General features: G+C 41.8%; 2 gene segments (V, D, J or C); both read left to right on the top strand.

Moving 5' to 3' along the window:
• The first annotated feature begins 18,338 nt into the window (after positions 1–18,338).
• On the top strand, positions 18,339–18,867 carry LOC112912485 (immunoglobulin heavy variable 3-74-like). The segment is given in 2 exon segments: positions 18,339–18,432; positions 18,536–18,867. Coding segments are annotated over 2 exon segments (378 nt in total).
• Positions 18,868–44,967: 26,100 nt separating this feature from the next.
• On the top strand, positions 44,968–45,649 carry LOC112912490 (immunoglobulin heavy variable 3-74-like). The segment is given in 2 exon segments: positions 44,968–45,013; positions 45,117–45,649. Coding segments are annotated over 2 exon segments (579 nt in total).
• The last annotated feature ends 26,440 nt before the right edge of the window (positions 45,650–72,089 follow it).

Below are 72,089 nucleotides of genomic sequence, written 5' to 3'. Positions count from 1 at the left end.
TCTGATGGCTGAGTAATACTCTTTTGTATACAAAAACCATATGATCTTTATCCATTCATCTGCCGAAGAACATTTTGGCTTCTCGCACAAATTGACTCTTGTTGGCATTACTGCTATAAACAATGGGTGGGGGGCAGGTGCCCCAGATTTACATTGCAACTGTACATTTGTGGTGGTAAATAACCCAACTGCAATTGCTGGGTCAGAGGTTAGCTCTACTTTTCTTTTGCAAAATTTCAGCTTATGTTCCTGATTAAAACTCTTCAAGTGGAGGATAGAGGGAACATTCTTCAATTTCGTAAAATCCATCTATGATTTTCACAGTGAATCTCATTCTCAGTGGGGAAAAACAGAGTTGTCCCTAAGTTCACAAAGACAGCAGAGATTCCCAATCTCAGCACTTGTGTCACTATAGGAGTTGAAATCTTACCATCAGCAATCAGACAACAAAATAAATAAAATCCATTCAAAATGGCAAAGAAGAAATCAAACTCTCCCTTTTTGCAGAGTACATGATATTTGTATCTAAACTCCAAGACACACCACTTAAATTTTCTAGAAATGACATAGCAATGTAGAGACATGGCAGGAGACAAAACCAAGGCATAGAGGGCATCTGCATTCCTATACACTAACAGTGAGACTGATAAGAGAAAAATTAGGGAATTGTACTCATTTACAATGGCACCAACCATAAGATACCTAGGAATAAACCTAATGAATGAGGTAAAGGATCTGTCCTTTAAATCTAGAGAACACTTATGAAAGAAATCAAAGAAGACACGAAGAGATGGAGAAGCATTCCTTGCTCATGGATCAGAAGAATAAACATTGTGAAAACTTCTATGCTACCCAGGCCAATGTAGACACGGAATGCAAGTCCTATAAGAATACCACAATCTTTCTTTCCAGTGATGAAACACATAATCTTCAGATTTATATAAAATCAGAAAAGAGCTCCAATAGCCAGAGTAAGGTTGAGAAAGAAAACCAAACCTGGGGCATCAGAATGCGTGACTTCAAGCTGCACTACAAAGCTATGATCATTAAGACAGTGCGGTCCTAGCACAAAAACAGACACATAGATCAATAGAACAGCATAGAGAACCAGGAAATGAACGCCAAATATATGGCCAAAATCTTCGACAAAATAGGAAAAATATCCCCTGGGAAAATAAAACAGTCTCAAAAATAATTGGCATAAAGAAAATTGAACAGCTCCTGCAGGAGAATTAAACTGGACCATTCTCTTATACCAAACAAAAATATAAAGTCAGCATGATTAAAATGTGAGCCTTCACTTTTCGCTTGCCTCTCACCCAACTTCTGTCATGCATAGAACATAAGCCTGTTTGAAGCTAAGCATACAGGCAATCAGGATGTGGGACACACAGGCCATAAGCTCAACTCTCAGAAATACGTATGCCTTGGAGGCAGATATCAGATAGCCACTCATTTATGGCAGTTAGAACCTACCTGCATTCTAATTGAAGATGTTACTTGGAAATTGGTGTATTAAAACTCACATACACGTGAAAAAAAAAAACCAACAGAATAAAATGTGAGAAAAAATCCATCTAAATCTCTTTCAGGAGAAGAGAGGGAACAGCTTTTTGGAACATAGCCACAGCAATTTCTTGCAAGGCATATCTATAATGGCAAGGCAAACAAAACCAAAAATGAGTTTTGGGAGCTCCATCAAGATAAGAATGTTCTGGAGGCCAAAGGAAACTGTCAACAAAACTAAAACACAACATACAGAAGGGAAGATGATACTAGCAGATGACATATCAGACAAAGGGCTTGTGTCCAACATCTATAAAGAATCTATCAAACTCAACACACAAGAACAGGGATTACAGGCAAGAAATGGCAATAAAACATGAACAGAAATTTTTCCAAATAAAACCTACATATGGCCAAGAAGTCCATAAAAAATTGCTCTAGATCACTTTTTATCAGGGAAAAGCACATACAAACCACCATCAGCTGCCGCTTTCCACCACAGAGAATAGCAAAAATTAATACAAAAGAAATCATCAAACATTAGAGAGAATGTGGAGAAAGGGGAACCTTCATGCACTGTTGGAGAGATTGTGAACTGGTGTAGCCACTCTGGAAAACTGGGTGGAGGATCCCGAAAGAGTTAAAAATAGAGCTACCCTCCGACCCTGAAATTATACTACTCAGGATTTATCCAAAAGATACAGATGTAGTGAAGCGGCAGGACACGTGCACCCCAAGGTTTACAGCAGCAATGGCCCCAAAGGCCCATAGGCAAACTATGGGAAAAGCCATGATGTCCTTTGACAGATGAATTGATAAACATGATATGGTTTATATATACAAAAAAATATTTCTTAGTCATCAGAAATGATCAATTGCTACCATTTCCATCAACGTGTATGGAACAACAGGGGAATTATGCCAATGAAATAAGTCAATTGAAGGACAGTCATCATAATTTTCCTCATACATGGAATATAATAAATAGTGAAAGGGATCATAAGTGAAGGAGGGTAACAGAGTGGGGATAAATTAGGGAGGAAGACAAACCATGGGAGACTTGTATTTCTGGGACTTATACAGAGGAATGCAGAAGGGGAGGTACCTGGGTGACAGGCACTAAGGAGGGCATGTGATCAGATGAGCACTTGGTGTTACTATATGTTGGCAAATTGAACTTAAATAAAATATTGAATAAATAAATGAAAAATAAATTATTGAAGAGAGATAATATTATGAGCAATAACATACCAACATATTCAGAAACCTGGAAGAAATGGATGCCTTCCTATAAATGTAGAAACAATGAAATCTAAAACATGAATGAATGAAAAAGCTGTACAGACCCAAAACCCAGAAATGAAAATCAGATATATTTAAAAGTCCTCTAACAATCAAAAGTTCAGGGACAGATGGCTGCTCATGGGAATACAACAAGCATTTAAAATAACTTGACGGGATGAGCACTGGGTGTTTTTCTGTATGTTGGTAAATTGAACACCAATAAAAGTTAATTAAAAAAAATAAAATAACTTAATACTTATTGAGAAAATGTTTCAAAGATAGAAATTAAAGGAATCTTCCAAACTCATTCTCCAATGGTAGCATTTCCTTGACCTCAAAAGCAGACAAAGATCCAAATGAAAAGGAGAATTACCGACTAATATCCTTGAGGGATATGGATGCAAAATTCTCACCAAGATCCTAACTAACAGGATCCAACAGTACATTAATAGGATAATTCATCATGACCAAATTCGCTTAAATTCTGGTCTGCAAGGGTGGTTCAGCATCTGAAATCAAACAATGGGATTTGACTCATTCATAAAAGAAAAGATAAGGACCATTTTGTCCTTTCATTTGAAGCCCAAAAATATTTGTCAAAAAATACTATACTTTCCTCTTAAAAAAATCATTTGTGGGGGATCCCTGGGTGGCACAGCGGTTTGGCACCTGCCTTTGGCCCAGGGCGCGATCCTGAAGACCCGGGATCGAGTCCCACGTTGGGCTCCTGGTGCATGGAGCCTGCTTCTCCCTCTGCCTGTGTCTCTGCCTCTCTCTCTCTCTCTGTGTGACTATCATAAATAAATTAAAAAAATTAAAAAAAACCATTTGTGGTGTAGACATATGGAGACATTCTCATCATAAAAGCTACCTACAGAAGACACATGGAGAATGTCATCCTCAACAGGAAAATTTGAGAGCTTTTCCCCCAAAATCAGGAACAGGACAGGAATTCCCACCATCACCACTGCTCTGCACCATAGTACTAGAAGTCCTAGCTTCAAAAATCAGACAACAAATAGATGTAAAATTCATCTAAATCATCAAAGAAAAAACTCAAACTTTCACTCTTCACACACGACACAATACTTTAAGTTCAAATCCCAAAGATTCCTTTGAAACAACAGCTAGAACTGATACCGGAATTCAGCAAAATCAGTGCATGGAAAGTCAATACAAGAAAGACAGTGGCTTTTCTATATAAGGCAAATGAAACAGAAAAAAAGAAAATAAAGGACTGGATGTAATTTATAATTGCACCATAAATAATTGGATAATGAGGAAAAATCCTAACCAAAGAGAGTTGGATGGATAGACTAAATATTCCAGAACACTTATGAAAGACAGTATGGAAGACACAAGAGCATAGAAAATATTATTTTCATATATTAGAAGAATGAATATTGATAAAATACTTATGCTTCCAGAGAAAGCTACACATTCAAAGCCATCCATATAAAAATATCACCAGCATTGTTTACAGATCTAGAGCAAAGCATCAGAAAATTTTAGGGAACGAAGAAGACCTCAAATATCGAAAGCAATCCTATTAAACTAAAGCAAACCTGGAAACATCTTGATTCTGGTTGTCAAGGTAAATTACAACGTTGTGATCATCAGGACATTATGGTACTGGCACAAATTCAGAAAAGTTTGAGAACCCAGAAATGGACCCTGAAATCTAAGGTCAAAAAATCTTGACAAAGCAGGGAAGAATATGCAATGGAAAATGAGTCTCTTCAACAAATTGCGTGGGGAATGTTGGGGAGACACATGCAGAAGAATAAAAGTGGACCCTTTTCTTACATCATTCACAACAATGGACTCAAAGTTAATGAAAGACCTAAAAGTGAGACAGGAAACTATCAGAATCCTCAGGAGAACACAAGCAGCACCTTTTCTACCTCGGCTGCAACCACTTCTAGACGTGTCTCCAGAGGCAAGAGAAAGAAAAGGGAAAAGAACCATGGCGATTTTATCAAGGAAAGAGCATTTTCACAGCAAAGGAATCATTCAGTGTAATTAAAAAGCAGCCTAGAGAATGGGAGAAGATATTTTGTAAAGTCTTATCAGATTAAAGGCTCAAATTCAAATCTAAAATGAACTTATTAAGCTCAACAGCCAATCAGAATTGGGCAGAAATTGTGAACAGACTTCCTGTCCTGTCTCCTGTCCTGAGATCCCGCATCACACCATATATTAGGAAGCTCATCCACATGCAAGAGGAAGTTATTTTGCTCTTCTAGATCTGCTATATATCAAATGAAATATTAGAACAAAGAATCTGACAAAAAGAGGGAAAGCTTTTATTCTCCTAAATCAAAGATTTCCATAGAAATGAGGCAATAATAAAATAAAAGATATTAATATCATTCAACAGAAAGAAAAATAATTTCCTTGTATATGACATTGTCGTATAAATGGTAAATGAGGACAAACCTTGCAAAAAAGTCTTGAGAGGAGGGGCAAGATGGCGGAAGAGTAGGGTCCCCAAATCACCTGTCCCCACCAAATTACCTAGATTACCTTCAAATCATCCTGAAAATCTATGAATTTGGCCTGAGATTTAAAGAGAGAACAGCTGAAATGCTACAGTAAGAAGAGTTCGCGCTTCTATCAAGGTAGGAAGATGGGGGTAAAAAAGAATTAAAGAAACAAAAGACATCCAAGGGGGAGGGGCCCCGTGAGGAGCCGGGGCTAAGGCCAGGGCTAGTGCCCCCAGGACAGGAAAGCTCCGTCCCAGACAAGCAGGAGCTGCACCAATCTCCCCGGGTGGAAAGGCACTCACAGGGAGTTAGAGCAGGACCCCAGGAAGGGCGGGGATGCCCTCAGGCACCCTGTGACACTAACAGACACCTGCGCCCCGGGGAGAGTGCCGGGAGCTCCCTAAAGGACTGCAGCACATGGCCAGCTGGACCCGGGAGCAGCTCGGAGGGTCTCGGGCGGCAGCTCCGCGGAGGGGGCTGCATGGCCAGGAGTGCGAATCCAACAGCGCAGGCCCCGGAGCACAGGGCGCCGGGACACAGCCCAGGATCCGGCCTCCCACTGAGACAGGCAGAGGCCAGGAGGGCTCAGGACAGCAAGACGCTCCTGCCCTGAGCTAAGCAGATCTGCGGCCCCGCCCCCGGAGCATCCAGGCCCCTGCAGACAGAGAGCTCCCTAGTTACTGCAGGAGCTGAATCCAGGGCTCCAGAGCTGGCCTGCCACTGAGGTTGGTCCTCCTGGGGCCTCACAGGGTAAACAACCCCGACTGAGCCCTGCACCGGGCAGGCAGCTGAGCAGCTCCCCCAAGTGCTAACACCTGAAAATCAGCACAGCAGGCCCCTCCCCCAGAAGACCAGCTAGAAGGACAAGTTCCAGGGGAAGTCAAGGGACTTAAAGTATACAGAATCAGAAGATACTCCCCCGTGTTTTTTTTTTTTTTGATTTTTATTTCTGTTTGCTTCCCCCACCCTTTTTTTCCTTTCTTTCTTTTTCTTTCTTTTTCTTCTTTTTTCTTTTTTCTTTTTCTCTTTTCTTTCCTTCTTCCTCTCCTCTCTTTTTCTTCTTTTCCCAATACAACTTGTTCTTGGCCACTCTTCACTGAGCAAAATGACTAGATGGAAAACCTCACCTCAAAAGAAAGTATCAGAAACAGTCCTCTCTCCCACAGAGTTACAAAACCTGGATTACAATTCAATGTCAGAAAGCCAATTCAGAAGCACTATTATAAAGCTACTGGTGGCTCTAGAAAAAAGCATAAAGGACTCAAGAGACTTCATGACTGCAGAATTTAGATCTAATCAGGCAGAAATTAAAAATCAATTGAATGAGATGCAATCCAAACTAGAAGTCCTAATGACGAGGGTTAACGAGGTGGAAGAACAAGTGAGTGACATAGAAGACAAGTTGATGACAAAGAGGGAAACTGAGGAAAAAAGAGATAGGCAATTAAAAGACCATGAGGATAGATTAAGGGAAATAAATGACAGCCTGAGGAAGAAAAACATACGTTAAATTGGGGTTCCTGAGGGCGCCGAAAGGGACAGAGGTCCAGAATATGTATTTGAACAAATCCTAGCTGAAAACTTTCTTAATCTGGGAAGGGAAATAGGCATTCAGATCCAGGAAATTGAGAGATCCCCCTAAAATCAAAAACCGCTCCACACCTCAACATTTAATAGTGTCTCTCAGGAATAAATAAATAAAACCTTTCAAAAAATATTCAGGCTGAATCTTGAGATCCTTTGTTTGCTACTTTCATGCCAGGGTCTGGCGCTTCCTCTCCATCAAATATTAAACCCATAGAGACTCTCTGTACACAGGATTCTATGTTGACCATTTCAGTGTTTTCCTACAAATGTATTTGTCATAGGAAGAGAAATACACTAAACTACACATATGAATCATTCACTTGCATTGCTTATTCCTGTCTCTAAATACAAATACATTCCCAATATCCTGATGCTCATCAACTTATGCTTTGCAGGAGACAAACTGCACTAAGTGTGCATCACAGGAGCACCCAGATCAACCAGCAAGCATGCTACAAGGAGCATAAGGTGCATGCTGGACACGAGACTACAGAGGCATTAACAATCTGAGCAACAGAGGAAAGGCCTCCGGTGTGGACACTATACTGGACCATGATCACAGCATCATTGTCAGTGATCTTCGTGTTCGATAGTCACTTTAATTAGGAAGTAGTGCTCTTCTTCATCTCTTATTTCAGTCTTTGGATTAAAACCAGTTCTGATATAAAAATTGATACTTCAGTTTTCTTGGATGTCACTTAGCAATAAAAAAGGCGATCCAGAAACTCAATTTCAATTTAGAGGTATCGGACTTAAAACGACCCTCTTAAATGAAGAGAAAGATGGATCTCATGCACTAAGGTCATGAACATGACGGGAATCTCAACTCTCAAAACAGTTCTTGAATAAAGCACTGGAAATCCTTGTCTCAGCAATCAGACAAAGAGAAGAGATACAAGTTCCCAAATAAATAAGGAATACGTCAAATGTTCACTCTCCACATATGTTATGCTACTCCACATGGAAACCTCAGAAGACTCTAGGAAAACACTTTATATCTGAATCAGAAATTTTGCAAAATAGCAAGATATGCATTCAATGCACCAAAGTCAGGCACATTTTACACTAACAATGATAGATTAGAAAGAGAAACCCAGGAGTCCATGGCATTTACAATTGCAACAGCACAACAAAAATAACTAACAGTGAATCAAATCAGATGTGTACACTGAGAACGCTACAATACTTAGGTTGCAAATTGAGGAAGACACAAAGAAATGAAAAACCTTCTGTGCTTAAGGATTAGAAAAAAATATATATTGCTTCAATCTCTACGCTACCCAAGAAAATCTACATAGTAATGCAATCTCTATCAAAATACCACCAACATTTTTCACTGATAGGAAAAACAATTGTTAACTTTGAATGGAACCATAAAAGACCCTAAAAACCAATGGGATGGTGAAAAAGGAAACCAAAGCTGGTGGCATCACAATGCCTGATATCAGGCTGTATTACAAAGCTGTGATCATTAAGACACTATAGTACTGGCACCAAAACAGACACACAGGTCAATGGAACAGAGTGGAGAACTCAGAAATGGATCCTGAACCCTACGGTTAACACATCTTTGACAAGCAGGCAAGAGTATCCAATGGAGAAAGGGAGTCTCTTCAACAAATGATGTTGGAAAATTTGGCCAGCCATATGCAGAAGAATGAGACTGGTCCAGGTTCTTACACCAGACACACGGATGAACTGAAAATGGATGAAAAACCTATATGTGAGAAAGGAATCCATCAGAACACAGGCAGTAATGTCCCTGATATTGTCCAGACCAAAGTCTTACAAGACATTTTTCCAAAAGCAAGTGAAACAATTGCAAATATGAATTATAAGGTGTTCATGAGGATAAACAGGTCTGTGAGGGGAAAGAAGTCAAGAAACATAAACATAACCAACATAATATGAGTAGCTATTGACAAATGAGGATTTATTTGAAAAATAGTAGCCAAAATCATTAAAGAACTTAGTAAATTCAACACTCAAAGAACAGAAAATCCAGGCAAGACATGAGCTGAAAACACGAATTGATATTTCCTTATAAAAGATATATAAATGTGCAAGCAACTTGAAAAATGCTAGGCCACTAATTGACTTATTTCAGGAATGAATAGAAAAGCAAGACAGATCCAAAACCAGTAGAGAAAAATCGAACATATTTAAAGGTCTTCTAACAATCAAAACTCCAGGGACAGATGGTTGCCCAAGGCAATGCAACAAATATTTAAAAAGAATTAATGCCTATCATGAAAAAATGCCTATCCAAAAAACAAAAATTAAAGGAAACCTCCAAACTCATTTTATGTACTGAAAAGCAGATGAAGATCCTACTTAAAAGGACAATTACAGACTAATATTCCTGATGGATATGGATGCAAAATTCTCACTAATATCCTAACCAACAGGATCCAACAGTACATTAAAAGGATAATTCTTCATGACAAAAATGGGTTTAATTTCTGGTCTGCAAGGGTGGTTCAGCATATGCAAAACAAACAGTGGGATTTGAGTCATTAATAAATGAAAGTATAAGGACCATTTTATCCTCTCACCTGATGCCTAAGAAGCCTGTGGCAAAAGAGATTATACCTTCTTGATAAAAATCCTCTTGCTCTGTAGAGATAGGGAGACATACTCAAAATCATAAAATCCATCTACAGAGACAGATGGAGAATGTTATCCTCAACAGGGAAAAGTTGAGAGCTTTTCCTGTAGATCAGGAACAGGACAGGGATGCCCACCATCACCACTGTTCTTCACTGTTCCTAATTGATTGATATATTTGGCAGCTCCCATACTCGGGAAATATATATATGATTGTTAAGTCCTCTTGTTGGATAGATCCTTTAAGTATGATATAGTGTCCCTCTTCATTTCTTACTACAGTCTTCAGGATAAATTTTAGTTTATCTGATATAAGGATGACTACCCATGCTTTCTTTTGAGGGCAATTTGAATGGTAAATGGTTCTCCAACCTTTAATTTTCAGGCTGTAGGTGTCCTTCTGTCTAAAAAGAGTCTCTTGTAGACAGCAAATGGATGGGTCCTGCTATTTTATCCAGTCTGAAACCCTGTTTCTTTTGATGGGGTCATTAAGCACATTCACGTTCAGAGTTACTATTAAAAGATTTGCGTTTAGTGTCATCATGATACCTATTGAGTCCCTGTTTTTGTGGATTGTTCCATTGGACTTCTTCTTAAAGAGGAATTTTAAGAGTCTCCCTTAAAATTTCTTGCAGAGCTGGTTTGGAGGTCACATATTCTTTCGGTTCCTGCCTATCTTGGAAGCTCTTTATCTCTCCTTCTATTCTGAATGAGAGCCTTCCTGGATAAAGTATTCTTGGCTTCATGTTCTTCTCATTTAGGACCCTGAATATATCCTTCCAGCTCTTTCTCGCCTGCCAGGTCTCTGTGGAGAGGTCTGCTGTTAATCTGATATTTCTCCCCATATGAGTTAGGGATCTCTTGCTTCTTCTCGCTTTAAGGATCTTCACATTATCTTTGGAATTTGCAAGCTTCACTATTAAATATCGAGGTGTTGAAATTTTTTTATCGATTTTAGGGGGGGATCTCTCTATTTCCTGGATCTGAATGCCTGTTTCCCTTCTCAGATTAGGAAAGTATTCAGCTATGATTTGTTCAAATTCATATTCTGGACCTCTGACTCTTTTCGGCGCCTTCGGGAAACCCAATTAAATATAGATTATTCTTTCTCAGGCTGTCACTTATTTCCCTTAATCTATCCTCATGGTCTTTTAACTGTCTCTTTTTTCCTCAGTTTCCCTCTTTGCCATTAACTTGTCTTCTATGTCACTCACTCGTTCTTCCACCTCATTAACCCTCGTCATTAGGACCTCTATTTTGGATTACATCTCATTTAATTGATTTTTAATTCTGCCTGATTAGATCTAAATTCTGCAGTCAAGAATGTGGAAAATTTGGGATCCCTGGGTGGTGCAGCAGTTTAGCGCCTGTCTTTGGCCCAGGGCGCAATCCTGGAGACCTGGGATCGAGTCCCATGTTGGGCTCCCGGTGCATGGAGCCTGCTTCTCCCTCTGCTTGTGTCTCTGCCTCTCTCACTCTCTCTCACTGTGTGCCTATCATAAAAAAAAGAAAAAAAAGAATGTGGAAAATTAACAAGGCAGGAAGCCACAAATGTTGCAGAGGATGTGGAGAAAGGGGAACCATCTTGCACTGTTGGTGAGAATGTGAACTGGTGCAGCCACTATGGAAAACTCTGTGGAGGTTCATCAAAGAGTTAAAAATAGATCTGCCATACAACCCAGCAATTGCACTGTTGGGGATTTACCCCAAAGATTCAGATGCAATGAAATGCGGGACACCTGCACCCCGATTTATAGCAGTAATGTCCACAATAGCCAAACTGTGGAAGTCACCTCGGTGTCCATCAAAAGATGAATGGATATAGAAGATGTGGTCTCTGTATACAATGGAATATTACTCAGCCATTAGAAATGACAAATACCCATCATTTGCTTCGACGTGGATGGAACTAGAGGGTATTATGCTGAGTGAAATAAGTCAATCAGAGAAGGACAAACATTATATGGTCTCATTCATTTGGGGAATATAAATAATAGTGAAAGGGAATAAAGGGGAAAGGAGAAAAAGTAAGTGGGAAATATCAGAAAGGGAGACAGAACATGAAAGACTCCTAACTCTGGGAAATGAACTAGGGGTGGTGGAAGGGGAGGAGGTGGGTGGGGGTGGGGTGACTGGGTGACAGGCCCTGAGGGGACACTTGATGATATGAGCACTGGATGTTATTCTATATGTTGAAAAATTGAACACCAATAAAAAATAAATTTATATAAAAAAGAAAACTTACACTATAAATCACAGAAATAAGTCTTTTTTAAAATGTTGCAAAACTTAAAAAAATAAAAATAAAAAATAAATTGTTGCAACACTTAAAAAAAAGAAAAAGAAAGAAAAGCGAAGCACTGTGTATGGGCAGTGAGTCTTGTGTCCCCGCCTGAGCTTCCTGTGCTCCTCACCCTTTCGGCTGACCATCGTTTTCCTCTGAGTGCTCATGTTCGAGGTTCCCTCAATTAAGGCAAGTCCTTTCCCCATTCTGTGCTGTCCTTCTCCACAGGAGATCTGTCACAAATCCCCCTAGAGGGGTCTTGTTCTGGACTGGGGACACCCAGGAAGACCCTTATGCTCACCAGCTCCTTTGGATTCTCAATGAGCATGTCAGTGTGGGTGTCACATGGGTCCATCAGCCTCCAGGGAAAGGCACTGGAGTCAATGCCATGTCTGGTGGCAGGATGCTAAGTACCACAACCTGCCTCTGAAGAGCAGCAAGATTTTTGAAATTTTAACACCTGGAAAGATAAATGATTATGTTTCACACCAGAAGCACATCTTTTCAATGTGACGAACAACCAGCCTGATGATTTACAGCAGAGCATCTACCATGAAATCACAATTTCACATTTGAGCATGAGAACAGAATTGCTATAGTTTATGAAAACAACACCATGAAAATCAATTGCCAGAATGTACATTCATATAACATATAAACACTACATTACTGGAGACCAATTAGGGAACAGGTCAACACTGAGGAGAGAAGGGGAAAAAAAGACTTTTAAATATATTGTCATTGGGGAAACTCTGAAGAAATCATTAATCATGAAATCAGAATGGTATGGATAAAATGTTAATATGCATAACACCAAATATTAAGAATACACTTTGTGAAAATAATCTATATTTTTACCCACATATTTATCAAAGTAATCCAGTACAAGATATGAGCCAAAGGGAAAATATGCACAAATTTCATAACCAACAAAGAACTTTCACCTGAATATCATAAGAACCCTCAAAAGTCAATAGAAAAGAAAACAACATTCATCTATAAAGCAGGCAGAGCCTTGTGTGGACATGTTACACAAGAGGGTACAGACACATGAAGTAAGCACAGGTGAGGACACTTCCCGCCAGGATCTCTCAGGGAAATTCACATCAACCACAATGAGATGCTCTATACACTCATCACAGGGGCTCAGGCATGAAAGAAGCTATTATGCTGAGTGAAGTCAGTCAGTCAGAGAAGGACAAACTTTATATGGTCTCATTCACTTGGGGAATATAAAAATAGTAAAATGGAATAATGGGGAAGGGAGAGAAAATGAGTGGGAAATATCAGTGAGAGAGACAGAACATGAGAGACACCTAACTCTGGGAAATGAACAAGGGATAGTGGAAATTGAGATGGGTAGGGGGACGGGGTGACTGGGTGACAGGCACTGAGGGGGGCACTTGACGAGATGAACACTGGGTGTTATGCTATATGTTGACATATCGAACTCCAATAAAAAAAAAAAAGCACTGACCAAACCATCCTGGGGAGCATGCAGGACCCCTGGGCCTCAACCCTGCAGGTTGCAATGAAAATGAAAGAGAGGCCTTGGAAAATCTTTTTTTTTTTTTTTGTTCCTCCTGTAATTAAAGATAGATAACCTACCAGGTGACCTAGAAATCCCACTCCTCAGTGGTTGCTCCAGAATAATGAAACCCCATGTTCATGCAAAAATGGCATGTGAGCGTTTATAGTGTCTTCATTTCTGTGAGAAGCTTTGAACACCCCCAAAAGCTTCTGTGATTTAAAGAATAATCCCAAGAAGAAAACATCCATCAGTGGGACAGGATTCTGCGGTAAGTAGTCACACTATTGATGCACCCACCATCCCAGCGGAACCTCAATACATGATGTTCCATGATGGTCAGCCGTCTCAGCCGACTGAGGCTGTGCAGCCTGGGGCATTCATACAGCCAGGCCAGGGTCACAGTGATATGGTTGGGCTTTCTTTCCTTCTATCTTCCCCAAACCCAGATGATGAGCTCCTCTGCATCAGGCTGCATGCTGCCCTTCTGTGCCCAATGTCCTCATGTATGAAGCCTCCACAGACTGACCCAAACCGCTGATGGTCCTCTGATGGGGAGTTCCTGAGACCAGAGTCTGATGTGTGTTCTGACAGCAGCTGTCCCCTCCAGCGTCTTAGTCTCAGGCTCTCTCATGTAGTTGAGCAGGACTAGGTTAAGACACCTCCACTGAATCCAATCATCTCCTGCTACTGCCTATCACCACAACCTGAGGTCTCAACCTTCCTCTCATTCAGCTGGAAATGAGGTCAGGTGTTCAGTAACAGACATGGAGCTCTGTGTAGTGGGTGGTGTGCACCGGGATGGTTGCCATAGTAGCTACACCATGTGGTCCTTCCACCCAGAGTTTACCATGGCCTGTTCTCCACATCCTCACCAGCACAGGGTCCTTCTCATTTAATTTGATGTGGATCATTCATAGCCAGGGAAACAGCTGCAAAGAGATACCTCAGTTATTTGCGGTTGGATTTCTAGGATGATTGGTGTTGTTGGACCTTGATGTATATATGTTTGTTTACTTGTATCTTTTTATTTATTGGAGAGAGAGGCAGTGATTGCACACATAGGGGTAGGAACATTGAGAGAGGCAGACTCTTCTCTCATCTTAGAGGTCACGGTTGGGCTGAATCCCAGGACCCTGGGATCATGACTAAAGCCAAGGTAAGATTCTTTTTTTTTTTTTCAAGGTAAGATTCTTAATCAACTATCTGCACAAAGACCCACTTTTGCTTGTTTTCTACAGAGAAATCAAAATAGAACTTGTCCCAATTTTGGAAAAAATGTATTTAACAGGGATGCCCGGGTAGCTTAGCAGTTTAGCACCAGCCTTCAGCTAATGGTGTGATCCTGTAATCTCAGGATTGAGTCCCACATCGAGCTCCTTCAATGGAGCCTGCTTCTCCCTCTGCCTATATCTCTGCTTTTCTTTGTTTCTGTGTCTCTAATGAATAAATAAATAAAATATTTTAAAAATATTTTATATTTTTATTTGGAGAGAAAGAGAGAGATGGGGAGGACCAGGAGAGAGAGAAAGTCTCAAGCAGATTCCCCATGACCACAGAGCCTGACTTGGGGCTCAAGTCCAGGATCCTGATATCAAGACGTGAGTCAAAACCAAGAGTTAGATGCTTAACCACCTGAATAGCCCAGACGCCCCATCCTTGAGCACCTATTTAATGGGGGATTTAGATATGTTATTATTGTGTTTTGTCAGATTTTCTATTGAGGTTGAGAGTCCCTTTTGTTTTTTGGATACTAAATCTGTCTCAGTATGTGATTTAACACACTGTCTCCCATTCCATAGGCTGCCTTCTTGCTCTGCTAATATTTGTTCTTCACACTTTGTGCATGATGTAGCCCCACTCATTGGCTTTTGCTTTTTTTTGAATGTGATTTTAATGTCATATCAAAAAAAATCACATCCAAGCAAATGTCATGATGTTTTCGGCTTAGTTTTCATGTATGAGTTCTAGAGTTGAGACTTCTGCTTAACTCTTTAATCCATTCTGAGATTTTCTGTATCCTTGTATCTGTGTGATGTATGGTAAGGACCAAGTGTCATTATTTGCATGAGGCTGTCCAACACCATTTGTTATAGAGATTATCCTTTCTCCATTGTGTATGCTTAGATATCCTGTGGAGGCTTTTTGACTGTATATGCACACATTTACTTCTGGGCTCTGTATTATGCTCTACTGTCTACATGTCTGACGTTATGGAGCCACACACTGATATGCTTAATGGGCGACTAAATTTCTGTAGAGGGATGTGTGATGTCTGGCTATTGTTCTTCCCTCTCATAATTTTATGGTCACTCTCTTGTGATTTCCTTTTCTGTATGAATATGGATTTTTTTATTATGTAAGAAAACAATTGGTATTTTGTTTATCAACATTGAAATTCTTAGAAGAAAAATAGAATCTATAGAAATAAAAATATTCCTGGAGATTTAAATAAGTATGACAAATAAAAATGAAATTTAAAAGTCATAGGCATTCTTGGAAAATAGATAGGCCTTAATAAATATAATCAGATTTCAAAGAGAAAAAATGACCAACACCAATGACTCTCGTTGCACATTGAAAGATGAATGGATAAAGAAGATGTGGTCTCTGTATACAAAGGAATATTACTCAGCCATTAGAAACGACAAATACCCACCATTTGCTTCAATGTGGAGGGACCTGGAGGGTATTATGCTGAGTGAAATAAGTCAATCAGAAAAGGACAAACATTATATGGTCTTATTCATTTGGGGAATACAAAAATTAGTGAAAGGGAACAAAGGGAAAGGAGAGAAAATGAGTGAAAATATCAGTGAGGGTGACAAAATATGAAAGACATCTAACTCTGGGAAATGAACAAGGGGTAGTGGAAGGGGAGGCAGGCAGGGTTGGGGTGACTGGGGGATGGGCACTGAGGAGGGCACTTGGTGGGATGGTCACTAGGTGCTATAGTATATGTTGGCAAATTGAACTTCAATAAAAAAATAAAAAAAAAATAAAAAAGACCATAAATAAAATTCAAATATTCTCATAGAGAAAGTATTGGAACATAAGAAATTACTTTACTAGTATTATGAATACTCTAAAATTGTTTCATGAAGAAGTAAAAAATGAACAATACAGATCAAATACAAAGACTAAAATCATTATCTAAAAGCTTCTGCCTACAAAAGGACAATGAAAGATTTAAGAAGAATAAATAAAAAAAAGTCCAAAATCAGATGGCTTTTTCTATGAATTTTACCAAGTACTTTAAGAATTAAGGTAAAACTTTTCAATCTCTTCCAAAACAATATGAGAATGGAAATTGCCCAAATTGATTTAAGGAGGGCAGAACGACTCTGACAGGAAACTCATGCAACAGAAACCACAAGAAGGGACACATGGACAATATCTCAGATGCGCATAAATGCAAAAATGCTGGCATCCTGAATCCAACAGCACATGGAAGGATCGCACAGGGCAACCTAGAGGAAATCATGCCTGGGGTGCAAGTATGCTTGAACATGCCCAGATAATAAATGGGGCCCCTGTATTAACAGAGTGAAGGATTGGATATACACGATTCTTTCCTATGATGCCTAAAACCGCTTGACAATATCTAACACACTTTATCTTCAAAACATCTTAACAGTCGAGGCACAAGAGTTTCCCTCCATGAATTAGTCACATTTTATGAAAAACCCACAACCAACACTGCATTCAAAAGTGAAAACCTGAAGCCTTTCTGTCAATTCAGGAACCACACAGGGGGCCATTCCCACCATGAGTATCAACATATTATTCTGAAGGAGAATAAACTGTGCCACCCCATATGTCAGCTGGTTCCCTGGATTATTGTGAATAAAATCACAGGAGAATCATCCAGTGGACAGAGATGATGAACCTCCTGTGTCACCCTGAGGGAAAGAAATAAATCTCCCGTGGGAAAATTAACTTCTCCCTACTGGGATGGGTGAACCATCCTCTTCACTAGAACCATCTGTGGGACCCAGAAGGCTGCAGAAACAACCCTTGTCAGTTCCTAATTCAATGACCCAAACCCCAAATCCTGGTCTTATATCTCTACAAACCCAACGTCCTGTTGTGTAAGAAGCACAAGGGCTGCCTACTTTGGTCATTGTCTGCGTTTTGTGTTCTCTCTCTCATGGGAGCTCATGAATATGCAACACGAAATACATCTCCAATTAGGTCTGTCATATATCTACACAGTAATTAGTCCAGACAAATAAACATATAGAAGAGAAGGAAACCCTTACTGGGGCAATGACTGGAATTCCAATCCAGGAAATGTAGGAAACAAAGAATAAACGATAATTAAATCAATAGAATCAGAAAAACAACTTTGTATCCATATGATATGATCTGTTGCAGGGTCAAACCAGACAAGCTACAAAATCAAATCCTTAAAGAACAATTTCAGGAAATCTATAGGATACAAAATAAACATAAAAAAATATATGTAGGTTTCCACACACTAACAAAAAATATTTATAGTTTAAAGGTTGTATTTAATTATTAATTAAAGACACATAGAGAGAGGGAGAGACACAGGCAGAGAGAGAAGCAGGCTCCATGCAGGGAGTCCAATGTGAGACTGGATCTCTGGACTCCAGGCTCACTCCCAGCGCAGAAGGCAGACCTCAACTGCTGAGCCACCCCAGCATCCCTAACAATAAAGTATTTAAAAGGTAATCAATAAACCTTATTACATTGACACCGGTGTTAAGAATATAATATGTAGGATTAAGTATTCTGAAAAAGGTAAAATACTGTACACTAAAAGAACCTACATTGATTAGAAACTTTTAAAAACTCAAAAAGAAATGCAAAGGTAATTTTTTCATAGATTTAACACTTCATAATGTCAGAAGACATTACACACAGTGGTCTAGAGATGCAAAGCAATCCTTGTTAATAGTTGTGAAGAGTCAAATCTAGGTCTGGTGCTGATTATATATTCAAAGGACATGCAAATAGGACCCTCCCCTCACTGATTAAACCAGCGCAACCCTGGCCCTGCAGCTGGGAGAGAAGCCCCAGGCCCAGGATTCCCAGGTGACCCCGTTCAGGGATAAGGACAGAACACAGAAGACTAAACATGGAATCTTTGCTCAGCTGGGTTTTCCTTGTGGCTATTTTAAAAGGTAATTCATGGAGAACAAGGGACGTTCAGTCTGTGAGTTGAGGTGAGTGAGAGAAACAAGGGATGTAGGACAATTTTCTGACCAGGATTTCTTGTGTCTGCAGGTGCCCAGGGTGAGGTGCAGCTGGTGGAGTCTGGGGGAGACCTGGTGAAGCCTGAGGGGTCCCTGAGACTCTCCTGTGTGGCCTCTGGTTTCACCATCAGTAGCAACTACATGAACTGGGTCCGCCAGGCTCCAGGGAAGGGGCTGCAGTGGGTCGGATACATTAGCAGTGATGGAAGTAGCACAAGCTACGCAGACGCTGTGAAGGGCCGATTCACCATTTCCAGAGACAACACCAAGAACACTCTGTATCTGCAGATGAACAGCCTGAGAGCCGAGGACACGGCCGTGTATTACTGTGTGAAGGGACACAATGAGGGGACCTCAGTGTGAGCCCAGACACAAACCTCCCTGTAGAAGGGGATGGGGACCACCAGGGGGTGCACACTCCTCACCACTTCTGTCTTGAAGGCCCAGGAGCAGGTGCAGAGGGAGGTTCAGAGAAGGTGCATGTTTCCTGTCAGTGTCTGGGCTTCCTCTCCAAGGAGCACTTTCCCCCAGGGATTCTCTCTGAACACTTGATTTTGTGTTTACCTCTTCAGTCTCTTTCTTAGAGACTTAGAAATTCAAGTATAGCACTTGCAGTTCCTTGTTCTTAACTTTTCCTGACCCGAAATATTAATCAATTACAAATAACTCAATTCACATCATCTGAACATATTCACAAGTCCTATTAGCACTCACTGTGGATCACAGGACCCCAAGCTAACATACTTCTTGCACATCACGGTATAGAGGAATCTCCGATCAGCACAACAATAAAGAGACGTTCTACAAAAATGTTAAAATGTATGGGGAGTGAGAGAGATTCCCAGCATGATATGGTAGGGATGTGGACTCAGAGGTCACTCACACTCACACACACACACACACAAACACACACACACACAGTCATAAAAGTATAAGCTTTTATACTTTCACCTTCATGTTTTTTGGGAGCCAGGCAAGTCTCTCATCACGTCATAAATTCCTGGATTGTGCCAGGGAAGGACACTGGCTCTGGGTGTATGTTGTGGGTCAGTGGTGGGGACGGGGTCCTGCTCCATGGTGGGCTTGTGTGGAGTCAGAGTCCCAACTGTATCAAAAGAGGTAACTCCTGGGTTATTGTTTCATTTCTTATCCTTTGGGTGGAGGAGATGAATGGGGATGGAATGTCAGGGAGCTATCAGGCAATAAAGAATGGACATGGTGTAAGGAATAATTTCACTAAACAAGCCTCAAACTGGGAAGACAAAAGAAAGACATGGTCATTCTAAGTAGAAAAATGCCTGAATCACAGGAAAACAAGATGTATCCATCTTGTATGTATGGAAGGAGCATGAAACATAAAATAATACAAATAGGCCAAGATCCTAAAGGTCTCATATGGAAGCTGTCCTCTCCCCAGGGTCACCAGTGGCCCTGAAGGTCATGTGTACACAATGTGATCAGAGACCAGAAGCTTCTACTGAATCCATGAGGATCCTCAGTGTGAGGAGCTGGATTGGAGGACCTTCGACCTACAGGGAATAACTCGTGAATCCTTTGGGTGCTGATGTCAGCTCACTGTGTGTGACCTCAACCATCCCCATGTTGGAACCTAATACTCATGGGATGCGGGGAGTAGGTGGGGCCTTAGGGCTGCAGTTACGTCAGGAGGTGCATCCTCATTGTCGGATAAGCCCTTATACTCCTGGACTGGGAAAGTTCCTGCACCCTGGCCCCATGTAAGGTGATGGGGAAAGGACGGGGTAGGATGTGGATGCTCTCCAGACACCACAGCTTCCTGCACCTGGACCTCAGATGACCCAGACTCCAGATCTGTGAGAATGAGTGTCTGTTGTTTGATTCACCCAGTCCATGTACAATGTTCCAGCACGGGCCTTGGGCTAAAGTCATTTTTTCTTTATTTAAATTGAATTTATCAATATTCACTATACCCTCAGTGTTCATCACATCATGTAAACTCCTTAACCCCCATCACCCAGTTACCCCATTCCCCACCTCTTCCCTTCCAGTGGCCCTCAGTTTTTTTCCGAGTTAAGTGTCTTTCATCATTTGTCTTCCTCTCTAGTCTTACCCCACTAAGTTTCACTCCTTCCTTTATAGTGTCTTTCAATATGAATGAGACCATATCATTACCTTTCTGTAATTGATTTATTTCTCTCAATATAATGCCTCCAGTTCCCTCCATGTTGAAGGAAACACTTTTTCTTATTATTCATTATGTCTGACAGCTATGTAATATCCCATTGTATATATAAAGCACATCTTTTTTTGTATATTGTTTATTGGAGTGCGATTTGCCAACATATACCATAACACCCAGTCTCATCTCGTCAAGGGCCCCCCTCAGTGCCCGTCACCCAGTCACCCCCACATCCCATCCACCTCCCCATCCACTACCTCTTGTTCATTTCCCAGAGTTGGGAGTATCTCAACTTCTGTCACCCTCTCTGATATTTTCCGCTCATTTTCTTTCCATTCCCCTATAATCCCTTTCACTATTTTTTTTATATTCCCCAAATGAATAAGACCATATAATGTTTGTCCTTCTCCGATTGACTAATTTCACTCAGCATAATACCCTCCAGGTCCATCCACGTAGAAACAATTGGTGGGTAATCTTTGTTTCTGATGACTGAGTAATATGCCATTGTATACATAGACTATAGCTTCTTTATCCATTCATCTTTCGATAGACACTGAGGCTCCTTCCACTGTTTGGCTGTTGTGGACTTTGCTGCTGTGAACATTGAGGTACAAGTGTCCCTTCATTTCAATAAATCTGTGTCTTTGGGGTAAATGCACTGTAGTGCAATGACTGGGTCCTATTATTTTTCAGGAAATTCCATTCTGTTTTCTGGAGTGGCTCAACAAGACTTAATTCCCACCAATAGTTGAAGAGGGTTCCACTTTATTGATATCCTCCCTTACATTTATTGTTTCTGACCTTGTTACTTTATCCATTCTGAGTTGTATAAGTGGGATCTTAGTGTGGTTTTCATTTGTATTTCCCTGATGACAAGTCATGTGGATCAGTTTTCTCATCTGCCTGTTGGCCATGTGTAGGACTTCTTTGGAGAAGTGGCTGTGCATTCTCTCCATTTCTTGACTGGATTGATTGTTTTGTTGGGTGCTGACTTTGTTAAGGAAATATCTCGTCCTATTCTGTGGGTTGCCTTTCATTTTGTCGCCTGTTGCATTGTTGTACAGATTCTATGTTGATGAAGTCCTAATAGTTTATTTTTCCCTTTGTTTCCTGTGCCTTTTGAGAGGTGCCTTGCTAGCAGTCACTGCAGCTGAGGAAAAAAGTTGCTTCCTGAATTTGCCACTAGGATTTGGATGAATAACTTTCTCAGATTTCAGTATTTCATCCATTTTGGCATGTTTGTGTTTGGGATACCCGAATGGTCCACTTTCATTCTTATGCAATGTTTTTCAGATCCATTTATTGATGAGACTTTCTTTCATTAGATATTTTTTTCTTGCTTCTTGAGGAGTAGTTGCCCATAGAGTTGAGAGTCCATTTCTGAGTTCTCTGCTCTGTTCCATTGATCTATGTGTTGTTTTTGGTCACTACGAGGCTATCTTGATGATAAAGACTTTATAATAGAGCTTGTCCACAAACATTGTGATGCCCTCCAGCTGTAGTTTTGTTTCTGTTTTTTTCCCCCAAATTATTTCTACCTGTTTGGCAACTTAGGAAAGAAATTGAAGAAGACACAAAGAGATGAAAAACATTCCATGCTTACAGATTAGAACTATGAATATTGTCAGGATAACTGTGTTGCTCAGAGTTTGAGTGTCTGCAATTGGCTCAGGTTGTGATCCTGGGGTCCTGGGATGGTGTCCTGTATGGAGCTTTTGGGAGGGTGCCTGCTTCTCCCTCTGCCTATGTCTTTGCCTCTGTCTCTGTGACTCTCCTGAATAAATAAATTAATCTTTAAAACAAAAACAAAAATAAATACTGTGAAAATCTCTATGCTGCCCAGAACCTTCTACATATTCAAAGCAATCCTTGTGAAAGCATCCTGGACATTTTTCACAGAGTATGAACATATAATCCTAAGATTTTTATGGCACACACAGAGATATTAGGGACACATTGATGCTCTGGCATGGCCCTGCTCTATTTGTTGTGAGAAGTATCAGGTAACCTCCCTCATCCAGTGAAGGTTGCATTTCTCACTGGAACTAGGACTAATCTGTTACAAACCATAGGTATCTGTCAAAAAGTCACAGTGGACACAGAGAAGGAGAACAATGATACAAGAGAGTCAGAGATACTCAGACGCTTTGGAACGTCAGGTTAAAGGATGTACTTTTATAATGTTTCCTGAAGATGAGGATGTGATGACTCAGAAAGTGTAAAGGATTTTCATAGTATTCCAGTGGGGTTTGTGTCTCACCATCATCTGACAGTGTTGTGTTGTACTGATGGCTGTTAGGTGTGTCCCTTGTCACTGGATGAACATTTGGTGCCCTGTGTCCTCATTTCAAACCCACCTGCATCTGTGAGTCTCCTTCTGGACATGACATCAGTTCCTTTTAAGATTTGCTCATAGAAACCCTCAAGGGACCTACATGACTTATTTAGCCTTTATTATTTTATTTAAATGCAATCATTTTTGTCATGGAATTTGGAACAACCAGGTAACATGACCTAGTTATGTCAATATCTAACAGCTCTACCATCTTATTCCATAGTCTACTTGTGAACTTACATGACAGTGAACTTATTTCAGGGAAGGTAAGTCCACTCAAGGTCAGCAAGCCTGGGGGAGAGCTCTGAATGCCCAGAAGCAGGGCGTTGGTTGGCTTTCAAGGTTTTCTTTTTCTTTTAAATTAATTTTTATTGGTGTTCAATTTACCAACACACAGAAAAACACCCAGTGCTCATCCCGTCAAGTGTCCGCCTCAGTGCCCGTCACCCATTCCCCTCCACCCCCAGCCCTCCTCCCCTTCCACCACCCCTAGTTCGTTTCCCAGAGTTAGGAGTCTTTATGTTCTGTCTCCCTTCCTGATATTTCCCAACATTTCTTTTCCCTTCCTTTATATTCCCTTTCACTATTATTTATATTCCCCAAATGAATGACAACATACACTGTTTGTCCTCCGATTGACTTATTTCACTGAGCATAATACCCTCCAGTTCCATTCACGTTGAAGCAAATAGTGGGTATTTGTCGTTTCTAATGGCTGAGTAATATTCCATTGTATACATAAACCACATCTTCTTTATCCATTCATCTTTTGATGGACACCGAGGCTCCTTCCACAGTTTGGCTATTGTGGCCATTGCTGCTAGAAACATCGGGGTGAGGGTGTCTCGGCGTTTCATTGCATCTGAATCTTTGGGGTAAATCCCCAGCAGTGAAATTGCTGGGTCATAGGGCAGGTCTATTTTTAACTCTTTGAGGAACCTCCACACACTTGTCCAGAGTGGCTGCACCAGTTCACATTCCCACCAACAGTGTAAGAGGGTTCCCTTTTCTCCGCATCCTCTCCAGAATTTGTCATTTCCTGCCTTGTTAATTTTCCCCATTCTCACTGGTGTGAGGTGGTATCTCATTGTGGTTTTGATTTGTATTTCCCTGATGGCAAGTGATGCAGAGCATTTTCTCATGTGCTTGTTGGCCATGTCCATGTCTTCCTCTGTGAGATTTCTCTTCATGTCTTTTGCCCATTTCATGATTGGATTGTTTGTTTCTTTGGTGTTGAGTTTAATAAGTTCTTTATAGATTTTGGAAACTAGCCCTTTATCTGATATGTCATTTGCAAATATCTTCTCCCATTCTGTAGGTTGTCTTTTAGTTTTGTTGACTGTATCCTTTGCTGTGCAAAAGCTTCTTATCTTGATGAAGTCCCAATAGTTCATTTTTGCTTTTGTTTCTTTTGCCTTTGTGGATGTATCTTGCAAGAAGTTACTGTGGCCGAGTTCAAAAAGGGTGTTGCCTGTGTTCTCTTCTAGGATTTTGATGGAATCTTGTCTCACATTTAGATCTCTCATCCATTTTGAGTTTATCTTTGTGGATGGTGAAAGAGAGTGGTCCAGTTTCATTCTTCTGCATGTGGATGTCCAATTTTCCCAACATCATTATTGAAGAGACTGTCTTTCTTCCAATGGATAGTCTTTCCTCATTTATCGAATATTAGTTGACCATAAAGTTCAAGGTCCACTTCTGGGTTCTCTATTCTGTTCCATTGATCTATGTGTCTGTTTTTGTGCCAGTACCACACTGTCTTGATGACCAAAGCTTTGTAGTACAACCTGAAATCTGGCATTGTGATGCCCCCAGCTATGGTTTTCTTTTTTAAAATTCCCCTGGCTATTCGGGGTCTTTTCTGATTCCACAGAAATCGTAAAATAATTTGTTCTAACTCTCTGAAGAAAGTCCATGGTATTTTGATAGGGATTGCATTAAACGTGTAAATTGCCCGGGGTAACATTGACATTTTCACAATATTAATTCTGCCAATCCATGAGCATGGAATATCTTTCCATCTCTTTGTGTCTTCCTCAATTTCTTTCAGAAGTGTTCTATAGTTTTTAGGGTATAGATCCTTTACCTCTTTGGTTAGGTTTATTCCTAGGTATCTTACGCTTTTGGGTGCAATTGTAAATGGGATTGACTCCTTAATTTCTCTTTCTTCAGTCTCATTGTTAGTGTATAGAAATGCCATTGATTTCTGGGCATTGATTTTGTATCCTGCCACGCTACCAAATTGCTGTATTAGTTCTAGCAATCTTGGGGTGGAGGCTTTTGGGTTTTCTATGTAGAGTATCATGTCATCGGTGAAGAGGGAGAGTTTGACTTCTTCTTTGCCAATTTGGATGCCTTTAATGTCTTTTTGTTGCCTGATTGCTGAGGCAAGGACTTCCAGTACTATGTTGAATAACAGTGGTGAGAGTGGACATCCCTGTCTTGTTCCTGATCTTAGGGGAAAGGCTCCCAGTGCTTCCCCATTGAGAATGATATTTGCTGTGGGCTTTTTGTAGATGGCTTTTAAGATGTCGAGGAAAGTTCCCTCTATCCCAACACTCTGAAGGGTTTTGATCAGGAATGGATGCTGTATTTCGTAAAATGCTTTCTCTGCATCTAATGAGAGGATCATATGGTTCTTGGTTTTTCTCTTGCTGATATGATGAATCACATTGATGGTTTTACGAGTGTTGAACCAGCATTGTGTCCCAGGGATAAATCCTACTTGGTCATGGTGAATAATTTTCTTTCTTTTTTTTTTAAATTTTTTATTTATTTATGATGGTCACAGAGAGAGAGAGAGAGAGGCAGAGACACAGGCGGAGGGAGAAGCAGGCTCCATGCACCGGGAGCCTGATGTGGGATTCGATCCCGGGTCTCCAGGATCGCGCCCTGGGCCAAAGGCAGGCGCCAAACCGCTGCGCCACCCAGGGATCCCTTAATGTGTTGTTGGATCCTATTGGCTAGTATCTTGTTGAGAATTTTTGCATCCATGTTCATCAGGGATATTGGTCTGTCGTTCTCCTTTTTGGTGGGGTCTTTGTCTGGTTTCGGAATTAAGGTGATGCTGGCCTCATGGAACGAATTTGGAAGTACTCCATCTCTTTCTATCTTTCCAAACAGCTTTAGTAGAATAGGTATGATGTCTTCTTTAAACGTTTGATAGAATTCCCCTGGGAAGCCATCTGGCCCTGGACTCTTGTGTCTTGGGAGGTTTTTGATGACTGCTTCAATTTCCTCCCTGGTTATTGGCCTGTTCAGGTTTTCTATTTCTTCCTGCTCCAGTTTTGGCAGTTTGTGGCTTTCCAGGAATGCGTCCATTTCTTCTAGATTTCCTAATTTATTGGTGTACAGCTGTTCATAATATGTTTTTAAAATCGTTTGGATTTCCTTGGTGTTGGTAGTGATCTCTCCTTTCTCATTCATGATTTTATTAATTTGAGTCTTCTCTCTCTTCTTTTTAATAAGGTTGGCAAATGGTTTATCTATCTTATTAATTCTTTCAAAGAACCAACTCCTGGTTCTGTTGATCTGTTCCACAGTTCTTTTGGTCTCGATATCATTGAGTTCTGCTCGAATTTTAATTAACTGTCTTCTTCTGCTGGGGGTGGGGTCTACTTGTTGCTTTGTCTCTAGTTCCTTTATGTGTAAGGTGAGCTTTTGAATTTGAGTTCTTTCCAGTTTTTGAATGGATGCTTGTATTGCGATGTATTTCCCCCTCAGGACTGCTTTTGCTGCATCCCAAAGATTTTGAATGGTTGTATCTTCATTCTCATTAGTTTCCATGAATCTTTCTAATTCTTCCTTAATTTCCTGATTGAACTTTTCCTCTTTTCGCAGGATGGTCCTTAACCTCCACGTGATTGAGGTCCTTCCAAACTTCTTGTTGTGGTTAAGTTCTAGTTTCAAGGCATTATGGTCGGAGAATATACAGGGGACTATCCCGATCTTTTGGTATCGGTTCAGACCCGATTTGTGACCCAGTATGTGGTCTATTCTGGAGAAAGTTCCATGTGCACTTGAGAAGAATGTGTATTCAGTTGAGTTTGGATGTAAAGTTCTGTAGATATCTGTGAAATCCATCTGGTCCAGTGTATCATTTAAAGCTCTCGTTTCTTTGGAGATGTTGTGCTTAGAAGACCTATCGAGGGTAGAAAGAGCTAGATTGAAGTCACCAAGTATAAGTGTATTATTATCAAAGTATTTCTTGAGTTTGGTTATTAATTGGTTTAAATATTTGGCAGCTCCCATATTCGGGGCATATATATTGAGGAATGTTAAGTCCTCTTGTTGGTTAGATCCTTTGAGTATGAGATAGTGTCCCTCTGCATCTCTCACTATAGTCTTCGGGGTAAATTTTAATTTATCTGATATAAGGATGGCTACCCCTGCTTTCTTTTGAGGACCATTTGAATGGTAAATTGTTCTCCAACCTTTTATTTTCAGGTTGTAGGTGCCCTTCTGTCTAAAATGAGTCTCTGGTAGACAGCAAATAGATGGGTCCTGCTTTTTTATCCAGTCTGAAACCCTGCGCCTTTTGATGGGGTCATTAAGCCCGTTCACGTTCAGAGTTACTATTGACAGATATGAGTTTAGTGTCACCATGATATTTATTCAGTCCTTGTTTTTGTGGATTGTTCCACTGAACTTCTTCTTAAAGGGGAATTTTAAGATTCCCCCTTAAAATTTCTTGCAGAGCTGGTTTGGAGGTCACATATTCTTTCAGTTCCTGCCTGTCTTGGAAGCTCTTTATCTCTCCTTCCATTTTGAATGAGAGCCTTGCTGGATAAAGTATTCTTCGTTGCATGTTCTTCTCATTTAGGACCCTGAATACATCCTACCAGCCCTTTCTGGCCTGCCAGGTCTCTGTGGAGAGGTCTGCTGTTACCCTAATATTCCTCCCCTTTAAAGTCAGGGACTTTTTTCTCTTGCTGCTTTAAGGATCTTCTTATTTTTGGAATTTGCAAGCTTCACTATTAAATGTCAAGGTGTTGAACTGTTTTTGTTGATTTTAGGGGGGGATCTCTCTATTTCCTGGATCTGAATGCCTGTTTCCCTTCCCAAATTAGGAAAGTTTTCAGCTAGGATTTGTTCAAATACATATTCTGGCCCTCTGTCCCTTTCAGCGCCCTCGGGAACGCCAATTAAACGTAGGTTTTTCTTCCTCAGGCTGTCATTTATCTCCCTTAATCTAGTCTCATGGTCTTTTAATTGCCTGTCTCTTTTTTCCTCAGTTTCTCTCTTTGCCATCAACTTGTCTTCTATGTCACTCACTCGTTCTTCCACCTCGTTAAGCCTCGTCATTAGGACTTCTAGCTTGGATTGCATCTCATTTAATTGATTTTTAATTTCTGCCTGATTGGATCTAAATTCTGAAGTCTCTTGAGTCCTTTATGGTTCTTTCTAGAGCCAGCAGTAGCTGTGTAATATTGCTTCTGAATTGGCTTTCTGAGATTGAATTGTAATCCATATTTTGTAACTCTGTGGGAGAGAGGGCTGTTTCTGATTCTTTTTTTTGAGGTGAGGTTTTCCTTCTAGTCATTTTGCTCAGTGCAGAGTGGCCAAAAACATGTTGTATTGGGTAAAGGAGAAAAAGAGAGAGAAGGAAAGAAAAGACAAAAAGAAAAAAGAGAAAGAAGAAAAAAGGGGGGAAAAAGAAGAAAAAGAGAAAGAAAAAGAGAAAGAAAAAGAAAAAAAGGAGAAAAAAAGGGGGTGTGGAATGGGGGAAGCAATCAGAAATCAAGTAGAAAAAAAAAACACAAAACAAAACGAAAACGAAAACAAAAACAAAACACGGGGGAGTATCTTCTGATTCTGTATAGTTTAAGTCCCTTGACTTCCCGTAGAACTGGTCCGTCTCGCTGGTCTTCTGGGGGAGGGGCCTGCTGTGCTGATTCTCAGGTGTTAGCACTTGGGGGAGCTGCTCTGCCCCTGCCTCGTGCAGGGCTCAGTGGGGTTTGTTCACCCCGTGAGGCCCCGGGAGGAAGCCACAGTGGCGGGGGCAGCTCTGTGAACCTGGATTTGGCCCCCGCAGTAACTCCGGGGCTCTCCGTCTGCAGGGCCTGGGGGCTCCGGGGCGGGGCGCTGATCTGCTCAGCTCTGGGCAGGAGCGTCCTTGCTGTCCTGGGCCCTCCTCGTCTCTGCCTATCCCGGGGGGAGGCTGGATCCTGGGCTGTGTCCCGGCGCCCTGTGCTCCAGGGCCTGTGCTGTTGGATTCGCGCTCCCGGCGGTGCAGCCCCCTCCTCGGAGCCGCTGCCCGAGGCCCTCCGAGCTGCTCCCGGAGCCGCGCAGCCCCCTCCGCGCGGAGCTTCTTCATCCGCCCGAGTCGCCGCCGCTGAGCTGCTCCTGGAGCCGCGCAGCCCCCTCCGCGGAGCCGCCACCGAGCCCCTCAGAGTCCCGCCGTGCGTGCTGCAGCCCTTAGGGAGCTCCGCGCACTCTCCTGCGAGCATCTCAGGTGCCTGTTAGTGTCCCCGGGAGCCCGAGGGCATCCCCGCCCTCCTGAGTCTGGCTCTAACTCCCTGCAGGCGCCTTTCTGCCCGGGAAGGTTGGTGCAGCTCCTGCTTCTCCGGGAGGGGGCTCTCCTGTCCTGGGGACACTCGCTCTGGCCTCAGCCCGGCTCCTCGCGGGGCCCCTCCCCCTCGGATGCCTTTTGTTTCTTTATTTCTTTTTCCCCCCGTCTTCCTACCTTGATAGAAGCGCGAACTCTTCTCACTGTAGCCTTCCAGCTGGTCTGTCTTTATTTATTTATTTATTTATTTTTGGTCTGTCTTTAAATCTCAGGCTGAATTTGTAGATTTTCAGGATGATTTGAAGGTTTTCTAGGTAATTTGTTGGGGACAGGTGATTTGGGGACCCTACTCTTCCGCCATCTTGCCCCTAGATCGGTTTTCAAGGTTTCATCAACATTTATACAAATAGCAGCTGTCCCAAGACAGGAACACTCAGAAAATAGATATGAGAGGATGGATCATGGGATGGAGCACACAGTTCCTCTTGCAGTGTGCAGCCCTCTACCTGAGCTAGGCTTACATGCATGTCTAAATGCACAGTGCAGTTGGAAATGGATTGTTATGATTTGCTGTTGGTGCTGTTTCCTCTGTAGATGCTCACACTCCACCTTGTTGACTGTTTTGGGGTTTTGTGACTCTCTTCCTGGCTGTATTGGAGAGCCGTTATGAACATGGTCTCCTACCTCTAGCCTGAGATTGAATGTTCGCACCCCCGGGTCTTCAGGGAGCCCTCATAAGGGCCATCAGGCCCTTTCTGTCCTCAGTTTACATCTGAATTCCTTGTTCACCATACCTGTCTCTGAGCTGGTTTATCTCAGGCACATGGATGGGTCTCTAAACGTCAATATGAAAGGCTCCTGTAATGTGGACCTGGGCTGGTCCTCTGAGAGGCTGTCATGAGAGAGGGTCTACTTTCTGCCTGCTTGTCTCAGAATAGAGGTCAAAGGACCACACAGCATTCAGTTTATGGAAACAAAGCACAACACCTGCGCTCAGAGCCAATGTTAACACATGTTCGGTTTCCTGTCCTTAACCATCCATCACATTGTGCCACTTTTTCTTATTTATTTATTTATTTATTTATTTATTTATTTATTTATTTATGTATTATAGTCACAGAGAGAGAGAGAGAGGCAGAGACACAGGCAGAGGGAGAAGCAGGCTCCATGCACTGGGAGCCCGATGTGGGATTCAATCCCGGGTCTCCAGGATCGCGCCCTGGGCCAAAGGCAGGCGCCAAACCGCTGCGCCACCCAGGGATCCCCTTTTTTTAAAATTTTTTAAAAATTTTATTCATGATAGTCACACACACAGAGAGAGAGAGAGGTGGAGACACAGGCAGAGGGAGAAGCAGGCTCCATGCACCGGGAGCCCAACGTGGGATTCGATCCCAGATCTCCAGGATCGCACTCTGGGCCAAAGGCAGGCGCCAAACCGCTGCACCACCCAGGGATCCCTGTGCCACTTTTTCTTCTTGGCACTCAGGGGATCCTTAAATCCAGGAAATTTTCCCATTTTTCTCTTTGAGCACCATCATGCCAAGTTTGTCCCCCGCAGGAATAGAATTCTACAAGTTTATATGTTCCTCTCTTGTCCTTGAAATCCTTGACAGTAGTACTGCAAGCAACCTCCCTCCTGCTGTCATCCCCATGGTTGTATCTCCCTAGTGTCAACACCACATAGCTCCAAAACTCAAATACCTGCTCAGTATTCTATTAGGAGTCTTGTTGTTGTTGTTTTTTCAACTCTGATCTATATCATGGATGTTCAAAATGATTCAATAACTATCAAGCTGTTCCAGGGATTTGAAAAGCCATGGGTCCCACTACCCTTCTGACATGTTAACTTCTTCCTCCCATATTTTCTTATACTGAAGACGGTGTGGTGAACTCTTTCTGATTTATATGCTGAAAGTGAACCTTGAACTCTGGTGTTTTGTCTCAGAATATCGTAAACTTATTTTCGCCCCTACTCTGATTCCGGATCCTATGGACTCATTTGTGTTTGTAAAGGCCTATTGAGTATTGTACAAATATTATATTATGTTTCAGTAAGTACTTACAGACAAATGTGGTCTATACACATAAGGTCATCCAACAAGTGACATAGGGAGCAATGCAAATCCTAGCAGTGAGACTGGGGCTTCAAAGAGGGCACAAATGCTCAAAGGACTATAACTGCAGGAATATTTTTGGCAGGACTCCATGTCTCTGTGCAGTGGACACAGGTGCCATTTGAGCGGTGAGCTCTTCTTGCGGTCTTCCTGATGGATATGATCCATTCAAAGATGGAAAGGAGGGTTCCCGGGTAGATCAGTGGTTTAGTGCCGCCTTCAGCCCATGGCCTGAGCCTGGAGATCAGGGATCAAGTCCCACATCAGTTTCCCTGCATGGAGCCTGCTTATCCCTCTGCCTATGTCTCTGAATCTCTCTCTCTCTCTCTCTCTCTCTCTCTCTTTCTCTCTGTGTGTGTCTCTCATGAATAAATAAAATATTAAAAAAAAACAAAGATTGAATTCACTACATTTGGAGGCAGAAGTCCTGTATGCAGCCTGCAGGGTCAGGGGAACTGATCTAAGAGAACCAAAATTATGGTTGATCAGAGGCACAAATTGAAATTGAATTGAAACTGAAATCTCCTGCCACATTTGCTATCAAAAATACCTGATAAATCTTGGATACTAGTCCTTGATCTGATACGTCATTTGCAAATATCTTCTCTCATTCTGTAGGTTGTCTTTTAGTTTGGTTGATTCATTCTTTTGCTTTGCAGAAGCTTCTTATCTTGATGAAGTCCGAATACTTCATTTTTGCTTTTGTTTCTCTTGCCTTCATGGATGTATCTTGCAAGAATTTACTGTGGCCAAGTTCAAAAAGGGTTTTGCCTGTGTTCTCCTCTAGGATTTTGATGGAATCTTGTCTCACATTTAGATCTTTCATCCATTTTGAGTTTATCTTTGTGTATGGTGCAAGAGAATGGTCTTGTTTCGTTCTTCTGCATGTGGATGTCCAATTTTCCCAGCACCATTTATTGAAGAGACTGTCTTTCTTCCAGTGGATAGTCTTTCCTGCTTTGTTGAATATTACTTGACATAAAGTTGAGGGTCCACTTCTGGATTCTCTATTTTGTTCCATTGATCTATGTGTCTGTTTTTGTGCCAGGACCACACTGTCTCGATGACCATAGCTTTGTAGTACTACACCTGAAATCTGGCATGTGATGTGATGCCCCCAGCTATGGATTTCTTTTTTAAAATTCCCCTGGATATTCTGGGTCTTTTCTGATTACACACAAATCTTAAGATAATTTGTTCCAACTCTCTGAAGAATGTACATGGTATTTTGACAGGGATTGCATTAAATGTGAAAATTGCCCTGGGTAACATTGACATTTTCACAGTATTAATTCTTCCATTCCATGAGCATGGACTACTTTTCCATTTCTTTGTGTCTTCCTCAATTTCTTCCAGAACTGTTCTGTAGTTTTGAGTGTATAGATCCTTTACCTCTTTGGTTAAGTTTATTCCTAGGTATCTTATGCGTTTTGTTGCAATCGTAAATGGGATTAACTCCTTAATTTCTCTTTCTTCAGTCTCATTGTTAGTGTATAGAAATGCCACTGACTTGTGGGCATTGATTTTGTATCCTGCCACACTGTCAAATTACTGTCGACATGAATGGAACTGGAGACTATTATGCTGAGTGAAATAAGTCAATTGGAGAAGGACCAACATTACATGGTATTATTCATTTGGGGAATGTAAAAAATAGTGAAAGGGAATAAGGGGAAAGGAGAGAAGTGAATGGGAAATATCACAAAGGGAGACAGAACATGAGAGACTCCTAACTCTGGGAAATTAACAAGGGGTGCTGGAAAGGGAGGTGGGTGGGTGTGGGAGTTACTGGGCACCAAGCACTGATGGGGGCACTTCATGGAATGAGCACTGGGTGTTATGATATATGTTGGCAAATTGAACTCCAATAAATAATTTAAATTTTTTTTAAAAACCCAGATAAATCCAAAGAAGAGGTTCATGGTAGATATTTTTCTTCTCTTAGATGGAATATAGTATTTGAATGTAAAAGGAATTCATGAAAAACTTAGAGTGGAAAGGCAGTACTACACTGTTAGTTTAGGAATGATTAGAAAAATAGAAATATAGGCTATACAATGGAAAATGTTCATTCTGACACCAGTTTATTATATCCCAAACTCTGCTTGAATGAGCTCATTCTGCGTCAGGTAAGCTCATCAAAGCGATTACAGAAGGTCACAGAGTTAACTGCAGTGGAAAGCAGTGACTGTGTTGTTAGAGACTTACAAATAGAACTGCACTACCTGAAACCCTCTAAAATTCAGCTAAATTCTAAATTTTGCAAAATCATGCGATCCCCAATACATGTGGGGTCCACTATTCTAAGGAATCCTGACATTCTGTCATTCAGGTGTTTCAGAGGGCAGTAAGTCCTGTGGAGAGGAGCACAGGCCAAGAATCTGGAGTTAGACTCACCTGAAAATGTGCACAAGGATACCTTAGAAACCCTCTACAATTTAACGGCTAGGTTCACATCACTCTATGGGGAAACATGACACCCACAAACCAAGAGTTATATGCAAATACAATTACAAAGTACCACGTGGACACAATTCTGAAGTCTGAAATATTACCTAATAAAAAAACATAGTTTTTCAAAGAAGTAAATATGAACACACAAAGGCAGTCATATCTTCTCTGGTCACAACAACTTGAGAGAAATGATCCCAAGCTGAGTATATCCTGAGAGGACATGTATATAGGGGCCACCTTCTATTTAATAAAACATCCGAGACCTAACCTTGCATCTGGTAGAGGAGCCCCAGCCCCAGGAACAATAGGTGACCCACTCAGCGATCAGGATAAAACACAACTCACCATTGAGTCTGTGCTCAGCTGCGTTTTCCTTGACACTATTTTAAAATATATTTTTATATATTTTCTATTTGAGTCAATTTGCCAACATAAAGCATATCCCCCAGTGCTCATCACGTCTAAAGAAGAATGGGCATTTTAAAGAACTGACAGAAAATCTACCATAATATATATGTTAAATCTTTTTTAAAATGTCTGTATGATTTTGATATTTTCATCTAATTTTGTTAGAAAGAGAGAAATTATTCCTCAAAAGTTCATAAACTTTGGGATATGGGGTAATGTGATTGAATATGTTTGTTTTAAACTTTTTATCACCAACTGGGAGCAGATATTAATTAACCAAAACCATCATGACTCCACTGTGGTAACATGTGGGTTAAAATTGAGATCACAGCTGCCTTTCCTAATTCAACCATACCAGCACCTCACTTTCAGCCTGTCCAGACACCCATCATCCCATGACATCCCTGTTTGGGGACCTCCTGCACTAATGAAAAAGGCCTGTTAATATAGGGTGCTGCTGGATACTCAGAAAGCATGAACAAGTGTCTACTGGCATTCATCTGAAGCTACTATTCCACTACAGGGAATAGTTCAGAGCTCGACGATTCATGTTTACAATGTGCTGTTCCTCTGACTTTCACCACCTGACATCAAAAATGGATGTCTGTTTCTAATTCAATATTTTTAATGTAATATCTAGTTTTTTATACTATAAATCGCTCAACTTCCCCTGGAACTTTCCTACAACCCAGCAATTGCACTACTGGGATTTACTACAAAGGTACAGATGCAGGGAAAGACCACGACACTTACACTCCAAGGTTTATAGCTGAAATGTCCACAATAGCCCAACTGTGGAAGGAGCCTCAGTGTCCATCAAAAGATGAATGGATAAAGAATGTATGATCTATGTATACAATTGAATATTAGTCAGCCATTAGAAATTAAGAGCACCGACCATTTGCTTCAATGTAGATGGAACTGGAGGGTATTATGCTGAGTGAAGTAAGTCAGTCACAGAAGAACAAACATATGGTATCATTCATTCAAGGAATATAAAAAGTAGTGAAAGGGAGTAAAGGGGAAAGGAGAGAAAATGAGTGGGATATAACAGAGAGGTCGACAGAACATGAGAGACTCCTAACTCTGGGAAATGAACTCTGGGAAAGTAGTCTGGGAAGAGGTAGTGGTAAGGGAGTTCAGCGGGGTTGGGGTGACAAGGTGATGGGCACTGTGGGGTCACTTGACGGGATGAGCACTGGGTGTTATACTTTATGTTGGCAAAGCGATCTCCAATAAAAAGTAATTAAGAAATAAAATGAAAAAAAAAGAAACTTCAGATAATGAGGAATAATCCTAACCAAAGAGGAAAGGACCTATAGTCTAAAAATTCTAAAATACGTATGAAAGATATTAAAGAAGACAGAAATATATGGAAAACAGTCTATTCTCATGGATTGGAAAAAATAAATATTCATATAATGTCTATGCCACCAACAGCAATCTGTGCATTCAATATGAACCCTATCAAAACACCACCAACATTTTTCTAGGGAATGGAACAAGCCTAAAATTTGTAAGTAAACAGAAAATATTCTGACTAGGCCAAAGAATGTTGAAAGAAAAAACAAATCAGGGCAGCCCGGGTGGCTCAGCGTTTCAGCCCTGCCTTTTTGTCCAGGGCATGATCTTGGAGACCTGGGAACGAGTCCCATATCACGCTCCCTGCATGGTGACTGCTGCTCCCTCTGCCTGTGTCTCTGCCATTATCCCGGTCTCTCTGTGTCTCTCATAAGTACATAAATAAAATATTAAAGAAAAACAAAGCAGCTACCAGTAGCTTTATAACAGTGCTTCTGAATTGGCTTTCTGACACTGAATTGTAATCCAAATTTTGTAACTCTGTGGGAGAGAGGACTGTTACTGATTCTTTCTTTTGTTTTGTTTTGTTTTTTTTTCTTTTTTTTTAATTAATTTTTATTGGTGTTCAATTTACCAACATACAGAAAAACACCCAGTGCTCATCCCATCAAGTGTCCACCTCAAATGAGGTTTTCCTTCTAGTCATTTTGCTCAGTGCAGAGTGACCAAAAACAAGTTTTATTGGGAAAAGGAGAAAGACAGAGAAGAGAAAGAAGGAAAGAAAAAGAAAAAAAGAAAAAAGAAAAAAAGGAAAAAAGAGGAGAAAAAAAGAAAAAATGGGGGGGCGGGGAAGCAAACAGAAATAAAAACAAAACAAAACAAAACAAAAAAACAAGGGGGAGTATCCTCTGATGCTGTATACTTTCCCCTGTCCGTCTAGCTGGTCTTCTGGGGGAGGGGCCTGTTGTGCCGATTTTCAGATGTTAGCACTTGGGGAGCAGCTCAACCCCCTGCCTGGTGGAGGGCTCAGTGAGTGATGTTTAAGCTGTTTATCGGGTGAGGCCACTGTGAGGCTCAGTGGGGGTTGTTTACCCTGTGAGGCCCCAGGAGGAACAACCACAGTGGTAGTGGCCAGCTCTGGAGCCCTGGATTCAGCTCCCACATTAACTACATAGCTCTCCGTCTGCAGGGGTTTGGATGCTCCGTGGGCGGGGCCACTGATCTGCACAGCTCTGGGCAGGAGTGTCCTTGCTGTCCTGGGCCCTCCTGTCTTATGCCTGTCCTGGGGGGGAGGCCTGATCTTGGGCTGTGTCCCCGGCACCCTGTGCTCCCTGGCCTGCATTGTTGGATTCATGCTCCAGGCCACGGAGGCCCCTCCGTGCTGAGCATCTTCCTCTGCCTCTGCCGCCTCAGAGCTGCTCCTGGGGCCACGCTGCCCCCTTCGCGGATCCTCTGCCCAAACCCTCCGAGCTGCTCCCGGGCCCCGCCGCGCGCACTGCAGCCCTTTAGGGAGCTTGGCCTCGGGGGTGTGGCGCTCTCCCTGGGGCACAGGGGCTCTGTTAGTGACCCCGGGAGCCTGAGGGCACCCCCGCCCTCCTGGAATCCTGCTCTAACTCCCAGCGAGGGCCTCCGCCCGGGAAGATTGGTGAAGCTCCTGCTTCTCTGGGATGGGGCTTTGCTGTCCTGGGGACACTCACCCTGGCCTTAGCAGGCTCCCTGTGGGGCCCCTCCCCTTTGGATGTCTTTTGTTTCCTTATTTCTTTTTCCCCCCATCTTCCTACCTTGATAGAAGCGTGAACTCTTCTCACTGTATCATTCCAGCTGTTCTCTCTTTAAATCTCAGGCCGAATTCGTAGATTTTCAAGATGATTTGAAGGTTACCTAGGTAATTTGGTAGGGAGAGGTGACTTGGGGACCCTACTCTTCCCCCATCTTGCCCCGCCTCCTCAAACTCTCCTTCTTTGCAGAGGACATGATATTTGTATATAAACTCCAACAGATATCACCTAAAATTTCCAGAAAAGACATAGCAACTTAGGGACATGACAGGAGACAAAACTAAGGCATAGAAGGCAGTTGCATTTGTACACACTAGCAATGATACTGATAACAGAGAAATTAGGGTATTAACTCATTTACAATGGCTCCAACCATAAGATACCTAGGAATAGTTCTAACCAATAGGTAAAGGATCTGTATTTTGAATCTAGAAAACTCTTACTAAAGAAATTAATGAAGATACAAAGAGATGGAGAAAACTTCTATACTCAAGAATCAAAAGAATAAACATTGTGAAAATGTCTATGCTACCCAGGGCATCTAGATATTGAATGCAATTCCTATCAAAATACCAGAAGCTTTCTTCCTAGCGATGGACCAAATAATCCTAAGATATCTATAAAATCAGAAAAGAGCTCCAATAGCCATAGTAATGTTAAGAAAGAAAACCAAAGCTGGGGTATCAGAATTCCTGATTTCAAGGTGTACTGCAAAACTGTGATCACTAAGACGGTGTGGTACTGGCCAAAACACAGACACACAGTTCAATACATCAGAATAGGGAACCCAGAAATGGACCCTCAAACATATGATCTATAATATGGGATAAAATAGGAAAGAATGTCCTCTGGGAAAATAAAGCATTCTCAAAAATAATTGGCATGGGAAGAATTGAAAAGACCCTGTACAAGAATTAAAATAGACCATTATCTTATACTAGACTAAAAGATAAAGTCAAAATGGTTAAAGATCTAACTATGAGATAACAATCCATCAAAATCTCAGGAGAGTGAGAAAACAACGTTTTGGAACTTAGCCACAACAATTTCTTGCAAGGCATATGTATAACAACAAGGGAATCAAAAGCAAAAATGCATTTTGGGAGCTCCATCAAAACAAAAAAGTTCTGCAGAGCAACGGAAACTCAACAAAACTAAAACACAGCATACAGAACGGTAGATGATATTAGTAAATGACAAATCAAAGAGCTTTTAACCAACATCTATAAAGAACTTATCAAACCAAACACCCAAGAAACAAAGAAGCCAGTCAAGAAAGGGGGAGAATATATGAACAGAAATATCTTCCAATAAGACCTACATATGGCAAACAAGTCCATAAAAAAAATGCTCCACATCACTTGCTATCAGGGAAAAGTACACCCAAACACATTCAGTTGCAACTTCACACCACAGAGAATAGCAAAAATTAATAAGAAATAAAACAACAAATGTTGGAGAGGATATGGAAAAGGGGGAGCACTCTTGTACTTTTGGTGGGAATAAGAACTGGTACAGACACTCTGGAAAAATGTGTGGAGGTTCCTCAAAGAGTTAAAAATAGTTCTGCCCTACGACCCAGCAATTGCACTCCTGGGGATTTACCCCAAAGATACAGATGCAGTGAAATGCCGGGACACCTGCACCCCAATGTTTATAGCAGCAATGTTCACAATAGCCAAACTGTGGAAAGAGCTTCGGTGTCCATTGAAAGAAGAATGGATAAAGATGTGGTCTATGTATACAATGGAATATTACTCAGCCATTAGAAATGACAAGTACTCACTATTTGCTTCGACCTGCAGGGACCTGCAGGGTATTGTGCTGAGTGAAATAAGTTAATCAGAAAAAAACAAACTTTACATGGTCTCATTCATTTGGGGAATATAAAAATTAATGAAAGGGAATAAAGGGAAAGGAGAGCAAGTGAATGAAAATATCCGTGGAGACAGAACATGAGAGACACCTAATCATGGAAAATTAACAAGGGTTAGTGGAATGGAAAGTGGGCGGGGGTTGGGGTGACTGGGTGATGGGCACTGAGGGGGCACTTGATGGGATGAGCACTGGGTGTTACTATATGCTGACATATTGAACTTAAATAAAATATTGAATAAATAAATGAAAAGTAAATTATTAAAGAGAGAAAATTACGAGCAATAACATGCCAACAAATTCAGCAATCTGGAAGAAATGGATGCCTTCCTATAAATGTAAGAACAACCAAATCTGAAACAGGAATGAATCGAAAAACTCTACTGACCCAAAACCAAGAAATGAAAATCAAACATATTTAAATTTTTCTAACAATCAAAAGTCCTGGGACCGATAGGAATGCATCAAGCATTTAAAAAGAATGAATACCTATCCTGAAAATGTTCCAAAAATAGAAATTAAAGGAAAATTCTAAGTTCACTTTCTGAGGGTATCATTTCCTTGACCTCAAACGCAGACAAAGATCCAACTTAAAAAGATAAGTACAGATTAATATCCTTGATGGATATAGATGCGAAATTCTCACCAAGATCCTAAGAAACAGGATCCAACAGTACATTAATAGGATAATTCACCATGACAAAATGGGTTTAATTTTTGGTCTGAAAGGATGATTCAACATCTGCACATCAAACAATGGGATTTGAGTCATTAATGAAAGAAAAGGTAAGGACCATTTTGTCCTCTCAACTGATGCCCAAAAACTTTTGGCAAAAGAGATTATACTTTCTTGATTTCAACATGTTGTTGTGTAGAGATAGGGAGACATCCTCTACATAATAAAAGCCATCTACAGAAGACACGTGGAGAAGGTCATCCTCAAAGGGAAAACTCTCAAGTTTTCCCCTAAGATCAGGAACAGGACAGGGATGTCCACCATCACCACTGTTCTTCACCATAGTGCTAGAAGTCCTAGCCTCAACAATCAGAAAACAAAGAGAAGGAAAAGTCCTCCAACTCAGCAAAGAAAAAGTCAAACTTTCACTCTTCACACTCAAGTTACTTTAAGTTCAAATCCCAAAATTGCTTTGAAAAAATTGCTAGAACTGATACCGGAATTCAGTGAAATCTGAATTGTATTGTAAAATCAATACAAGGAAGTCACTGGATTTTCTCTATAGTGCAAATGAAACAGAAAAAGAGAAAATCAAGGAGTTGATGCAATTTATAATTGCACCAGAAATCATCATATAATGAGGAAAAATCTTAACCAAAAAGGGATGGATGTACAGTCTAAACATTGCAGAACACTTATGGAAGACAGTAAGGAAAACACAAATAGATTGAAAATATTTCTTTCCATAGATTAGAAGAATAAAGATTGATAAAATATCTATGCTACCAAGAGCAAGTAACACATTCAAAGCAGGTGTTTAAAAATATCACCAGCATTTTTCACAGAGCTTGAGCAAACATTCTGAAAACTTTCAGGGAACCACAATGACCTCAACTAGCCAAAGCAATCCTGAAAAAGTAGGGCAAAGCTGGAGACATCCTGATAAATTGAAGGTCAAAAATTCTTGAAAAATTAGGAAAGAATATCCAATGGAAAAAAGAAAATCTCTTCAGCAAATGGATTTGAGAACACCAGAGACCCACATGCAGAAGAATGAAAGGGGAACCTTTTCTGACATCATTCACAACAATGGACTCAAAGTTAATGAAAGATCTAAATGTGAGTCAATAAACCATCAGAATCCTCAGGAGAACACAGGCAGCACCTTTTCTACCTCAGCTGCAGCCACTTCTAGACGAGTCCCCAGAGGCAAGGGAAAGAAAAGGAAAATGAACTATGGGGACTTCATCAAGGAAAGAGCATTTTCACAGCAAAGGAATCACTCAGTGTAATTAAAAGGCGATCTACAGAATAGGAGAATATACTTGGGAATGTCTTATTAGATTAAAGGATTGAATTCAAATCTAAATGAACTTATCAATCTCAACACACACCAAAGATATTGGATAACTGAGGCAAATTACAAAATTACTAGTATTTTCAATAAACTGAAACTGTTTCATGAAGAAATAAAAAATGAACAAAACAGAACATATAAGGAGACTGACACCATTATCAAAAATTCTCCCTGCAACCACGCGGGTGGCTCAGGGTTTTAGCGCCACCTTCAGCCCTGGGCCTGATCCTGGAGACCTGGAATCGAGTCCCATATCAGTCTCCCCCCATGGAGCTTGCTTCTCCCTCTGCCTGTGTCTCTGCCTCTCTTTCTCTCTGTATCTCTCATGAATAAATACATAAAATCTTAAAAAAATATTTTGCCTCAAAGGAGACCATGAAACTTAAAAAAACCTGAAAGGCCAAAATCAGATGGCTATATCTATAAATATTTAAAGTATTTTAAGAATTAAAGCCAAAACATTTCAACGTCTTCCAAAACCTAAGGAGAATGGAACATGACCAAATTGATTTAAGGAGGCCAGGAGGACTCTGACAGCAAACTCATGCCATACCCCACAGGAAGGTTCTCATGGAGAATATCTCAGATGCACATAAATGCAAATATCCTGGCATCCTGAATACAAAAGCACATGGACAGGTAGTACAGGATGACTTGAGGGAATCATGCCTGGGATGCAAGGATGTTTCAACATGCCCATATTATAAATAGGGCCCCTGTATTAACAGAGTGAAGGATCGGATGTACATTATTCTTTCCTATGATGCCTAAACCTGCTTGACAATGTCTAACACGCTTTATCTTCAAAACATCTTAAGAGTCGAGGCACAAGAGTTTACCTCCATGAATTAGTCACATTTTATGAAAAACTCACAACCAACACTGCATTCAAAAGTGAAAACCTGAAGCCCTTTGGTCAAGTCAGGATCCACACAGGGGTTAATTCCCACAATGAGTATTCAACATGTTATACTGAAGGAGAATAAACTGTGCCACCCCATATGTCAGCTGGTTCCCTGGATTATTTTCTTTTTCAAGAGTAAAGAAAACAATTTATTGATCACAATAAATATGTTTTATTTCTCCAGCCTACAGTGCAAATATCTAAATTTAAATTTTAATGTTTTTATAATAAATTTATTCTTTATTGGTGTTCAATTTATTTTATTTTTTTAAATTAATTTTTTATTGGTGTTCAATTTACCAACATACAGAATAACACCCAGTGCTCATCCCGTCAAGTGTCCCCCTCAGTGCCTGTCACCCATTCAGCCACAACCCCCGCCCTCCTCCCCTTCCACTACACCTAGTTCATTTCCCAGAGTTAGTAGTCTTTATGTTCTGTCCCCGTTCTGATATTTCCCACACATTTCTTCTCCCTTCCCTTATATTCCCTTTCACTATTATTTGTATTCCCCAAATGAATGAGAACATACAATGTTTGTCCTTCTCCGATTGACTTACTTCACTCAGCATAATACCCTCCAGTTCCATCCACGTTGACGCAAATGGTGGGTATTTGTCGTTTCTAATGGCTGAGTAATATTTCATTGTATACATAAACCACATCTTCTTTTTGTATAAAGTCTTTATTTTTTAAAATTTTTATTTATTTATGATAGGCAAACAGTGAGAGAGAGAGAGAGGGAGAGAGAGGCAGAGACATAGGCAGAGGGAGAAGCAGGCTCCATGCACCGGGAGCCTGACGTGGGAATCGATCCCGGGTCTCCAGGATCGTGCCCCGGGCCAAAGGCAGGCGCTAAACCACTGCACCACCCAGGGATCCCAACCACATCTTCTTTATCCATCATCTTTTGATGGACACCGAGGCTCCTTCCACAGTTTGGCTATTGTGGACATTGCTGCTATAAATATCGGGGTGCAGGTGTCCCGGCGTTTCATTGCATCTGAATCTTTATGGTAAATCCCCAACAGTGCAATTGCTGGGTCATAGGGCAAGTCTATTTTTAACTCTTTGAGGAACCTCCACACAGTTTTCCAGAGTGGCTGCACCATTTCACATTCCCACCAACAGTGTAAGAGGGTTCCCTTTTCTCCGCATCCTCTCCAACATTTGTGGCTTCCTGCCTTGTTAATTTTCCCCATTCTCACTGGTGTGAGGTGGTATCTCATTGTGGTTTTGATTTGTATTTCCCTGATGGCAAGTGATGCAGAGCATTTTCTCATGTGCATGTTGGCCATGTCTATGTCTTCCTTGTGAGATTTCTCTTCATGTCTTTTGCATTCCCTAGATTACTGTGAATAAAATCACGAGAATCATCCAGTGGACAGAGAGGCTGAACCTCCTATGTCACCTTGATAGATGGAAATAAATCTCCCACGGGAATATTCCCTTCTCTGTACTGGGAGGGGTAAACCATCCTCAGCACCAGAACCATCTGTAGAGCCTGGAAGGCTGTGAAAACAACCCTTGTCAGTTCCTCAATAATTCACTGACCCAAACCCAGTATCCTGGTATTATATCTCCACAAACCCAAGGTCCTGTTGGGCAAGAAGCAGAAGGGCTGCCTACTTTGTTCATTGTCTGCGTGTTGTGTTCTAGGCAGTTCAGGCACATGCAAAATGAAATATATCTCCACTGAGGTCTGTCATATGTCTACAGAGTAATTAGTCCAAACAACCCAGAAGAAGATAAGGAAACCAGTACTATCACAATGACTGAAATTCCAATCTAGGAAACTTAAAAAACAAAGAATAATAGATACTTAAATCAATAGATTCAGAAAAAATATTTGTATCCATATGACATGATCTGTTGCAGGATCAAACTCCATAAGCCCCCAAACAAAAACCTTAGTTAATGAACAGTTTTTTGAATCTATAGGAAACAAAATCAACATATAATGTAAACCTAGTTTTCCACACAGGAACAACCAATAATTTATATTTTAAAGATTTTATTTAATTATTCATGAAATACACAGGCAGAGAGAGAAACAGGCTCCATGCTGGGACCCCGATGTGGGACTGGATCTCTGGACTCCAGGATCACTCCCAGAGGAGAAGGCAGACCTCAACTGCTGAGCCACCCCAGCATCCTTAACAATTAAGAATTTAAAATGTTTAATTTATTAAAAACTGAATACATTGAAACAGGTGTGAGCAATATAATATGTAAAATTAACTATTCTGAAGGAAGCAAAATACTGTCCACAACAATTACCTAAATTGATGAGAGATTTTTAAAAGTCATAAGAAATGCAAAGGTAATTTTTCATATATTTGAACACTTCATAATGTCAGAAGACATTACACACAGGGGCTGACAGATATAAAGCAATCCTTGTTAATAACTTGTAAAGAATCAAATCCAGATCTGGTGCTGATTATATATTCAAAGGACATGCAAAGAGAACCCTCCCTCCACTGATTAAACCAGCCCAGCCCCGACCCTGCAGCTGCGAGAGGAGCTCCAGCCCCAGAATCCCCAGGTGACCCTATTCAGGGATCAGGACAGAACTCAGACAAATCACCATGGAGTCTGTGCTCATCTGGGTATTCCTTGTCACTATTTTAAAAGGTAATTCATGGTGAACAACAGACCTTGAGAATGTGAGTGGAGATGAGTGAGAGAAACGGGGGGTGTGGGGCAGTTTCCTGAGCAGAATGTCTTGTGTCTGTAGGTGTCCAGGGTAAGGTGCAGCTGGTGGAGTCTGGGGGAGACCTGGTGAAGCCTGGGGGGTCCCTGAGACTCTCCTGTGTGGCCTTCAGTAGCTATGAAATGACCTGGGTCCGCCAGGTTCCAGGGAAGGGGCTGCAGTGGGTCGCAAATATTAACAGTGGTGGAAGTAGCACAAGTTACGCAGACGCTGTGAAGGGCCGATTCACCATCTCCAGAGACAACGCCAAGAACACGCTGTATCTGCAGATGAACAGCCTCAGAGCCGAGGACACGGCTGTGTATTACTGTGCGAGTGACACAGTGAGGGGATCTCAGTGTGAGCCAGACACAAACTTCCCTGTAGAAGGGGATCGGGACTGCCAGGGGGTGCACACTCCTCACCACTTCTGTCTTGAAGGCCCAGGAGCAGATGCAGATGAAGGTTCTGGGCAGGTTTCCTGTCAGGGTCTGGTGCTTCCTCCTCATGGAGCAGGTTCCCTAGGGTGTCTCTCTAGTCCCATGATTCAGGGAGCTCAATGTGAGACTCGAACCTGAGACTTTGGGACGACCTGAGCTAAAGGCAGATGCTCAACCACTGAGCCATCCAGGCGTCCTGAGTGTCTGTTGTTTAAATCCACCCAGTTCTTGTACAATGTTACAGCAGCCAGAACAGGGTGCGACCCTAGTGACACATGAATCCAAGTAATGGTGCTCTGGCATTTCCACAAGTCATGTCTCTGATGACCCTGAGGAATTTGAGTGGTACCATCTCCTTCCAGCGTTGTGTTATACTGACTGCTGGGAGGTGTGTGCCTCACCACTGGGAACAGTGTTGGTCCCCCATGTCCCCAACCTAATACCTACCTGTATCTGTCACTCTCTCTCCATAGATGAGGGGTGTTTCCAATGGTGAGATCATTACTGGAAATACAGTAGGATTCTCAGGAAACCACAAATGTTGGAGAAGATATGGAGAAAGGGGAACCCTCTTGCACTGTTGGTGGGAATGTGAACTGGTGCAGCCACTCTGGAAAACTCTGTGGGGGTTCCTCAAAGAGTTAAAAATAAACCTGCCCTACGACCCAGCAATTGCACTGCTGGGGATTTACCCAAAGATACAGATGCAATCAAATGCTGGGACACCTGCACCCTGATGTTTATAGCAGCAATGTCCACGATAGCCAAACTGTGGAAGGAGCCTTGGTGTCCATTGAAAGATCAATGGATAGAGATGCTGTGGTCTGTGTATACAATGGAATATTACTCAGCCATTAGAAACAGAAATACCCATCATTTGCTTCAATATGGTTGGAACTGGAGGGTATTATGCTGAGTGAATTAAGTCAGTGGGAGAAGGACAAACATTTTATGGTCTCATTTTGTGGAGAAAAATAAAAAATAGTGAAAGGGAATAAAGGGGAAAGGAGAGAAAATGAGTGGGAAATATCAGAGAGAGAGACAAAATATGAGAGACACCGAAGTCTGGGCAATGAAAAAAGGGTAGTGGAAGGGGAGGTGGGCGGGGGTGCGTGTGACTGGGTGATGGACACTTGGTAGGATGAGCACTGAGTGATATGCTATATGTTGGCAAATCGAACTCCAATAAAAATATACAAGAAACAAATAAAGTGAAAGGATGAAAAAAATTTTCACAAATATTTTGTTAATAGGTGTGAGGTGGTATCTCATTGTGGTTTTGATTTGTATTTCCCTGATGGCAAGTGATGCAGAGCATTTTCTCATGTGCATGTTGGCCTTGTCTATGTCTTCCTCTGTGAGATTTATGTTCCTGTCTTTTGCCCATTTCATGATTGGATTGTTTGTTTCTTTGCTGTTGAGTTTAATAAGTTCTTTATAGATCTTGGAAACTAGCCCTTTATCTGATACATCATTTGCAAATATCTTCTCCCATTCTGTAGGTCGTCTTTGAGTTTTGTTGACTGTATCCTTTGCTTTGCAAAAGCTTCTTATCTTATCTCCAAAGAAACGAGAGCTATAAATGATACACTGGAGCAGATGGATTTGACGGATATCTACAGTACTTTACATCCAAAGTCAACTGAATACACATTCTTCTCAAGTGCACTTGGAACTTTCTCCAGAATAGACCACATACTGGGTCACAAATCAGGTCTGAACTGATATCAAAAGATTGGGATCATCCCCTGCATATTCTCTGACCTAATGCCTTGAAATTAGAACTAAATCACAACAAGAAGTTTGGAACGACCTCAAATACGTGGAGGTTAAGGACCATCCTGCTAAAAGATGAAAGGGTCAACCAGGAAATTAAGGAAGAATTAAAAAGTTTCATGGAAACTAATGAGAATGAAGATACAACCGTTCCTATGGCTTTTGAGAGGTGCCTTGCTAGCGGTCTCTAAATCTGAGGACAAAAATTTGCTACCTGAATTCGCCTATAGGATTTGGTTGAATTACTGTCTCAGATTTCAGTATTTCATCCATTTTGAGATTACCTTTGTGATTGCGTTTGCGTTTGCATACCATACCATAGCTGAATGGTCCACTTTCATTCTTATGCAGGTGGTTGTTCAGTTTTTTTCAGAACCATTTATTGATGAGACTTTCTTTCATTAGATATTTTTTTCTTGCTTCTTGAGGAATAGTTGTCCATTGAGCTGAGGGTCCATTTCTGTGTTCTCTGCTCTGTTCCATTGATCTATGTGTTGTTTTTGCCAGTACCAGGCTATCTTGGTGATAAAGACTTTCCTTCTTTTTTTTTTTTTTTTTGTACTTCTTTTTTTTTAAATTAATTTTTATTGGTGTTCAATTTACCAACATACAGAAAAACACCCAGTGCTCATCCCGTCAAGTGTCCACCTCAGGGCCCATCACCCATTCCCCTCCAACACCCGCCCTCCTCCCCCCTTCCACCACCCCTAGTTCGTTTCCCCGAGTTAGGAGTAAGACTTTCTAATAGAGCTTGTCTGCAAACATTGTGATGTCCTTGAGCTGTAGTTTTGTTTCTGTTTGTTTTTTCCCAAAATGTTTCTACCTTTTTGGCAACTTAGGAAAGGAATTAAAGAAGACACAAAGAGATGGAAAACATTCCATGCTTATGTGTTAGAACAATGAATATTGTCAGGACACCTGTGTTGCTCAAGGGTTGAGTGTCTGCAATTGTCTCACGTTGTGATCCTCGGGTCCTGCGATGGTGTCCTTCTTCAGGCTTTTGGAAGGGAGCCTGCTTCTCCCTCTGCCTATGTCTCTGCCTCTGTCTCTGTGACTCTCCTGAATAAATAAATTAATCTTTAAAACAAAAACAAAAATAAATACTGTGAAAATCTCTATGATGCCCAGAACCTTCTACATTTTCAAAGCAATCCTTGTGAAAGCATCCTGAACATTTTTCACAGAGTATTAACATATAATCCTAAGATTTTTATGGCACACACAGAGATATTAGGGACATACTGATGCTCTGGCATGGCCCTGCTGTATTTGTTGTGAGAAGTATCAATTAACTGCCCTCACCCAGTGAAGTGTGCATTTCTCACCTGAAACTAGAACTAACCTGTTGCAATCAATAGTTATCTGTCAAAAAGTCACATTGGTCACAGAGAAGGAGAACAATGATACAAGAGAGTCAGAGATACTCGAACACTTTGGAACTTCAGTTTAAGGATGTGATGTTCTTTTATAACGTTTCCCGAAGATGAGCATGTGATGACCCTGTGGGATTTGTGTCTCACCATCACCTTACAGGGCTGTGTTGTACTGATGGCTGTTAGGTGTGTCCCCTGTCACCTGATGAACATTTGGTGCCCCGTGTCCTCATTTCAAACCCACCTGCATCTGTAACTCTCCTTCTGGACATGAGATCAGTTTCCCTTTAGGATTTCCTCAATGGAGCCCCTCGAGGGACCTACACAAGTTATTTACCTCTTATCATTTTATTTAAATGCAATCATTTTCGTCATGGAATTTGCAGTAACCAGGTAACATGACATGGTTATGCCAATATCTAACAGCTCTACCATCCTATTTCATACTTTACATGTGAACTTACATGACAGTGAAGCTATTTCAGGCAAGGTAAGTGCACTCATAGTCAGCAAGGCAGGGGAGCAGCTCTGAATGCCCAGAAGCAGGGAATTGGTTGGCTTTGATGATTTCATCAATATTTATACAAATAGCAGCTTTCCCAGACATGAACATTCAGAAAATAAGTGTGAGAGTATGTAGCAAGGGATGGAGCACACAGTTCGTCTTGTAGTGTGAAGTCCCTGGACCTGAGCTGGGATTACATGCATGTCTAAATGCACAGTGCAGTTGTCAATAGATTGTTATCATTTGCGTTGGTTTTGTTTCTTCTGTAGATGCTAACTCTCCACCTTGTTGAGGCCTATTTTGGGGTTTTGTGACTCTATTCCTGGCTGTACTGGAGAGCTGTTCTGAACATGGCTTCCTACCTCTAGCCTGGGATTGAATGTTCCACCCCTGAGGCTTCAGGGCGCCCTCATAGGAGCCATCAAGCCCTTTCTCTCCTCAGTCGACATCTGAATCCTGTGTTCACCCTACCTGTCTCTGAGCGGGTTACCTCAGGCAGCATTATACTGTTAGTTTAGGAGGGATAAGAAAAATAGAAACATATGCTATACAATGGAAAATGTTCATTCTGACACCAGTTTATTTTATCCCAAACTCTACCTGAATGAGCTCATTCAGCATCAGGTAAGCTCATCAAAGCGATTACAGAAGATCACAGATTTAACTGCAGTGGAAAGCAGTGACTGAGTTGTTAGAGACTTACAAATAGAACTGCATTACCTGAAAACCTCTGAAATTCAGCTAAATTCTAAATTTAGCAAAATCATGCGATCCCCAATACATGCGGGATCCACTATTCTAAGGAACCCTACCACTCTGTCGTTCAGGTGTTTCAGAGGGGCAGTAAATCCTGTGGAGAGGAGCACAGGCCAAGAATCAGGGGTTAGACTCACCTGAAAATGTGCACAAGGACACATTAGAAACCCTCTACAATTTAAGGGGTAAGTTCACATCACTGTATGGGGAACCATGACACCTAGAAACCAAGAGTTATATGCAAATACAATTACACAGTACCACGTGGACACAAAGTCTGAAGTCTGGAACATTACATTATAAAAAACCATAGTTTTTCAAAGAAGTAAATATGAACATAAAAAGGCAGTCACATCTCTGGTCACAACGGTTTCACAGAAATGATCCCAAGCTGACTATATACTGAGAGGACATGTATACAGGGACCTCTCTCTATTGAATAAAACATCCCAGACATGATCCTGCATCTGGGAGAGGAGTCCCAGCCCCAGAAACAATAGGTGACCAATTCAGTGATCAGGGCAAAACAGAACTCACCATGGAGTCTGTGCTCAGCTGGGTTTTCCTTGACACTCTTTTTATTTTTATTTTATTTTTATTTATTTATTTATTTATTTATTTATTTATTTATTTATTTATTTATTATAGTCACAGAGAGAGAGAGAGAGAGAGAGGCAGAGACACAGGCAGAGGGAGAAGCAGGCTCCATGCACCGGGAGCCCGACGTGGGATTCGATCCCGGGTCTCCAGGATCGCGCCCTGGGCCAAAGGCAGGCGCCAAACCGCTGTGCCACCCAGGGATCCCTTGACACTCTTTTTAAATATAGTTTTATTTATTTTCTATTTGAGTCAATTTGCCAACATAAAGCATATCACCCAGTGCTCATCTCATCAGCAGAAGAATGGGCATTTTCAAGAACTGACAGAAAATCTACCATAATATATATGTTAAATCTTTTTAAAAATGTCTCTATGATTTTGATATTTTCATCTAACTTTGTTAGAAAGAGAGAAATTATACCTCAAAAGTTCATAAACATTGGGATATATAACATCCCATATATAACATCAATGAGATTGAATATGTTTGATTTACACATTATATCCCCAACTGGGAGCACATATTAATTAACCAAAACCATCATGACTCCACTGTGATAACATGTGGGTTGAAATTGAAACCACACCTGCCTTTCCTAATTCATCCATGCCCGCACCTCACTTTCAGCCTGTCCAGACACCCATCATCCCATGACATCCTGTTTGGGCACTTCCTGCACTAATGGGAAAGGCTTGTTAATACGGGGTGCTGCTGGATACTCAGAAAGCATGAAGAAGTATCTACTGGCATTCACCTGAAGCTACTATTCCTCTACAGGGAATAGGTCAGAGCTCGACAATTCATGTTTACCCTGTGCTGTTCCCCTGACTTTCACCACCTGACACCAAAAAATGGATGTCTGTTTCTAATTCAATATTTTTAATGTAATATCCAGTTCTATATACTATGAATCTCTCAACTTCCCCTGGAGCTTTCCTACGACCCAGCAATTGCACTACTGGGATTTACTACAATGATACAAATACAGTGAAAGACCACAATACCTACACCCCAATGTTTATAGCAGCAATGTCCAGAGTAGCCAAACTGTGGAAGGATCCTCGGTGTCCATTGAAAGATGAATGGATAAAGAAGATGTGGTTTATGTATACAATGGAATATTAGCCATTAGAAACAACAAATACACACATTTGCTTCAATGTGGATGGAACTGGAGGGTATTATGCTGAGTGAAGTAAGTCAGTAGCATAAAAACAAACATATGGTCTCATTCATTCAGGGAATATAAAAAGTAGTGAAAGGGAGTAAAGGGGAAAGGAGAGAAAATGAGTGGGAAATATCAGAGAGGTCGACAGAATATGAGAGACTCCTAACTCTGGGAAAGGAACTCTGGGAAGGTGTAGTTGTAAGTGAGGTCGGCGGAGGTAGGGGTGACTGGGTGATGGGGACTGAGGGGTCACTTGACGGGATGAGCACTGGGTGTTATACTATATGTTGGCAAAGTGAACTCCAATAAAAAATAATTAAGAAATAAAATCAAAAAACAAATGAAACTTCAGATGATGAGTCATAATCCTAACCAAAGAGGAAAGGACCTATAGTCTAAAAATTCTAAAACACATATCAAAGACATTAAAGAAGACAGAAATATATGGAAAACAGTCTATTCTCGTGGATTGGAAAAATAAATATTCATATAATGTCTATGCCATCAACAGCAATCTATGCATTCAATATGAACCCTATCAAAACACCACCAACATTTTTCTAGGGAATGGAACAAGCCTAAAATTTGTAAGTAAACAGAAAATATTCTGACTAGGCCAAAGAATGTTGAAAGAAAAAACAAATCAGGGCATCCCAGGTGGCTCAGCGTTGTAACACTGCCTCTTTGTCCAGGGCATGATCCTGGAGACCTGGGAAAGAGTCCCATATCAGGCACCCTGCTTCTCCCTCTGCCTGTGTCTCTGCCATTCTCTCTGTCTCTCTGTGTCTCTCAGGAGTAAATAAATAAAAACTTAAAAAAAGCAAAAGGCATCACAATTCTGGATTTCAAAGTTTTGATCATCTAAACACTATAATAGTGGCAGTAAAACATGCACATGGTCAAAAGAATAGAATAAAGAACCCATAAATGGACACACAGCTCTATGGTCAACTTATCTTTGACAAAGTACAAAAGACTATCGACTGGAAAAAGGACAGCCACTTCAACAAGTGGTGTTGGGAACCTTGGACAGTTGCAAGTAGAATGAACCTGGGCCACATTCTTACATTCCACACAAAGATTAACTCAGAGTAGATGAAAGACCTAAATGTGTGGCAAGAAACCATCAAAATCAAGGAGATTTTGTGACCTCAGCCACAACAGGTTCTTGGTACTCGAATCTCCAAAGGGAAGGGAAACAAAAATAAAAATGAACTATATGGAATACATCAAGGAAGGAGCTGTGATACAGCTGTGGAAACACTCAACATAATTAAAAGGCAACCTAACAAATTGGAAAAGATTGGGATGCCTGTGTAGCTTGAGCATCTGTCTTTGCCTCAGGGAGTCCTAGAGCTCTGGGATTGAGATTAGCATTGGGCTCCAAGTGGGGAGCCCACTTCTCCCTCTGCGTGTCTCTGAATCTCTCTCTCCATCTCTGAAGAATAAATAATAACATCTTCCAAAAGAATAAAAACAATGGGAGAAGAGATTTGCAAATCTATCTCCAGATTAAGGCTGGTTTCCAAAATCGAAAAATAAATTACCAAACTAAACAACCAGAAAGTGAAAACTACAATCAGATATGGGCAGAAGACATGACGATTCACCTTGTCCTGATTGGAGCTGTAGACTGTCACTTTATATTAGGTAGGTAATCCACATACAAAATGAAATTTATTATCTCCTCTAGGTCTACCTTATATCAACTGCATGATTAGAACAGACAATGCATCTTGAAGACAAGAGGAAAATGCTTTCTGCCCCAGACTGAAGGACCTACCAGTAAACGTGGGAAGAAAACTACATAAAAAAAGAAAAGGTGGTAACCTGGAAAGAAAATAATTAGTTTTCTTATGACAATGTCTTAATAGAGTCAATGAGTAAAATCATCACATAAAAACTAGAAGAAATAACTCATGAGCTCAGCAAAAAAATCAGTATATACAATCAGCAAATAAAATAAAGATATATTCCTACAAAATAACAACAAATTACTATACAAAACTAACAAAATAATCTGATTTACACTAGAAACAATAATAAATATTTAGGATTAAAATTTACTAACAAGATGAAATATCACCAGAAAATGACCTATACTGATGTATCTTTTGAAATGCACCCAGAAATTCAAAAATAATTGTGCTTAGAACTTCATATATTCAGAGGGCCATCTACATAAATTGCTATAGAATTGTAGTTCAACACTTGTGTTGGCTTTTAATACACAAATGTAAATCTGGAGCTGGTTATATAGTCAGAGGATATGCAAATAGGGCCCTCCCTCCACTGATTAAACCAGCCCAGACCCGACCCTGCAGTTGGGAGAGGAGCCCCAGCCCCAGGATCCCAAGGTGACCCGATTCAGTGATCAGGACAGAACACAGACAAACCACCATGGAGTCTGTGCTCAGCTGGGTTTTCCTTGTCGCTATTTTAAAAGGTAATTCATGGAGAACAAGAGACCTTGAGTCTGTGAGTGGAGGTGAGTGAGAGAAACTGGGGTTGTGGGACAGTTGCTTGACCAGGATGTCTTGTGTCTGCAGGTGTCCAGGGTGAGGTGCAGCTGGTGGAGTCTGGGGGAGACCTGGTGAAGCCTGGGGGGTCCCTGAGACTCTCCTGTGTGGCCTCTGGATTCACCTTCAGTAGCTATGCCATGAGCTGGGTCCACCAGGCTCCAGGGAAGGGGCTGCAGTGGGTGGCAGCTATTAGTGATAGTGGAAGTAACACATACTACACTGACGCTGTGAAGGGCCGATTCACCATCTCCAGAGACAACGCCAAGAACACGCTGTATCTGCAGATGAACAGCCTGAGAACCCAGGACACGGCCATGTATTACTGTGCGAAGGGACACAGTGAGGCAAACTCATTGTGAACCCAGACACAAACCTCCCTGTGGAAGAGGATCAGGACCACCAGGGGGTGCACACTCCTCACCACTTCTGTCTTGAAGGCCCAGGAGTAGTATCAGATGGACGTTCTGGGCAGGTTTCCTTTCAGGGACAGGTCTTCCTCTCCAGGGAGCAGTTTCCCCCTGGGAGCCCCTCTGAACACTTGATTATGTGTTTAGCTATTCAGTCTCTTTCTTAGAGACCTAGAATTCAACTATAGCACTTGCACTTACTTGTGCATAACTTTTCCTGACCCAAAATTTTATTCAATTACAAATAACGCCATTCATATCATCTGAACCTTTTAATGAGTCCCAGTGACGATTACTGTGGATCACAAGATCCCAAGCTAACACGCTCTCTTGCACATCTCGGTATAGAGGAATCCCCAATCAACACAAGAGAAAGAGACATTCTACAAAAATGTTAATAACAGTCTGGGAGTGAGAGGGATTCCCAGCATGACATGGTAGGGATGTGGACTCAGAGGTCATTCACACACACACACACACACACACACACACACACACACACAATCACGAGAGTATAACCATTCATCACCGTTACCTTCATGTCTTATGTGAGCCAGGCAGGCCTGTCATCCCGTCATAAATGCCTGGGTGGTGCCAGGGAAGGACACTGGCTCAGGGTGTGTCTTGTGGGTCAGTGGTGGGGATGGGGTCTTGCTCCAGGAGGGGCTTGTGTGGAGTCAGAGTCCCAACTGTATCAAAAGAGGGAACCCCTGGGTTATTGTTTGATTTCTTATCCTTTGGGTGGAGGAGAAGACTGAGGAAGGAATATCAGGGAGCTAGCAGACAATAAATACTGGATATGGTGTCAGGAATCGTTTCACTAAACAAGCATCAAACTGGAAGGACAAAAGAGAAACATGGTCATTCTCAGTAGACAGATGTCTGAATCATAGGGAAAGGAGATGAATAGTATATGGAAGCAGCACAAAACTTTAAATAATAATACAAATAGGCTAAGATTCTACCCAGGTCTCAGATGGAAGCTGTCCTCTCCCCACGGAAACAATCTGGTTCTGAAGGTCATGTAGACACCATGTGCTCAGAGACCAGAAGCTTCTACTAGATCAATGAGGAACCTCAGGGTGAGGAGCTGGATTGGAGGACAGTCTACCTGCATGGAATAACTCATGGATCCTTCTGGTGCTGATGTCAGAACATCAGGACACACTAGGATGTGGGTGCTCAGACACCACATTTGCCTGCACCTGGACCTTAGACTTCCCAGACTCCAGAGCTGTGAGAATGAGCATCTATTGTTTAGTACACCAAATCTGGGACTGGGGTGACATCACCCAGAAACACTTAAACAGAGTCTCACCTCTTATTTGTCCCATACTAGTCCGTTATCTAGTCATTTGCAAATATTTTCTCCCATTCTGTAGGTTGTCTTTGAGTTTGTTGATGGTGTCTTTTGCTGTGCAAAAGATTCTTCTCTTTTTTTTTTAAATTTTTTTTTTAATTTATTTATGATAGTCACAGAGAGAGAGAGAGAGGCAGAGACACAGGCAGAGGGAGAAGCAGGCTCCATGCACCGGGAGCCTGATGTGGGATTCGATCCTGGGTCTCCAGGATCGCGCCCTGGGCCAAAGGCAGGCGCCAAACCGCTGCGCCACCCAGGGATCCCCAAAAGATTCTTCTCTTGATGACGTTCCAATAGTTCATTTTTGCTTTTGGTTCTCTTGCCTTCATGGATGAATCTTGCAAGAAGTTACTGTAGCCAAATTCAAAAAGGATGTTGCCTGTGGTTTCTGGGATTTTGATGGAATCGTCTCACATTTGATCTTTCATCCATTTTTTTTTGTTTGTCTTGTGTTTGTTTTGTGTGTGTTTTGTGTAAGTGAATGATCTAGTTTCATTCTTCTGTACATGGCTGTCCAAATTTCCCAGCACCATTTATAGAAGAGACTCTTGTTTTTTCCAGTGGATAATCTTTCCTGCTTTGTCAAATATTAGTTGACCATAGAGTTCAGTGTCCACTTCTGGTTCTCCATTCTGTGCAATTGATCAATGTGTCTGTTTTTGTACCAGTACCAGAACGTCCTGATGATCACAGCTTTGTAGTAGAACTTAGTTTCCAGCATTCTGATGCCCCCAGCTCTGGTTTTCCTTTCATTATTCTCCTGGCTATTTGGAGTATTATCTGATTCCACACAAACCTTAAGTTGATTTGTTCCAACCCTCTGAAGAAAGTCCAAGGTATTTTGGTAGGAATTGCATTGAACCTGTAAATAGCCCTCGGTAGCATTGACATTTTCACAAAATTAGTTCTTCCAATCAATGAGCATGGAATATTTATCAATATTTTTGTGTCTTCCTCAATTTCGTTCAGAAGTGTTCCATAGCTTTTAGGGTATAGAAACTTTACCTCTTTGGTTAGGGTTAATCCTGGGTATCTTATGCTTTGGGGTGCAGTTTAAGATTTTTTTGATGCCTTAAATTTTTTTCTTCAATCTCATTGTTAGTGTATAGTAATCAAAGTGATTTCTGGGCACTGATTTTGTATCCTGCCACACTGCCGAATTGCTGTATGAGTTCAATCAACCTTGGGGTGGAGTCCTTTGGGTTTTCTAGATACAGTGTAATGTAATCTGCGAAGACAGAGGTTTTGACTTCATTTTTTTCTTTTTTTGTTTTGACTTCTTGTTTGCCAATACGAATGCCTTTTGTTTCTTTTTGTTGCCTTATTGATGAGGCTAGGACTTCTAGTACTATGTTGAATAGCAGTGGTGGGAGTGGATATCCCTGTCTTGTTCCTGACCTTAGGGGAAAGGCTCCCAGTGTTTCCCCATTGAGAATGATATTTGCTGTGAGCTTTTCGTAGATGGCTTTTAAGATGTTGAGGAATGTTCCCTCTATCCCTACGCTCTGAAGAGTTTTGATCAGGAATGGATGCTCTATTTTGTCAAATGCTTTCTCTGTTTCTATTGAGAAGATCCTATGGTTCTTGTGTTCTTGTCTTTTTTCTCTTGTTGATATGATCTATCATATTGATTGCTCTATGAGTGTCAAAGCAGCCTTGCATCCCAGGTATAAATCCCACTTGGTCATGGTGAATTATTTTGTTAATATTCTGTTGTGTCCTATTGGCCAGTGTCTTGTTGAGAATTTTTGCATCTGCATTTATCAGGGTTATTGGTCTATAATTCTCCATTTGGTGGGGTCTTTGTTTCATTTTGGATTTAAGGTGATTCTGACCTCATAAAAAGATTTTGGAAGTATTCTGTCCCTTTCTATCTTTCAGAACAGCTTTAGTAAATACGTATGGCTTCTTCTTTAAATGTTTGTTAGACTTCCCTGGGAAGCCATCTGGACCTGGACTTTTGTGTCTTGGGAGGTTTTACATGACTGCTTCAATTTCCTCCTTGGTTATTTGCCTGTTCGGGTTTTCTATTTCTTCTTCTTCCAGTTTTACTTATTTGTGGTTTTCCAGAAAAGCATCCATTTCTTTTTTTTTTCTTTTTTTTTTATTTATGATAGAGAGAGAGAGAGGCAGAGACACAGGCAGAGGGAGAAGCAGGCTCCATGCACCAGGAGCCTGATGTGGGATTCGATCCCGGGTCTCCAGGATCGCACCCTGGGCCAAAGGCAGGCGCCAAACCGCTGCGCCACCCAGGGATCCCAAGCATCCATTTCTTCTGGACTGCCTAATTTATTGGCATATGAGTGGTCCTAATATGTTTTTAAAATCGTTTGTATCTCCTTCCTGTTGGTTGGGAGGTATTGGGACTTCATCAAGTTTAAAAGCTATGCACAGCAAAATAGTCAACAAAATTCAAAGACAACCTATTGAATGGGAGAAGATATTTGTAAATGACCTCTCAGGTAAAGGGCTAATATCCAAGATCTATTAAAAAAAGTTATCTAGGGGGGAGGGGCAAGATGGCAGAAGAGTAGGGAATCCAAGTCATCTGTCCTCAACAAATTACCTAGAAAACCTTCCAATCATCCTGAAAATCTACGAATTCGGCCTGAGATTTAAAGAGAGACCAGCTGGAATGCTACAGTGAGAAGAGTTCGCGCTTCTATCAAGGTAGGAAGACGGGAAAAAGAAATAAAGAAACAAAAGGCCTCCAAGGGGGAGGGGCTGCGAGGAGCCAGGCTGACGCCGGGGCGAGTGTCCCCAGGACAGGAGAGCCCCGTCCCGGAGGAGCAGGAGCTGCACTAACCTTCCCCGCGGAAAGGCCTCCCTGGGAATTGGAGCAGGATCCCCAGAAAGGCGGGGATGCCCTCAGGCTCCCTGGGAGAGTAACAGAGGAACTGCACTCCGGGAGAGTGCACCGAGCTCCCTAAGGGCTGCAGCACTCAGCGGGACACGGAGCAGCTCAGAGGGGCTCGGGCGGCGGCTCCGCGGAGGGGGCTGCGGGGCTCCGGGAGCAGCTCGGCGGTGGCGGCTCAGGCAGAGGAAGAAGCTCCGCGCGAAGGGGGCTGCGCGGCTCCGGGAACAGCTCAGAGGGGCTCGGGCAGCGGCTCCGCGGAGGGGGCTACGGGGCGGGAGCCCAAATCCGACAGCGCAGGCCCCGGAGCCAGGGCGCCAGGACACAGCCCAGGATCCGGCCTCCCCCCGGGACAGGCAGAGGCCGGGAGGGCCCAGGACAGCAAGTACACTCTTGCCTGGAACTGAGCAGATCAGCGGCCCCGCCCCGGAGCCCCCAGGCACTGCAGACGGAGAGCCCCGGAGTTACTGCAGGAGCTGAATCCAGGGTCCCAGAGCTGCCCCCGCCACTGTGGCTTCCTCCCGGGGCCTCACTGGGTGAACAACCCCCACCGAGCCCTGCACCAGGCAGGGGCAGTGCAGCTCCCCCAAGTGCTAACACCTGAGAATCAGCACAGCAGGCCCCTCCCCCAGAAGACCAGAGACATGGACCACTTCCAAGGGAAGTCAAGGGACTTAAAGTATACAGAATCAGAAGATACTCCCCCGTGTTTTTTTTTTGTTTGTTTGTTTGTTGTTTTGTTTTTTGATTTTGTTTTTGTTTTGTTTTGTGCTTTTTTTCTTTCTTCCTTCTTGATTTCTGATTGCTTCCCCCACCCCACCCCACCTTTTTTTTCTTTTTTCTCCTTTCTTTTTCTTTCTCTTTTTCTTCTCTTTTTCCCCTCTTTTTTCTTCTTTCTCTTTTTTCTTTTTCACTTTTCTTTCCTTCTCTCTCTTTTTCTCCTTTTCCCAATACAACTTGTTTTTGGCCACTCTGCACTGAGCAAAATGACTAGAAGGAAAACCTCACCTCAAAAAAAAGAATCAGAAACAGCCCTCTCTCCCACAGAGTTACAAAATATGGATTACAATTCAATGTCACAAAGCCAATTCAGAAGCACTATTATACAGCTACTGATGGCTCTAGAAAAAACCATAAAGGACTCAAGAGACTTCATTACTGCAGAATTTAGATCCAATCAGGCAGAAATTAAAAATCAATTAAATGAGATGCAATCCAAGCTAGAAGTCCTAATGACGAGGCTTAACGAGGTGGAAGAACGAGTGAGTGACATAGAAGACAAGTTGATGGCAAAGAGGGAAACCGAGGAAAAAAGAGACAGGCAATTAAAAGACAATGAGGATAGATTAAGGGAAATAAATGACAGCCTGAGGAAGAAAAACCTACGTTTAATTGGGGTTCCCGAGGGCACCGAAAGGGCCAGAGGGCCAGAATATGTATTTGAACAAATCCTAGCTGAAAACTTTCCGAATCTGGGAAGGGAAACAGGCATTCAAATCCAGGAAATAGAGAGATCCCCCCCTAAATCAACAAAAACCGTTCAACACCTCGACATTTAATAGTGAAGCTTGCAAATTCCAAAGATAAGGAGAAGATCCTTAAAGCAGCAAGAGAAAAAAAGTCCCTGACTTTTATGGGGAGGGATATTAGGGTAAGAACAGACCTCTCCACAGAGACCTGGCAGGCCAGAAAGGGCTGGCAGGATATATTCAGGGTCCTAAATGAAAAGAACATGCAACCAAGAATACTTTATCCAGCAAGGCTTTCATTCAAAATGGAAGGAGAGATAAAGAGCTTCCACGACAGGCAGGAACTGAAAGAATATGTAACCTCTAAACCAGCTCTGCAAGAAATTTTAAGGGGGACTCTTAAAATTCCCCTTTAAGAAGAAGTTCAGTGGAACAATCCACAAAAACAAGGACTGAATAGATATGATGACACTAAACTCATATCTCTCAATAGGAACTCTGAACGTGAACGGGCTTAATGACCCCATCAAAAGGTGCAGGGTTTCAGACTGGATAAAAAAGCAGCACCCATCTATTTGCTGTCTACAAGAGACTCATTTTAGACAGAAGGACACCTACAACCTGAAAATAAAAGGTTGGAGAACCATTTACCATTGAAATGGTCCTCAAAACAAAGCAGGGGTTGCCATCCTTATATCAGATAAATTAAAATTTACCCCGAAGACTATAGTGAGAGATGAAGAGGGACACTATCTCATACTCAAAGGATCTATCCAACAAGAGGACTTAACAATCCTCAATATATATGCCCCGGATGTGGGAGCTGCCAAATATTTAAACCAATTAATAACCAAACTGAAGAAATACTTTGATAATAATACACTTATACTTGGTGACTTCAATCTAACTCTCTCTATACTAGATAGGTCTCCTAAGCACAACATATCCAAAGAAACGAGAGCTTTAAATGATACACTGGACCAGATGGATTTCACAGATATCTACAGAACTTTACATCCAAACTCAAATGAATACACATTCTTCTCAAGTGCACATGGAACTTTCTCCAGAATAGACCACATACTGGGTCACAAATCGGGTCTGAACCGATACCAAAAGATCGGGATAGTCCCCGTATATTCTCAGACCATAATGCCTTGAAATTAGAACTTAATCACAACAAGAAGTATGGAAGGATCACAAACACATGGAGGTTAAGGACCATCCTGCTAAAAGATGAAAAGGTTAACCAGGAAATTAAGGAAGAATTCAAAAGATTCATGGAAACTAATGAGAATGAAGATACAACCGTTCAAAATTGTTGGGATGCAGCAAAAGCAGTCCTGAGGGGGAAATACATCGCAATACAAGCATCCATTCAAAAACTGGAAAGATCTCAAATTCAAAAGCTCACCTTACACATAAAGGAACTAGAGAAAAAGCAACAAATAGACCCCACCCCCAGCAGAAGGAGACAGTTAAGTAAAATTCGAGCAGAACTAAATGATATCAAGACCAAAAGAACTGTGGAACAGATCAACAGAACCAGGAGTTGGTTCTTTGAAAGAATTAATAAGATAGATAAACCATTAGCCAACCTTATTAAAGAGAAGAGAGAGAAGACTCAAATTAATAAAATCATGAATGAGAAAGGAGAGATCACTACCAACACCAAGGAAATCCAAACGATTTTAAAAACATATTATGAACAGCTGTACGCCAATAAATTAGGAAATCTAGAAGAAATGGACATATTCCTGGAAAGCCACAAACTACCAAAACTGGAGCAGGAAGAAATAGAAAACCTGAACAGGCCAATAACCAGGGAGGAAATTGAAGCAGTCATCAAAAACCTCCCAAGACACAAGAGTCCAGGGCCTGATGGCTTCCAAGGGGAATTCTATCAAAAGTTTAAAGAAGAAATCATACCTATTCTACTAAAGCTGTTTGGAAAGATAGAAAGAGATGGAGTACTTCCAATTCGTTCTATGAGGCCAGCATCACCTTAATTCTGAAAGCAGACAAAGACCCCACCAAAAAGGAGAATTACAGACCAATATCCCTGATGAACATGGATGCAAACATTCTCAACAAGATACTAGCCAATAGGATCCAACAACACATTAAGAAAATTATTCACCATGACCAAGTAGGATTTATCCCTGGGACACAAGGCTGGTTCAACACTCGTAAAACCATCAATGTGATTCATCATATCAGCAAGAGAAAAACCAAGAACCATATGATCCTCTCATTAGACGCAGAGAAAGCATTTGACAAAATACAGCATCCATTCCTGATCAAAACCCTTCAGAGTGTTGGGATAGAGGGAACTTTCCTCGACATTTAAAAGCCATTTATGAAAAGCCCACAGTAAATATCATTCTCAATGGGGAAGCACTGGGAGCCTTTCCCCTAAGATCAGGAACAAGACAGGGATGTTCACTCTCACCACTGCTGTTCAACATAGTTCTGGAAGTCCTCGCCTCAGCAATCAGACAACAAAAAGACATTAAAGGCATTCAAATTGGCAAAGAAGAAGTCAAACTCTCCCTCTTCGCCGATGACATGATACTCTACATAGAAAACCCAAAAGCCTCCACCCCAAGATTCCTAGAACTCATACAGCAATTTGGTAGGGTGGCAGGATACAAAATCAATGCCCAGAAATCAATGGCATTTCTATACACTAACAATGAGACTGAAGAAAGAGAAATTAAGGAGTCAATCCCATTTACAATTGCACCCAAAAGCATAAGATACCTAGGAATAAACCTAACCAAAGAGGTAAAAGATCTATACCCTAAAAACTATAGAACACTTCTGAAAGTAATTGAGGAAGACACAAAGAGATGGAAAAATATTCCATGCTCATGGATTGGCAGAATTAATATTGTAAAAATGTCAATGTTTCCCAGGGCAATTTACACGTTTAATGCAATCTCTAACAAAATACCATGGACTTTTTTCAGAGAGTTAGAACAAATTATTTTAAGATTTGTGTGGAATCAGAAAAGACCCCGAATAGCCAGGGGAATTTTAAAAAAAGAAACCATAGCTGGGGGCATCACAATGCCAGATTTCAGGTTGTACTACAAAGCTGTGGTCATCAAGACAGTGTGGTCCTGGCACAAAAACAGACACATAGATCAATGGAACAGAATAGAGAACCCAGAAGTGGACCCTGAAATGTATGGTCATCTAATATTCGATAAAGGAGGAAAGACTATCCATTGGAAGAAAGACAGTCTCTTCAATAAATGGTGCTGGGAAAATTGGACATCCACATGCAGAAGAATGAAACTGGACCACTCTCTTTCACCATACACAAAGATAAACTCAAAATGGATGAGAGATCTAAATGTGAGACAAGATTCCATCAAAATCCTAGAGAAGAACACAGGCAACACCCTTTTTGAACTCGGCCACAGTAATTTTTTGCAAGATACATCCACAAAGGCAAAAGAAACAAAAGCAAAAATGAACTATTGGGACTTCATCAAGATAAGAAGGTTTTGCACAGCAAAGGATACAGTCAACAAAACTAAAAGACAACCTACAGAATGGGAGAAGATATTTGCAAATGACATATCAGATAAAGGGCTAGTTTCCAAAATCTATATAGAACTTATTAAACTCAACACCAAAGAAACAAACAATCAAATCATGAAATGGGCAAAAGACATGAAGAGAAATCTCACTGAGGAAGACATGGACATGGCCAACATGCACATGAGAAAATGCTCTGCATCCCTTGCCATCAGGGAAATACAATTCAAGACCACAATGAGATACTACCTCACACCAGTGAGAATGGGGAAAATTAACAAGGCAGGAAACAACAAATGTTGGAGGGGATGCGGAGAAAAGGGAACCCTCTTACACTGTTGGTGGGAATGTGAACTGGTGCAGCCACTCTGGACAAGTGTGTGGAGGTTCCTCAAAGAGTTAAAAATAGACCTGCCCTACGACCCAGCAATTGCACTGTTAGGGATTTACCCCAAAGATTCAGATGCAATGAAACGTCGGGACACCTGCACCCTGATGTTTCTAGCAGCAATGGCCACAATAGCCAAACTGTGGAAGGAGCCTCTCTGTCCATCGAAAGATGAATGGATAAAGAAGATGTGGTTTATGTACACAATGGAATATTACTCAGCAATTAGAAATGACAAATACCTACCATTTGCTCCAACGTGGATGGAACTGGAGGGTATTATGCTGAGTGAAATAAGTCAATCGGAGAAGGACAAACAGTGTATGTTCTCATTCATTTGGGGAATATAAATAATAGTGAAAGGGAATATAAAGGAAAGGAAAAGAAATGTTGGGAAATATCAGGAAGGGAGACAGAACATAAAGACTCCTAACTCGGGGAAACGAACTAGGGGTGGTGGAAGGGGAGGAGGGCGGGTGTTGGAGGCGAATGGGTGACGGGCACTGAGGTGGACACTTGACGGGATGAGCACTGGGTGTTTTTCTGTATGTTGGTAAATTGAACACCAATAAAAATTTAAAAAAAATTTTGTGGAATACTACTAAAGCAGTATCCAGAGGAAAATCTATGGTTTTGGATACAGTCATTAAATAATTAAAAATTGAATAGAAATTTTAAAAAAAGTTATCTAGATTAGTTGCTGGTAGGAGTTTAGTTGAGGACATGTACTCCTCCATGATCTTGCCCCCAATATTTATTTATTTATTTATTTATTTATTTATTTATTTATTTATCTATCTATTAATTTATCTGTTTATTCATTTATTTATTTTTTTAGACAAATTTTTAATAATAAATTTATTTTTTTGGTGTCCAGTTTTCCAATATACAGAATAACACCCAGTGCTTATCCCGTCAAGTGCCCCTCTCACTTCCTGTCACCCATTCACCCACACCCCCTCCCCTTCCACCACTCCTCGTTGGTCTCCCAGAAATGGACACACAGCTCTGTGGTCAACATATCCTCGACAAAGTACAAAAGAATATCGACTGGAAAAAGGACAATCTTTTCAACAACTGGTGTCAGGAAAATTGGATAGCTGCAAGTAGAAGAATGAACCTGGCCACATTCTTACACTCCACACAAAGATAAACTCAGAATAGCTATGCCATAAGCTGGGTCCGCAAGGCTCCTGGAAGGGGCTGCAGTGGGTCACATGGATTTATGCTATTGGAAGTAGCATGAGCTATGCAGATGCTGTGAAGGGCCGATTCACCATCTCCAGAGACAACATCAAGAACACACTGTATCTGCAGATGAACAGCCTGAGAGTTGAGGACATGGCTGTGCATTACTGTGTGAAGTACACAGTGAGGGGACCTCAGAGTTTGCCCAGACACAAACCTCCCTGTAGACGGGGATCGGGACCACCAGGGGGTGCACACTCCTCACCACTTTGGTCTTGAAGGCCCAGGAGCAGGTGCAGATGGAGGTTCTGGGTATGTTTCCTCTTGGGTTCTGGGCTTCCTCTCCATGGAGCAGTTTCCCCCAGGGAGTCTCTCTGAACACTTGGTTATGTGTTTCCCTCTTCAGTCTCTTTCTTAGAGACTTAGAAATTCAACTATAGCACCTGCACTTACTTATACTTAACTTTTCCTGACCCAAAATATTCATCTATTACAAAGAACTCCATTCACATCGTCTGAACATTTTCATGAGCCCTCGTGATGCTCACTGTGGATCAGAAGACCCCAAGCTCATATGCTGTCTTGCACATCATGGTTTAGAGGAATCCCCAATCAACACAAGAGAAAGACATTCTACAAAAATGTTAATAATGGCCTGGGAGTGAGAGAGATTCCCAGCATGACATGGTAGGGATGTGGATGCAGAGGTGATTCACACACACACACACACACACACAATCAGGAGAGTATAAGCTTTAATCATCTTCCTCTTCATGTCAGATGAGAGGCAGGCAGGCCTCTCATCACATCATAAATGCCTGGATGGTGCCAGGAGGTACACTCACTTAGGTTGTGTTTTGTGGGTCAGTGTTGGGGATGGGGTCCTGCTCCAGGAGCGGCTTGTTTGGAGTTAGTGTCCCAACTGCTTCTAAGGAGGGAACTCCTGGGTTATTGTTTGATTTCTTATCCTTTGGATGGAGGAGAGGCATGTGGATGGAACATCAGGGAACTAGTAGGCAATAAAGAATGCACATGGTGTGAGGAATAATTTCACTAAATAAGTATCAAACTGGAAGACCAAAGGAAAGACTTGGTCATTCTCAGTAGACAAATTTCTGAATCCCACGGAAAGGAGATGAATAATATATGGAAGAATCATGAAACACAAAATGACAATACAAATAGGCCTAGATACTACCAGATCTTAGATGGAGGCTGTCCTCTCCCCAGGGTCACCAGCTGGTTCTGAAGGTCATGTGTCCTCTGTGTGCTCAGATACCAGAAGCTTCTACTGGATCCATGAGGATACTGAAGGTTAGGAGCTTGATTGAAGGGTCTTCCCCTGCAGGGAATAACTCGTGGATCCTTCAGGTGCTGATGTCAGCTCATTGTGTGTGACCTCTACCATCCCCATGTTGGTATCTAATGCCCATGAGATCGGGGGAGGAGGTAGGCCTTAGGGGATCACTTAGGTCAGGAGGTGCAGCCTCATGATAGGATCAGGGCCCTTATAAACCAGGACTGGGAAAGCTCCCTGCACCCCGGCCCCATGTGAGGTGATGGGGAAGGGACGGGCGAGGATGTGGGTGCTCTCCAGACACCACACTTGCACCTGGATCTCAGATGTCCCATATTCCAGAGCTGTGAGAATGAGTGTCTGTTGTTTGATCTGCCCAGTCCATGTAAAATGTTCCAGCAGGGGCACAGGCTAATCTCCACTTATTTTTCTTTGTTAAGTTTAATTTACCAGGGCGGGTCAGGAGGGCAGAGGAGTAGGGATCTCAAGTCACCTGTCCCCATCAACTTACCTAGGTAACTTTTATTTTATTTTATTTTATTTTATTTTATTTTTTATTATATTTATCGCATCTTTTATTATATATCTATATCACATCTTTATCCATTCATCTATCAATGGACACAGACTGCTACCATAACTTGGTTATTATAAATACAGATATAATAAACATGGGGGTGCATGTATCATTTTCAGTCAGTGTTTCCATGTTCTTGGGTAAATAAATACCCAGTAGTGTGATTACTGGATCATAGGATAGTTCTATTTTTAACTTTTTGAGAAGCCTCCATACTGTCTTCCACAGTGGTTGCATCAGTGTGCATTCCCACCAATAATTCACAAGAGTTCCTTCTTGCAAACACTTGTTTCTTAAATTTTGTATTTTAGCCATTCTGACAGTGTGAGGTGATATCTCATTGTAGTTTTGATTTGCATTTTCCTGATGTCTAGTGATGTTAAGCATCTTTACATGTGTCTGTTGGTCATCTGGATGTCTTCTTGGGAGAATTGTTCATATCTTCTGCCCATTTTTAAAAATTGGATTATTTCGGGGTTTGGTGTTGAGTTGAATAAGTTCTTTATAGATTTTGGATACTAACCAGTCTATACTAACTTATCTGATATGTCATTTGCAAATACCTTTTCCCATTCTGTAGATTGCCTTTTAGTTTTGTTGGTTGTTTCCTTTGTTGTGTAGAAGCTTTTTATTTTGATGTAGTCCCAAAAGTTTATTTTTCCTTTTGTTTCCTTTGCCTCAGGAGACAGATCTAGAAAGATGTTGCTCTGACCAATGTCAGAGAAATTATTGCCAGGGACTTTTTCCCATTGCATATTCTTGACTCCTTTCTTGAAGATTAATTGACACTATAATTGTGGGTTGATTTCTTGACTTTCTGTTCTGTTCTAGTGATCCATGTGTCTACTTTTGTGCCAGTACCATACCATTTTGATTGCTACAGGTTTGTAATATAACTTGAAGTCTGGAAATGTGATACTTCCAATTTCATTTCTCTTTTTCAGGATTGATTTGGCTATTCGGGATCTTTTCCTAAAATCCTAACAAATTTTATTTATTTATTTATTTATTTTAATTAATTTTTATTGGTGTTCAATTTACCAACATACAGAAAAACACCCAGTGCTCATCCCGTCAAGTGTCCACCTCAGTGCCCGTCACCCATTCCCCTCCAACACCCGCCCTCCTCCCCCCTTCCACCACCCCTAGTTCGTTTCCCCGAGTTAGGAGTCTTTATGTTCTGTCTCCCTTCCTGATATTTCCCAACATTTCTTCTCCCTTCCTTTATATTCCCTTTCACTATTATTTATATTCCCCAAATGAATGAGAACATACACTGCTTGTCCTTCTCCGATTGACTTATTTCACTCAGCATAATACCCTCCAGTTCCATCCACGTTGAAGCAAATGGTGGGTATTTGTCGTTTCTAATCGCTGAGTAATATTCCATTGTATACATAAACCACATCTTCTTTATCCATTCATCTTTTGATGGACACCGAGGCTCCTTCCACAGTTTGGCTATTGTGGCCATTGCTGATAGAAACATCGGGGTGCAGGTGTCCCGACGTTTCATTGCATCTGAATCTTTGGGGTAAATCCCCAACAGTGCAATTGCTGGGTCGTAGGGCAGGTCTATTTTTAACTCTTTGAGGAACCTCCACACAGTTTTCCAGAGTGGCTGTACCAGTTCACATTCCCACCAACAGTGTAAGAGGGTTCCCTTTTCTCCGCATCCTCTCCAACATTTGTTGTTTCCTGCCTTGTTAATTTTCCCCATTCTCACTGGTGTGAGGTGGTATCTCATTGTGGTTTTGATTTGTATTTCCCTGATGGCAAGTGATGCGGAGCATTTTCTCATGTGCTTGTTGGCCATGTCCATGTCTTCCTCTGTGAGATTTCTCTTCATGTCTTTTGCCCATTTCATGATTGGATTGTTTGTTTCTTTGGTGTTGAGTTTAATAAGTTCTTTCACCATACACAAAGATAAACTCAAAATGGATGAGAGATCTAAATGTGAGACAAGAGTCCATCAAAATCCTAGAGGAGAACACAGGCAACACCCTTTTTGAACTTGGCCACAGTAATTTCTTGCAAGATACATCCACAAAGGCAAAAGAAACAAAAGCAAAAATGAACTATTGGGACTTCATCAAGATAAGAAGCTTTTGCACAGCAAAGGATACAGTCAACAAAACTAAAAGACAACCTACAGAATGGAGAAGATATTTGCAAATGACATATCAGATAAAGGGCTAGTTTCCAAAATCTATCAGCTTGTCTTCTATGTCACTCACTCGTTCTTCCACCTCGTCAAGCCTCGTCGTTAGGACTTCTAGCTTGGATTGTATCTCATTTAATTGATTTTTAATTTCTGCCTGATTGGATCTCAATTCTCCAGTCATGAAGTCTCTTGAGTCCTTTATGGTTTTTTCTAGAGCCACCAGTAGCTGTATAATAGTGCTTCTGAATTGGCTTTCTGACATTGAATTGTAATCCATATTTTGTAACTCTGTGGGAGAGAGGGCTGTTTCTGATTCTTTTTTTTGAGGTGAGGTTTTCCTTCTAGTCATTTTGCTCAGTGCAGAGTGGCCAAAACCAAGTTGTATTGGGAAAAGGAGAAAAAGAGAGAGAAGGAAAGAAAAGAGAAAAAGAAAAAAGAGAAAGAAGAAAAAAAAGGGGGGGGAAAGAGAAGAAAAAGAAAGAAAGGAGAAAAAAGAAAAAAAGGGGGGGTGGGGGACGCAATCAGAAATCAAGAAGAAAGAGAGAAAAGAAAAAAAAAAGCACAAAACAAAACAAAACAAAACAAAACAAAAAAAACACGGGGGAGTATCTTCCGATTCTGTGTTCTTTAAGTCCCTTGACTTCCCTTGGAACTTGTCCCTCTAGCTGGTCTTCTGGGGGAGGGGCCTGCTGTGCTGATTCTCAGGTGTTAGCACTTGGGGGAGCTGCTCTGCCCCTGCCTGGTGCAGGGCTCAGTGGGGGTTGTTCACCCCGTGAGGCCCCGGGAGGAAGCCACAGTGGCGGGGGCAGCTCTGGGACCCTGGAGTCAGCCCCCGCAGTAGCTCCGGGGCTCTCCGTCTGCAGGGCCTGGAGGCTCCCAGGCGGGGCTGCTGATCTGCTCAGTTCCAGGCAGGAGCGTCCTCGCTGTCCTGGGCCCTCCCGGCCTCTGCCTGTCCCGGGGGGAGGCCGGATCCTGGGCTGTGTCCCGGCGCCCTGTGCTCCGGGGCCTGCGCTGTTGGATTCGCGCTCCCGGCGGTGCAGCCTCCTCCGCGGAGCCGCCGCCCGAGCCCCTCCGAGCTGTTCCCGGAGCCGCGCCGCCCCCTCCGGGCTGAGGTTCTTCCTCCGCCCGAGCCGCCGCTGCCAAGCTGTTCCCGGAGCCGCGCAGCCCCCTCCGCGGAGCCGCCGACCGAGCCCCTCCGAGCTGCTCCGGTCCCGCCCGAGCGCTGCAGCCCTTAGGGAGCTCGGCGCACTCTCCGGGGTGCAGTTCCTCTGTTACTGTCCCAGGGAGCCCGAGGGCATCCCCTCCTTTCTGGGGATCCTGCTCCAATTCCCCGGGAGGCCTCTCCCCCGGGAAGGTCGGTGCAGCTCCTGCTCCTCCGGGACGGGGCTCTCCTGTCCTGGGGACACTCGCCCCGGCCTCAGCCCGTCTCCTCGCGGGGCCCCTCCCCCTTGGAGGCCTTTTGTTTCTTTATTTCTTTTTCCCCCAGTCTTCCTACCTTGATAGAAGCGCGAACTCTTCTCACTGTAGCGTTCCAGCTGGTCTCTCTTTAAATCTCAGGCCGAATTCGTAGATTTTCAGGATGATTTGAATGTTTTCTAGGTAATTTGTTGAGGACAAGTGACTTGGAGACCCTACTCTGCCGCCATCTTGCCCCTCCTCCCCTAGGTAACTTTTAAATCATCCTCAAAACTTACTAATCCCTCTAGAAATGTATTTATTGCTTTTTTTAATAATAAATTTATTTTTTATTGGTGTTCAATTTGCGAACATACAGAATAACACCCAGTGCTCATCCCATCAAGTGCCCCCCTCAGTGCCCATCACCCATTCACCCACACCCCCTGCCCTCCTCCCCTTACACCACTCCTAGTTCATTTCCCAGAGTTAAGAGTCTTTATGTTCTGTCTCCCTTTCTGATATTTCCCACCCATTTCTTCTGCCTTTCCATCTATTCCCTTTCAATATTATTTATATTTCCCAAATGAATGAGACCATATAATGTTTGTCCTTCACCAACTGACTTATTTCACTCAGCATAATACCCTCCAGTTCCATCCACGTTGGAGCAAATGGTGGGTATTTGTCATTTCTAATGGCTGAGTAATATTCCATTGTATACATAAACCACATCTTTATCCATTCATCTTTCGATGGACACAGAGGCTCCTTCCACAGTTTGGCTATTGTGGACATTGTTGCTAGAAACATCAGGGTGCAGGTGTGCCAGTGTTTCATACCCCCGGCATCTGTATCTTTGGGGTAAATCCCCAACAGTGCAATTGCTGGGTCATAGGGCAGGTCTATTTTTAACACTTTGAGGAACCTCCACACAGTTTTCCAGAGTGGCTGCACCAGTTCACATTCCCACCAACAGTGTAAGAGGGCTCTCTTTTCTCCGCATCCTCTCCAACATTTGTGGTTTCCTGCTTTGTTAATTTTCCCCATTCTCACTGGTGTGAGGTGGTATCTCATTGTGGTTTTGATTTGTATTTCCCTGATGGCAAGGGATGTGGAGCATTTTCTCAAGTGCTTGTTGGCCATGTCTATGTCTTCCTCTGTGAGATTTCTCTTCATGACTTTTGCCCATTTCAAGATTGGATTGTTTGTTTCTTTGGTGTTGAGTT

Source organism: Vulpes vulpes, chromosome 6 (assembly GCF_048418805.1).
Source record: "Vulpes vulpes isolate BD-2025 chromosome 6, VulVul3, whole genome shotgun sequence".
Taxonomy (NCBI): domain Eukaryota; kingdom Metazoa; phylum Chordata; class Mammalia; order Carnivora; family Canidae; genus Vulpes; species Vulpes vulpes.
Note: the sequence above shows the minus strand (reverse complement) of the source record. Positions and strands in the feature narration are given on the sequence as shown.